General features: G+C 42.6%; 1 protein-coding gene and 1 long non-coding RNA gene across 3 annotated transcripts; one reads left to right on the forward strand and one right to left on the reverse strand.

Annotated features, from left to right (window-relative positions):
* Positions 1-8,376: 8,376 nt before the first annotated feature.
* Positions 8,377-17,407, forward strand: TMEM179 (transmembrane protein 179). The gene is made up of 4 exons (XM_017807425.1): positions 8,377-8,832; positions 12,522-12,659; positions 14,188-14,266; positions 15,233-17,407. Exons 1-4 carry the CDS (start codon positions 8,531-8,533, stop codon positions 15,410-15,412), a joined length of 699 nt encoding a protein of 232 aa, XP_017662914.1. The 5' UTR covers positions 8,377-8,530; the 3' UTR covers positions 15,413-17,407.
* Positions 17,408-26,690: 9,283 nt separating this feature from the next.
* On the reverse strand, positions 26,691-47,746 carry LOC108493705. Of its 2 annotated transcripts, none has more exons than XR_001873563.1 (7): positions 47,604-47,746; positions 45,971-46,096; positions 37,845-37,945; positions 36,932-37,039; positions 33,118-33,241; positions 31,302-31,328; positions 26,691-28,553 (listed from the first exon to the last, which is right to left on the reverse strand). It is a non-coding gene; the product is annotated as an uncharacterized LOC108493705 (long non-coding RNA). The 2 variants fall into 2 exon arrangements; XR_001873564.1 differs by having other exon boundaries at positions 45,971-46,108; positions 47,604-47,618.
* Between the last annotated feature and the right edge of the window lie 24,343 nt (positions 47,747-72,089).

A 72,089-nucleotide genomic window follows, 5' to 3' on the forward strand; every position in this document is an offset into this window, starting at 1 on the left:
GTTATGGTGAGTTCAGAGTGTAGACAGTCAAATGGTTCTGTCTGTTTCTGTGTAGAGGCAGAGTAAGTGAAATGTCCAAACATCACAAGGCACCTCTGGAAACCTTGCTCATATTGTGCATTTTAATAAAAGACATTATTTATCAATTTTTGAAAAATCACAAGGAAAATGAATGTCAAATATGACAACAAACAGCAAAAACCCCACCAAATTCCATTTTTACATGCTTATTAAAGTAATTGCTACAATAATGAGCTTGAATTCCCTGCCTTTTCATCTCTGCCACAAGATAAGGTATCACTATGGTTGCACTCAGGAGCGTGACATTCACATCTATTTTGATGTCTCATTATTGTTGTTGTTGTCTTTTTACTTGGCAAATCACAGATTTGTATTTCATCTCCCATGTCAAGTATTCAAAGCTCTGCTTTGATCAGTGTAAAATGCATGTGCCCCTCACACAAGGTAAGATCTGTTTGAACCTACAAAGTAGTTAATTTTGAGATCTCATGTGGATCTCTGATTTACTCATAATTTCTTTACTCTATTTTTGTTTACCCTTTTTTCTTCTTCTTTTTTTTTTTTTCTACCATCCTACGTAATCTTTGAGCAACTTCTAGAGTTCTCAGGATTTACCCAAGTAGTGGGTGTTTTCCTCCCTGTACAGAGCTTTAAATGAAAAGGCCATCACGTCATTTTGTACATTACAGACAACTAATACCCTAATGAGAAGGGGAATAAATAGTTGAACCTTTAATGTTTCTAAAGGCTCAGGGGGTCCACATTTTGCAAACAGCTCGTAACATTACAAGGGAGGCTAATGACAAGAAAGCAATAATGACACGAGACAGTTGAGAGTCCTCTGACCTTTGGAAAGCCCATGTATTTATTGCTTTCAAAACAAATAGATCTATCCGATTTTCTGTTGACTGCTAATAACTATATCCAGTCACAGCAACTGCTCCATACTCCACATCCAAGTGTGGGATACTCTTTGGTCACCTTGTGTGGATTAGCTGGCGGGTACTTTGGGCTTGGACTGAAATATGGAAACTGATCTCTGCAAAACTACTCGGATTATGCTCTTTTATCTGCTGGGTTGTAAACTGCACCCGGCCGGGAATATGATGATCTGGGGCTCTTTTCGTCTTATTTATTTCTACTTCTTTCTCAATAGCCTTGAGAGACGATGTATCAGGTCAGACCTCCTGCTGGCAGCAATTAGGTTAGTGCCAGTGCCTTCAGCTGAGGAGCTGAGCTGAGGAACATCTGTCTCTATCTCATGTATGAGCAACGCGACTAATGAGGCCACAATACCCAACGCAGCTATTTGAGAGCCACAGTCATCTAATTTCCCTCTAAGTCTTTGTGGCTTGTGTTTTACTGGGGCTGGCTCTCAGCTTTCACAGCTACCTGCCCAATGTGCATTTTGATGGTAAACTTTGGTGAACTTTACTGAAGTTGACAGTATTTAGGATGATGAGTGCGGGCTCTGACATGATTGTGTGATGGAGAAGCCAGAAGACCCTTGTAATTTACCCTATATCTATGGCTCCAGAATCAGTTTAAGCCTATTTTCCCCCATTAGAGCTGCACTGCCCCATCCACAGGCAGTAGCACAGCCACATCTTAATGCTTTGAGTTCTTTGCCCACTGCCTCATCAGAGGTAAACCGTCACTGTGAAGTTTCTTCCGTCTCCAGGAATTAAGGATGTGCCTCTCTGTCCTGATTTATTCACTTTTGAGACAGACTTTAATTTTGCAAAGCTTCTCTCTCCTCGGCCTTTGCGTTTATTTTTGGCAGGAGCAGTTGCCCGCGGCACGAGCACTGAAGACTGGCTCAGTGTTAATAGTTGTCAGGGAAAATGAAGAGGCTATTTCTCACATCAGACTTTCACCCTGCATGACAAACGCTAGTATGAGCAGATTAAAAATCAATGCATGGTACAATATGTCAGACATAAAGCAACTCCATGTTATTAATTGGCATGCTACCCATTAGCTGCTCTTACTATGTGCCTCTGTGAGGGGAACAGAAACTGGTGAAGACAGGTGGGTCAGAATCTCTTTTGATATAAAGTAGTGCAGCAGTGCTGGAACTAATTGAGATATCCTGATTCGCAGCACCTGGTTACTTGGATAAGGGTTTGAGATGGTTTTTTTTCCTACCTTTAATTAGAATGAACAGCAGAGACAGTCTGTAGTATGTCTTCCCCTGCAACCTAAACCCTTTTTATCACAATAGCTCATTTAAAAACATGATGTGGTTTACAGAGGGATTTTTTTTTTCTGCTTTTCAGTTGTCTTTGTGGTGGATCCTTGATTACCAACTTTGAAAATTTCCCAAGGAAATCACTTGATCTTAAGATACAAATTAGTGGCTGCACATAAAAATGGATTTACAAAGAAAACCAAAACCAGCAAAGGCTGAAGTTCATTTTCAAAGTCATAGTAGGGCTGGGAAGTGTTTCAGTAATCTTCAGGAAAAAAAAAAAACAACAAAACCTGAGCATCATTTTCATCAGGTCCAGAGTTGGTTTAGCAGTGTTGCAAGCGCTGGGCACCCCCTACAACAGATTTCTTTCTGCAAAGTGTCCATCACCAGTAAAAGCCTCAGGATAAAACAGTTTGGAGGTCTTCCTCAAAAATGCTGCTAGATTTCTGCATGTCTTAAGAATTAACCTGGTTAAACACACTTTTCTGCAAGTGGTAGAAACAGAGAAGGGGGTGCAGATAACAAAATGGACTTTGCTGCTGTGTGGCTGGTGAGGCACAGCCTCAGAGGACAGATATTTTATCAAGGGAAATAGTGCCTTCCAATAATTGTAGAGGTAGAAAAAAGCAGTTTGAATGGAGCAGAACACTGTGACAAACTTTGCTACATGCATTCAACAAGGGGCTTTTGGATGTGAATGTCTGTAGGAATAGAAAGCACAAGCTCTGAGGCAAAGAGTTTTAAGCAGATTTAAGCAGGGCTGTTCAGATACACAAGACCTCAGTGACTACTTGACTTCTGGATCTGGTGATATTGCAGTCTTTGGCAGTCATGGGTTAAGCTGCAGATGTAAGATACTGATGTAATATGTAATGACCCCATTTAATCTAAAGCGGGGCAGTGTTATATTTATCCTCAGGCTGGGTTTTGATTGTTTGGACTCCATGGGTTCCTAATTTGCTGATCTCTCTTCTGGCACCTTTTTTCCTCCCTTTCATTCCTTTTACTCTTTTAAGCAGTCTCCAACTCTCCCATGCTCTTCTAGCATCTCTTTGGTGCCAGAAGAAAATATGCATTCACTCCTGAAGCCTGTTTTTCTGATGCGCTTTTCAGCTGGGCAGAACCTGGGATCAGAACCTTGCTAGAGTTCATCCTACCCTTGTCATTACCTCTATCCTCCTTAAGAAAGGACAGGAGAGGCAGTTGGGCAAATAATGTGCCATTTTGGGACCATGTCCCTGCCAGCTGTTACAGCTCTTACAGGCTGTGAGGTGCTCTAGAGTCTGACACGTATGAGTCACTCAGAGCTTAGGGTTAATGATGCTCTGAAAAGCTCAAGCATCTTTTTTTTTTTTTTATAATTTATATTTTAGCCACAGCCTGGACTTGGTAAGTTCAGAATGTGAATATATTTGAGTATGTTCATTTTTCTTTGAATATCAAAATAGAGAGGTTATTCTCTCTGTACACATTAATGATATTCAGTTGCTTCTTGATAACTGCTCCATTAATGTCTGTCAGCATGGCATCTTCTCTGCTCATATCCTCCTCACAGTCAAGACAGCTTTCCTAGCAGAAGGGAGATATTTAAAAAAAAAAAAAAGCAAAATGTCAGCAGGATGTTCCCAGATGAGATGTCCTGAGAGATTCATGATGCAGTGGTAGCTGTGAAGAAATGCCGATGTGACAGGTGGCTGACAGTTTGGTACTTTGTCTATAATCCTTCTGAACTAGTGGCAGACACTTTCTTAAATATAGTGATTACCATGAGAAACCTCTCCCAAAAAGTGTTATTTACAGCAGCCATCATAAGATGATAGGTGACATGCCTGGATCCTTTCCATTGGTTTCAGAGGACAAATATAATAGGTCAAGATAATAATAATGTATTAATATAATAGTAAAACAGACCAAAAAGTCTGAATAAAATAGACCAGAGTCTGAATAAAATAGACTCCAAAGCCTGGGGCATACTGTATTTGCTAAACAATTTGGTAAAATGGGCTGAGGCAGCTGTTTGAGCTAAAGCAAATCAGGGAGAAGTTGCCTTAGGGTGACTGAAGGGCTGGCTCAAAAGCTGCCATTTGGACTGGTTTTCTCTGCCTAGAATACAGACATATTGCTCCCTGGGCATCCTTCTGCAGAGGTACTGCTGTGACTGTGACTCATCTCCAGAAATAAGCAGTGCAATACTGGTAGCAAGATGGTAGCCACCTTCTAGACATGCAGCCATTATTTTTTGGATCACAGAAATGATATATCCAAGGTAAATTAAACATAAAACCAAATAAAGTTGCTCCCAAAAATGTTATTTTTGTCTGAATAATTAATTCCTCAGCAAATTTTCTCATAATAAAACATGTCCTAATGAGCTATCAGGAGGAGAGCAAATTCATCACTTACCTCACAAATATCAACTTGAGAGCACTGCTCATGTCAGATGCCATAATTAATGACTTGAGAGGGAGCTTGGAGCAGCACAGCCAGAACCACAGTCCCCATCAGTCATTCCACATCAGTCCAACTCATACGTGTTACTTGATCTACAGAGGATTAGCCAAGCAGCTAGAAGGAGATATGGGGCTGAAGGGAATACAGGCAAATACTGTATATCTAACCTTGATTTATCCAGGTGGGTTTTTCTGTTTATCACTGAGGTGCAATGGCAGTTGGTAGTGCAGCCAGCTTTACTTTTGTGCGTTTGTTGTTTGTTTTTTTTTTTTCCCAGAGAAACAGAATTTACAAACTTTGAACTTCACCCTCCCTGATGCTGAGCAAGCCACCTTCAGTCCCATGTCAGCACATGGTCCCCTTGGGGTTCCTTCCTTGCAGGAGATGGGTTCAATTCTGGTGCAGCAAGCCTGGGTGGGTGACCTGGAGTAGGTGAGACCCACCTGTGCTGTGGGCAGGAGGCCTGGGATGTCATGCTTAAGGTGATTTTGGTCATGGTGGGGCTACAGTAGGAAGACATCTGAACTGTGCTTCTTGTGATGGAACCACCAGAGCTGGGGGAATGTGCAGCCTTCTCTCATCACACATCTACTCTTCTCTCTGTGCTGTGCAGTTGCAGAACTATCCCACTGGCTTCCTCCACAGTGCAAAAGGGACAAAATGACCGTGTGTCTGCTCCAGTGGTAACTCTGTCCTAAAGACAGTCACAGAAGCAAATCATGGGGGATGCTTTGGAGGAACAAGTCTCCCAAGGGATGGGAAAGCTGAGACAGCAGGCCAATACTGCCAGCTGTTGTAGTGAGAACCTGAAGTGGCCAAAGCTGGTCAGACCAAATGATCATCTTGCCAGGTATCCCATCTCCAAGGACAGCCAGGAGCAGATGCTTAGTTCAGAGAAGAACTGAGCATTCTGGCAAATGGAGAACAATAATTTTGACTCTACCTTCCCAGCAATCTGCTGTCAGGGACTTCCTGAGCTGAAGGTTACTTCCCCAGCTCTGTATTTTGCAGTCCCTGCTGGGCTCTTTTTTCCATTAATTTTTCTAATATCTTTTGCCGCCAGCATTTCTTTTTGGCCCCTGCAGTGTGCCACAGAATAATTACGTGCTCTGTGAAATATGTGCATCTTTTCCTCTGTTTCAAAGTTTCTGCCTGACCTGTATATTTGATGTCCTCCATTTCCTATGATGTAAGAACGAATGAATAATCATTCACCTTGCCTTTCTCCTCCAGTGTCACCATGTTGAGAAAAGTAAGCCTATTAGAGTCTTCTTTATAAAACACTATCAAATTTACTCTGCTGAAACAACTGTATGTTTCAGAGACCAAGTTCCAGCCTAGCACAGTTTTGTTTTTTTTTTTTTTAGGATTTACACGAGGGAAGAGTATGAGAAATCCAGGCAACCGCCAAAGAGGTGGCTGACAGGCTTTATTTCTACCCCTTTGCTCACTTTAGTGTGTGGCCACTCCATCTGACCAAGCCCTGTGCTTCAGTAGCTGTCAGCATGCTAAGTGCAGCTGTTTTACATGCCTGTTCACACTTGTAAATGCCTAGATGTATTTTCTGAAACTCTCCAATAAATGCTTGCTTGAGTTAGTTCATCAGCAAAGACAACTTTATCTACTCTACAAGTGATCCCCGTGTTCACTTCTGCAATAACCCTCCTGTGCTTGCTGGTGGTAAGATCTGAGTATGGGGCTTGCCTGAGGCAAAGCGCCCTTGGCATCTGCTGGCCCCTTCTGTGGGCTCTAGTGTAAGCAATAACTGGGCTTTTATGTTGGTGTTGACCTCTCAAGTCAACTTCAGAAAACATTATCTGGCAAATCTTATGTGTCAGGTTTCAGTGAAAAGAGTTTTCCAGCTCAGTCCAGGTCTGATTTCTTTCCAGATAAAGGACAAAGCCCATTGGGAAACGAGCACTTCTTGGAAGCAAGGTTAAGAGCAATAAACTTTCCTCCTTACTGATAGACTGAAATATCAGCAAAATCCTTTCTGTTAGGAGCATATGTCTATCCCCACAGGGTCAGGTCAGTGCTCATCTTGCAAAACTGAAATACAATTTTTGATGATCAGAGCTTGGTAAGGATCAGAAAACTGGCCTGACACATTTCACATATAAAAAAAGTTTTACTTCAACAAATACTTCCCCTGTACAGACAGAGCAAGATTTCAAGGCAGCATGCATTGCAAATGATTTGCAATGAAGATGAATTAATGTCTTCTCTGAGAATGTCCCCAGTGCCTGCCTCAGAACTGCATCTGTAACCTCTTAACATCTGTAACCTCATCTGTAAGATCTTAACAGTGTGGAAAAATAATTGTTTACTTGCCCCATGGAAACACAAGCCTGAAATCTCATGTGTGCTATATTTGGGGTCCTTGTCCCCCATCTACTTCTCTAAACACTGCCCAGGAAGTGGCACAGTGATAAAATGAGCGGAAAGAGCCCTGGGATTAAGAAGTGATTTCAGACCTGCAGCTGATCTCATACTGGATATGGTCAGGAAATTGGATTAGAAATTACTTTACCTGGAACTGGAGATTAATTGTGCTGTCTTGGATTGGAAAGAGGATTCATGTTTAGATGGAAAAATGAAATTGGGATTGACAGGAAACTATAACTTGGGGTCAGTTTAATGTGGATTTTTGTGCTGGGGGGATCTGAGCACAAGGCACATTCCTTTCTCTGGTGCCTTTTGCTTTCTTGAATCCCGGCCTTGCAGTTTTGGGCCCTACAGTTGAGGGAATGCCCTGCTGTCTTTCCAAGCAAGCATTGTGTGTGGCAGGGAGCTGCTCACTGGCAGTGCAGAGCAGGGTGGATGTTCACCTCTGGGAATCAAATGCCACCTGTTCCTGCCATGCAGCACCATTGCTGTGCTCATCTGTTCTCAGCTTGATATCCACCAGGAGCTTGTTTAGGGTTATTTTCTTTCACCCCTGGTCCGTCTGCCAGCCAGGGGATAATGCAGCTGATCTCAACACCGTGCAGCCCCTAAATTACAGCAAGGCTCAACGAAAGTTGTTCGACTTCTGATGAGCCCTTGCTGTCCTTGAAATGTCTTGGTAGGGGTGTGATGTAGCACTAAACCTGCATTATATGGGAAAACTGTGACCATTTGATCTAGGAACAGAACGTGGATCTGCAGGTCCTGGGGTGGCTGTGCACCGTCTGAGGTTGGTGGCCAGATTTTTAGAAACTCAGGTCAAAACTTGCTGGGATCCAGCAGACAGGAAGAAGCCAGTTTAATGGGTGTTTTTTTGTATGGTTTTTTTTTTTTTTTTTTTTTTTTTTTTTTTTTTTTTTCGTGGTGGAGGGGCCGTGTGTCATGACCATCAACAGGGGTGTCATCAGTGTCCTGTGTCATTAGAGGGGTGCCCCACTGAACGGTGGTACCCGGCCCTGCTGGAGACACACGGACTGATTTAACCCCTGGACGCCAGGGTGTAGTAGCGGCCAGATTTTCCCGAAGGAGAGGGATCCCCCACAACGGCTCTTCCCCTCCGCTCCCCGCTTCCCCCACAAGTCCTGAAGCCATCAGCAGGGGCGTCTCGGGCGGCGGGATAGGCAGCACCTTGTCCGGAGGAGTCATTTGCATTGCATTCCATTGCACTGCGTTGCACTGCGCATCCTCCCTCCCTCCCCACCGCCTACTGCTGCAGCCTTTCTCCCTCCATCCCTTCATCCTCTCCCCCTCCCACCCTGCATCGCGCCCCCTGCGTCTCTCCCTCCTGCATCCCTCCCTCCAGCATCCCTCCCTCCTGCATCCCTCCCTCCAGCATCCCTCCCTCCAGCATCCCTCCTCCTGCATCCCTCCCTCCTCCCCTCCCTCCTTCCCTCCCTCTCCCGGCGCAGAGCCGCGGACATGGCGCTCAGCAATTTCCTCTTCGCTCAGTGCATCTGCTACTTCCTGGCCTTCCTCTTCAGTTTCATCGTGGTGGTGCCGCTCTCCGAGAATGGCAACGACTTCCACGGCCGGTGCCTGCTCTTCACCGAGGGCATGTGGCTCAACGCCAACCTGACAGTGGAGCGGCAGCGCTTCACCGTGCAGGAGTGGGGGCCCGAGGCCGCCTGCCGCTTCAGCATCTTCACCGGGCTCCTCTCCCTGCTGCTGGCCACAGTGCAGGCCTGGAGGACCCTCTTCTTCCTCTGCAAAGGGCACGAGGAGTAAGTATCCCCTGGGGACAAGCCCATCCCTCCCACAGGCTGGGGCACGTGGGAGCAGTCTGGGGGTGAAGCATTGGGCTTTGCACCATCCAGGTCATCCTTCTCCCCAGAGGGGTTTGGGGTGAGGTGGTGTACTGCCCATGGCTGTCTGCAGACACACCACATACTCCCCTATCTGTGTCCAGGGCCCTCTTTGGAGGGTACTCCCTGCAGAGGTTTGGAGTGGGGACCAAGATCCACCGCTGTGCACCTGCTGCCTTTGGCACTCTGGGAGCAGCATGTGGACAGCTCAGCTGCAGTGGGCATGGAGGGTGTTGGGGGCCATGGGGTGATGCTGGAGGCTGGAGCTCACAGGTACTTCTTGGCCATGGTCCCACTACATGTCCGTGCAAAGAAAGGCCTTCCCCAGGTGTACACCAGATGTGTGAAAAACCTTGAAACAACACAGCTGGGGGGGGGGGGGACAGAAGGGAGAAATTGGTGACTCCCCTCCATTTTCTATCCTGCTTTTGTTGTGGACATGGCAACTACTGCAGGCAACAACTATTGCTTGGTTACGACATGAGAGCAACGCTGAGCACTCCCTGCAGCAGCTCAGGGCTGCACTGGCAGCTTGTTCCTCTGCTCAGACAAACCAAGGGGCATCTGACTCCAGCAGGTGTAACGAGAAGCTTGGTGGACCAGGCTCAGGAGCTCTGTGTTCTGTTCTTGCCTCTCTGGTGGCATGAGAGGCCAGAGCTCCTGGCACACGTAATGCAGCCTCTGGGTGCTACAGGGCCAGGACTGGAGGATGGCCCTACAATCTGTCTAGACCAGGAAAGTAATTTGCTTATGATTTAGGGACCATTCCAAGGGTAAATCACTCCTTTCCAGATCTGTTTGGACTAGAGCTGTTACTCACATCTGGGCTTGGTAATACTAGGAACTGTGTAACAGTGTTGTCTCCTTGGCTCTTTCCAGCCACTCTCAAGCTGTCTAATACTAAAACATGTTGTAGTAAGTATAGACTGGAAACTTATTTCCATATTAAAACTAAATACAACCACGTACTTCTTAATACCTTTGAATCCAGCTTCCTCGGGTGATCCAATACCTATAGAGGATTAATCGAATCTAGATGCTTTGCACTTCAGAGCTAGTTAATTTTTGAGAGGAAACCAGTAGTAAAAGCCTTGTAATAGTGAAATTTCCATCAGATGTTTGGCCCACTTTCAAATGTGGCTATTTACTTCAAAACTGTTGGTCAGGCCCCTGAAAATTACCCCTTTAGGAGTTGCTTTCAGGCTCCTTTGGGCTGAGCATCATCAGTTGTATAACACTGTTCATAGTTGCTCCAGGCAAGAAAGGCAGAAGGCTGTGGGGTTGTGGAGAGCAAAGATGGAGCAGGTTGGGATGATGAGATAACCATGGAAGATCACAGAAGGGTAAAACAGGATGAGAGAGAAGCTGCTTGGGAACAGCAGTTTCTTAAAAAGAAGGAAGGTCTGTTCTGTACCACGTCTGCCACTGTCTGTATGAAAAGAGGGCAGGACACACGCTGTTCTGATTTTAGACAGACATTTGTTAATGCTTCAAATGGGCATGAAAACATTTCTGTTTGGATGGAGAGATAAATGTAAGCTCCTTGCCATAAACAATAATTGTCTTTTCTGATCAGAGGCAGTTGAGGAAGAACCAGAATGTCATCACTGATGATCCTGTTGACGAGGATCAGTGCTACTGGACCAGCTCCAGGGTGAGCCAGCTGAGGAAGTCAGGGTTAGTTAACATCCTATGCATCCTTTGTGTGCAGTGGATTTCAATGATTGCTGTCAGATAGTTATGACTGCTAAAATACCTTCTTAAAAGTGTCTCATCACCCCTTACCTCAGGGGCCTGGAACTATTCAGCTCAGCTGAATACAACTGAATACAACTCAGACACTTCACTACCAGGATTGCAAAGCAACTTTGAGTTGTGAGCATTTACCATTACATGGTTGATGACCCACTAAATACTCCTGGTAACTGTTCCCTTTCTAGAGCTGTTACTAATTGTGGTATCAACTCTGTTTTATTCTGTGAAGAGCTCAAGTCTTTTCTGCCTCTCAGGCCAGCATACCACGCTAAGGTGCACACAGTGGATATGGCTTTAGCAACACTTGGGATGAAATCCAGGCTAGATTTGAAATCAGGGTGTGGCAGAGAACATGGAAAACCATGGTTCATATCAGCTCCCTCTGTGCAAGTGACCCCAGAATTCAGCGGAGGTGAGCAGATCTGGTTCACCAAGTCCAGCTAAGCCAAAGAGTAGGATTCAGCTTATTGTTCATCTAGAAGTCAGGTGTCCTGCCATCCAGCTCCCACCACAGTCTATAAGGGGATTTCTGGAAGGTGGTTTATTTCACTTGTTTTCTATCAGATTTGAGATGAGACAAACATCACTTTGGAGAGAGCCTAAACAGCCCCTCTAAAGCCACATCAACCCAGGAAAAAACATCATAGTCCTGCTGATAGTTACTTCCTCATCTTATTTTAAAGAATTCCCCCTGAGGCCACATATGTATCACCATGCAAAACCTGTAGAAACTAGGATTGTCCAGCCCAGAACCTTTCAGGATTCAAACACTCACTCAAAAGCCACTTAGCTTTTCAATTAATGAGCAACCAGGGAAAAGAAATGACTGGGGGTTTTGTGGTCTCTGGGGTGAGTAGACTCCTTCTATCCCCAGCATAATGGGTGGCACTGGTGGGAATTTTGTCATATTCAACTTTATCACATAACCTGAATAGGATGATCTGCTTCCTGGAGTTGCCAGTCTTTCTACAACCTAGAGTAGATATCCAGTTTTTAGATAATGTGACATTCCAAGATGTCCTATTCTAAACAGCCACTTAGAGCAGTTTCAACTTGCGAAGGACTTGGTCAAATGAATGAAAAGAGGATTAGAAACTTCCTAGTGGCTAGGATTAAGGGGAGGAGTTAAACAGTGAGGTTGGAAAATGAGTGAATGATTCCATGGCCTTATGGGACCACTGCAGGCATCCCACCCCATCCCACTCCAAACACAGCATGTGCCAACAGCTGGCCTGGGTTGGACAGACTTAATGGGACTGAGGTAAATTCATATTCAGCTGGCAGAAATAACATACTGACACCAAAGCCAGAGAAGTCCCAGGAGAAGCTGGCCTGCTCTGCAAATTGCCCATAAAGCTGGGATTCGTGTCCTGTGGTGGCAGTACCTTGTGTTACATTGCTTAAAATGATTATGGCTATCAGTACCGTGTTTTTATTTTTAGTTTCCCTCTCCTAAGCAATTTTTGTCCCAATTATCACTTTAATCATGAAATAATTTTAGCTCCAGTTACTACATAATTTGAGTTAATGACATTTATTTTAACAATGGTGATTTTCATCATTACAGCTAATGAAAGCCATGCAGTGTGTGAACAATCTCCCCTCAGTACTTATATTTAAAGCTCCATTCTCTTACGGTGAAAAAAAAAAAGACCAAAAGCAAAAGCAAATGAAGATAATATGACTCAAAATCATAATCCATAGTGTTTCAATGTATTAGGTGTTCTTAATTAAAGCAGATGTATTTCAAATGCAAACTGATATCTTTGTGCCCAGTGTATGCTGCTTACAGAGACTGCTGATGTTGTGTTTCAGCTGTTTATGAGTTACATTTTTCTTCCCTTTTATTACAGCTCTTTCTTTTACGCCTTCCTGAATCTGCTGATCAGCGCCTTTGTGGTGTTCATCACATTTATTGCTAGCACTATAGTGAGTGTAGGATTTAACATGTGGTGTGATGCAATTACCGAGAAAGGAAGCATGCCAAATAGGTTAGTATTGAAGAATACATTTTCTTCCCTTTTTTTTTTTCATATATGCACACTTGAACAGTGGTGTTACAACTGTAGTTATTACATGCAAGGTGAGCAAGGCGGAGAAGTCATCTATAATGTGAAAATCCAGATTTTTTTCATCTGGAACAAAAAAAAATCTAATCAAATGTTTTTGTTTATTTGTTTATTTAGAAGCTCACAGAGAAAAATGTGTTTCCATGGTGTTTCATAGTCCCTTTGAGCCATTATATTATGCAAAAGAAATCCATTGTTTTAAAAATGTTTATTTCTGAAGGAAAGCTAGATTTGGAAGTTTTTTAAGAATGGAGGGAGTGTGGTCTTGTGAGCAAGGCAGGGGACTGGGGGTCAGGGCTCCTGGTTCTCTTTCCTGGCTCTGTGTGACAGTGGGCAAGTCACTCATCATGCCTGTGTCACAATGCACCATCAACCAAAAACTTTGACGTAGAGATCCTGGCCTTGTAATGGTGCTGTGGAGGCCCCGAGAGCCACAGAATGGAAAGTACTTTTTAAGTGCAAAGTAGAGGTGGTTGATGCTTTCTTACAGAGCACAAAATGTGCAGCTTCTAAAATGGTCTACTGTATCCCACAGTGTTTACGCTCCTTATAGGAAACATGATAAGTTGAGGAAGATTTTTTCCTATCAAACAAATAACAATGAAGAGAGAGGAAAAGGTGACATTTTATGTCATATGATATTGAATAAATGTACTACTTAAAGCATACATTTATGTTGCACATTGTCATATGTTGTAAAATGCCATAGTAAATGTTCTGTTTAGGGCTGCAACGATTAATCGAATTATTCGAATATTCGGTTAAAAATTCGATTACAAAAAACATCTAATCGAATATTCGGGTAAGAACCCGAGATGACCGACAGCACTGAAAAGGAGAGAGAAGAGGCTGCAGAAATCAACCAAGAGATAGAATGACAACCTCAATATCCTGGGATTTTTTTCACACCAATAAAGATCAAGTTATTTGTAAAATCTGTAGGCAGCCTCTATCTTACCATCAGAGTATCGTCTCCTTGCTGGAGCATCCGAAACAAAAACACAATTCCTTCTTCTGAGGCTTTTCCTGATGAAGTCAAAAGGTAACAGAGGCTCATACACTTTGTTTCATTGAGGGGTGAAGCAACCAACCTGGGGTGATGCCAGAGGCATATCTGTGGGAGGCGAGGTGGTAGTGGGAAAGAGGGGCTTAAGGACACTCTTTTCATGTTAACTATTGCAATTCCACTTGTGGAAGATTGGTGTTATCACTTACATAATTATACATTTATTTTTCTTAAAGAAAGTAATTACATGCCTTTTCCAGCTTAGTTTTAAAGAAGATTGGAAAGCAACCTGGTAATTGCCATAACTTAAATATCTTTTGATAAAACATGCGCTTATGGCTGTTCAAAATACATTTAAGATGTTGCTTCGTTTTCTATTTAGTTTACCTGCAATCTCTGAAATAATTTTCTTCTTTTTTTCCTTCCAAATGCCTTTCTGGTTAGCTGTGAAGAATTGCAGGATATAGATCTTGAACTGAACTTGGAAAACTCTGCTTTCTATGACCAGTTTGCTATTGCACAGGTAGGTCAGAGTAGGCCATGATTCTATTTCAGTTCATTTGCCATTTGCTTATTGATCAGGTATTGCTGGAGCTGAACCACCATTCCTCAGAAATCAATGGGAATTTGAAGTCAGTTTCCACTGACTTCAGTAAGTGCTGAATCAGGATGATAGTGATGGGCACATTTGCATTGTAAATTCAAAATAGTTTTGAATGCAGACATGTCAAAACCTCACCCTACCACTGATCTTGTTAATCATTTCAGAAAATTCATTGTTTATCCAAAGGATAAGGTCTGCAAAAGTTGCAACACTCTGGTATCCTGGAGCTCTTCATTGATGTTCAGAATAATGTCTGACCTGCACCAGATCATGAGGCTACTAGTTTTGCCTTCCATGAGTTTGTCTGACATCACCTGACCTATGTAAATATCAGACCATTGAAAATAATGAAAGATTAATGTAATGTAAGTAGGGCTGTTTTCTGATGAATCCATGAGAATTAGACATCTAAGGCTGTCAGTCCTTTCTATTGACCATTCTAACTCTAAGTCAATGATAAAGTCAGTCAACACTGGGACCTGAGCCCTTGTGCATGGACTAATTCTGGAGGGACAAGAGTCCCATCCCTGCAGGTCTGCACCCTTGCACAGGCTTCTTATATTTTCCCACATGGAAAGAGGCATTAGTCTGCCTGGGGCGTTCCCTGAAGGTAGCAATGCCTCTTGGACACGAACTCGTTTTGTGTCTTCATTGCCAGCACTGGCAACTAGATGCCCAGCTCAGGCATATCTGTATTTAGGACAGAAATATGCCATTAAAGTGACTCCTTTATATGAAGAATCCAGGACCTCACTGAGTTCAACTTGGCGTGACTCCATGGGTTTTGATGTCCATGTCCTGCTGAGGTTTTGATATTCATCTGGAGAGTTGACTTTGTTTTTAGAATACAGTACTGACCTCTTTATGATTTTTTTTCTTCTCTAGTTTGGTCTCTGGGCTGCCTGGCTGACTTGGCTGGCAATTACCATTCTGGCTTTCCTGAAGGTTTATCACAACTACAGACAGGAGGACCTGCTAGATAGCCTGATCCATGAGAAGGAGCTGTTGCTAGGAAGATCCACTTCACGATCCTCTTTGCAAGATGAGAAAAGTGGCATGATCTAAAGTGTAAGCAGATTTCTAGGGCAGGATCTAGATTTTATTATTCAGTAGGGTAAGCTGAAGTTGAATCAGGGTGTTGAGTGTGTGAGATCTTTTCTTTCCTGAAAAGAGATGTACTTGTGAATCACCCGCTTCCTCCATGAGAATTTTTTGGTAGAAATACTTGTATTAGGATACAGAAAATGAACTGCCCTATGTGTCTTTGGAACAGCAAACTTTCTGTCCTATGCAGGCACAATCTGTAACCTGCTCTTGCTAACAGAGCTCCTACGTGTCATTACTGGCTTTTGGGACAGGGGCCATTTTTGAGGACTGAGCTGGCAAGACCAGGCTACAGCATTAAGGCTATTTCTTCAAACAGCTCTTCTCTCTCTCTCCTCCCTTTTGCCAGTAAAGCTGCCCCTGTTCTCTCTTTATTCTGGTAATTGCAGCTCTGGTCTGGGTACAGACTCTTGCTGTCTCTGCTTTTGCTATGTATGGACGCAGTGCTGACAAACATGATGCTCCTGCTCTGATTCTGTTTTGAACACAGAGACCTGTGTTCCAGACTTGATATTTAATATTGGACAGTGTTAATGAATTCCATGAAACTGCTTTAGTATTACAGTGTCTGTCAAAAAACTGTGTATAATTTGGAGGGATGGTGTAGAACTTTTGTGGTTTTGTTTCTTCTTAGATTTTGGCATGACCAGCATTTATTATGACTCCTGAAGTGAAGTGTAGCTAGCAATTGCTGAAGCTTGCATACTAAGAAATTAAGCTGAATAGGTAGTATTAATGCTTGTGCATTTATAAATGTAACTTGGTTCCTAACACTGTATACTATTCTTTTTTGAGTATTAGAATTTATTTGTGATATTTATTTCGTAAAGGGTATGCAAAATTACTGTAAGCATTTGCATTGTAGGTACCTCTATATATCTATACACGTAGCAAGGAGTTCAAACAGCTATTTTATGAGTAGTTCAGTGCTGAATGAATCCATTCTCCCCACTTATGGGCAGGAGTTCCAGGGCAGATGAATTTGCTGTGAAATGGGAGAAGAATTGTTATTTGCACAAAGCTCACTAGTGACTGTGTGGTTGCTTTCAGTTTTGATTGGCCAGTGCTCCAATAAATAAAGTGGATGGTTGATGGTTGAGATGAGAGGTAGATCCAAGAATTAAGAAGAGTCACTCAGAGGAGTGTGAGATTTGTATGGCAGAGAAGTAAAGTTGTCCTAGAACTAAGCATTTATCCAAGTCAGCAGAAAACCAAACAGCTAAGTCTGGATTGAATAAGATTTTTTTGGGAGTACACTGACACTGTCTGTGACATCTGTGTTTGAGCTGAGACTGAATTTATTACAACAGAAGTGCAAATCATACACCATTATAGGACCTGGTAAATTGGAAAGAGAGAAGATAGGCTTCTACCACATCAGAGCACAAGCCTGGGGTTAGCACAAGCGTGCAGATTTACTGTTGTCTTCTGGGGACTCTGATGCTTAGCTAAGCACCATCTTAAGCATTTGATTGAAACAGAATTTGATGTCAAAACAAATCCCTGAATTAGTAAGCATTTTAGGGCATAAAATCTGACATTGTATTTAACCGTCAAAATGTTCTCATAGGTTTAGAAAAAAAAAGCTCCAGAGGCTCTAAGGAGTGAGCCAGCCCTGTGAACATCCCTTATAGCCTCAGCTGGCCACAGCTCTATGTAGAGAGGTCTTGTTTTTCAGCATGATTTCCACCCACAAGGGAATGCAGTTCCTTTGAAAGCGGTGGCTTTTTTGTAGTTGTGAATTGATATCAGAGGAGGAGTTCATGAAGAGGGAATCAGAGATCAAGTTAGTTAACAGCAATTTAAAATTCAGGCATCAGGATTGTTGGAGTGCCTTTTTTAGTCATTCAGTCTAATAGACTGGATATTAGAAAAGAATGTCTTCACTGAAAGGGTTGTCAAATGTTGGAACAGGCTGTCCAGGAAAGTGGTTGAGTCACCATCCCTGGAGGTATTTAAAAGACATGTAAATGTGGCACTTAGTGACGGCTTATTGGTGGCCTTGGCAGTGCTGGATTAGTGGTTGAATTGGATGATTTTAGAGGTCTTTTCCAGCCTAAACAATTCTATGATTCTAATAAGGGATACACTCTTGGAAGTACCTAAGCCCGTTGCCAGGGAATGACCCTCCTCTTCATATCCTAAAGAAGAGCTTGGGTCTCGAAAGTTAGTCTGTTTCCTATGTTACCCCAGTTATTTCTCCAGCTAGAGAGTCTCACTTTGATTCAGCAGTGGTGTCTCTTCCCACAAATTACTTCTGTGCATGCCTTAATCCTCATGTGGAACCATGCTGCTGTTTTGTATAATGTATTTTATGTACATGCCAAACTAGACTTAGGCTGAAGTAACATGTGGTTTGGTACCACTGCTCCTGGTCTAGTCTGAGGTTTTTAAGAACCAGGAGGCAAAAGACAGCGAGTGTCTCCTCATCATCCTTGCTCTGAGGTAGCAGGACTCAAGCCTTGTCTCTGGTTCTGAGGCAGATGATGTTGCTCGTGAGATTGTCTGAAGCTCATAGTCTCTTCTATCTCTCCCATCTGAAAGCCTTTTTCCTCCTTTCCAATTCCATGAGAAGTAGCTAACACTGGTCCTGGGATTAGAGTTGCCATGCAAACTGAAAAAAGCTGAGGCTTTTCTTTGAGTCCCTTGTGAATCTCAGCCTGTTTTCCCCAGCTTTCTTCACTAGACTAGGTGAGGTGAGGCTGGCACCCAGTTTTCAAGAATCAAGCTTTGCTTAAAAGCAAAGCTATTTTCCATGGAAGCCCCTGCCTCAGTCAGAAGGCAGAACATGTAGTGAGAAACTCTCTAGCTGACTCAAGGGGAGAAAGGGTATCCTGCAACTCCCCGTAATTGAACCCACTTGGGCTTTTTTATTTGTACTTACTTTCCTGCAACCTCTTCTCCTAAAGCTTGGACACTCAGGCCAACTTGGTGATGCCAGGCTGAAAATGTGTTAAAGTTGTGATATAATTTATATACACATACCTACATACCTGTGCTCTTTCTCACACACTTCTCTCTGTTGTACTTTTCTGACCTGTGCTTTTAGTGATCCATTGCCAACCTGCACAGTGTGTGGCTGCTACTAGTAGGAGTTTCTCTGAGTCGAATGTTGAATTTCTGTGATATTTCAATACCTTCAATTTGCCATCTCCAGAAGCAGGCCTCTGGGAACACTCTAGCAAGAGCCGTGTTCAAAGAACTAGAACCCTGCGTGGTGCTTATACTTGCATTTCTTTATTGTCACATGGTGGAAAGGGAAAAACTTTGTGGCCTTTGCCCGTGCGGCCCCTCCTGCTGCTGTCCTTTGAAAAGCTGTGACCTGTTCTGGTGGAGAATGTGCAGTGCAGCTGTTTAGTCACTGTGTTCCCTGTGATGCCAAAACCACAGTCAAAAGTTCTTTATTTTGGCCTGTGAAAATTGCTAGTAACCCAGGGAGAGCTTCACGTCCTTGAATACAGCTGGATGCTGCTTTCCGAGGCACTGGGGTGTTGCCACACAATTATTCTGTTGTATCAGATATATTCCCTGGCTACCATCTGTGGTTAATTTCGCCACCAATTCCCTGCCAGCAGTCCACATTGGGCTAGAAAAATCTAAGCTAACAAGTGTCATATGAGCTTTTAGATCAATGCTGTTTATTACTATTTTTATAATAGAGTAGCAACTGAAGCCATTTTTTTGGAAAAGAATTTCCTCGTGAGGGCATGAACGCTCATAATGTCTTATCCTAGTAATTCATGAGGCATCTCCCAGCTGGGAACTTTCAGTAGGAATCACAAAAATAAGAGCATGATGATTTACTGTAAAAACTGAGAGACGTGCTATGGCAGCGATTATATGGTCTCTTAAAAAAGGGGGTGTTATAATAACCAGTGATGATGGTTGACTTAGTGTACAGGCCTTCAATTCAGTATCAGGGAGTGGATGTATGTGTGTTAGTACAATGAACGCAGATAAATGCCAGAAATAATGACACTGCTCTTCTGTGATGTGCATATAGGTTCTTCTCTTAACTGACAGCTTAGGCTGGAGTAGTTGTTAGGATTCCTTAACTTTCTACACTTCATTTTACTTACTTAGTACTGGGACTTGTGCAATAATACCTGGGTTATGATACCTAGAAGTGGATGCGACATGAGCGGAATAGGAAAGCACTGGCCAGTGCACAACATGCAAAGCCCTGAAATGGGTTTCTAATGAGGGTTTGCAGGTGTTTTAACTCCTCTATATCTGGGTAATGTCCTGATGTTAGCCTGGGCTACCTGTTGGTCCAACCTCATTTGTCAGCACCTCACACAGCTTAGTCCTTGGGCTGATGGTTGGAGACCATCTCTCAAAAACGGGGGATGTGCATAGGAATCTCTTCAGGTCGATCTGGGTGCAGAACATGGGGTCACCTTGCTGGGGAAGTGTGAGCCACAGGCCATTGTGTGGGCTTTATTTGGGAAATGGGATTTCTGCACAGCTTCAACATTGGTCTATGGTGGGTCTCAGAAAACACAATATCAAATGAGCAAATTTAAAATGGATGCCAGCCGCAAAATACACACAAACCTGGCATTGGGTGAATGTGACTTTTCTAATTTGCATTCTCCAAAGCCCTCTCAAACATATTGCATGTGAAATCACTTTTACCATTTAAATTATAACTCTAAGGAAATCCAGATAGCAATTTATACTGGCAACACTTACAGTAATTTATGACACTAATCTGGATTCTGAGAAAACTTTTGTCTTTTCTTCTATGCCGATGGCCTGGGTGTGAATATCCTTGAGCTAATGCGAATCCTGCCTGTGTCTAGATCCTAAATTTGTGCCTCAAACCATTTTCTTTGCTCATGGAAATAGCCCATTTTTATCTCATTGGAATGTTTGCTTTGGAGACCACAAATGTCCTTTCCTTCCGCTCATCAGTCTGGGAAGAGAGGAAAGTTTTACCTGCAGTGACAAAATGCTCATATAGCTTCATAAACACAGAAATTATTTTAGAACTAATGCCTTGATGTGCATGGGGTTTTTTTTGTCCTCTGTAATAAAGAGGAAAACTATCCAGAGTTGTATTTAGGATGAGATACACACCTAGGTTTTTTTAACATTTGGGGTTTTTTTGAAACGACAAAATTCCAATCAGTAATTTATGAAGATAACAACTGCACAGAAGACAGCACTTTGATGCTCTCCTGACATAGAAGGGAGCTGCACTCTCGCAGAAAACTTAACATTTGCTTCTGAGAGGTTAGTATAGAATTTACTTAATATATTGCAAGTACTACTTATTTCAGTGCAGCACATAAAGGATACAGTCTTTCCATTCTGTTGTTGGGAAGAGTATTTACATAGCAATGCTTTCTCTTTAGTTTGTTTTGTCCGTGCCAAAGAGTGTAATTGAACTGCTACTGCAAACATACATTAACTTGAATGTATTCACCTGAGTGCTTCAACTTCTCTACCTCTCATTGCTACTATAACTGCTTGAACTGTTATTGCACACAACAGTGAAAAGAACTGAATCCATATGAGACTTTAAATCCTATTTCCATAGATAGCTGTAGGATTTAGGATTTAATGCTTATTAGCTTCCTGTCAGATCCTCATTCCCAAAAAATGGGCATAGGCACCCAAGAGGGGTGGTGTGAATAGCCCTTGGCGTTGGTCAAATAATGATTTTATTTTGGTTTGTGAGTTTTTAATTTTTATTTTTTTTTCACTGAAATAAAAAGCCAACAACTGCGATTTGTTAGACATGAAAGGTTATCCTGGATCCCCCTCAAATCCCCCTGTTGGAGCTCTTCTATTTGGCTTGAAATTCCTAAACAACAATGTTTTAGCCTTGTGGTTCTGGTGTTTATCAAGGAGATAAGGTACTTGGCAGCAAGAGCTGCTCACTGAAATAGCTTGAATTGTTTGTATATGGTGGAAACCCAATGTGAGAAGTTTTTGTTCTCCCTTTCCACTTGACTGTGTTGTAAAGGGAGGGTTAAGACAACCTGCCAGGAGGTGAGAATGATGATTTGTAATTACTGTTGACATCTTGGGTGATTTCTCACACAAGTGAGTAAACAGTCCTGTGACAAAAGTACTCTTAATCTCCTCCTTACTTTCCCCTTGTTTCCCTCAGATCTGAACAAGTTTGACTCCAGTCTGTATACAGTTCTGAAGGGTATTTATGAATGTGAGAAAAATTGCAGTCTCTGTGGCGAACTTTTGTCCGAAAGTAAGACAAACAGTCACGGATTTTCCCTGGTTTTATTCAGGCTCTCTGGGGACTGACATTAAACCCTTCCCTTTATATAAGCCAGTCCTGATTTGGGACTAGGTTACTCTGGGTGGTCTTCAAGGCTGTTGCCAGTAGTCTCTCAAGGAACCTGGTGGAGTTAGATGAGTACTATGTTAAACTATAGGGCTGACGAGCTCCATCTGCCCGGAGGGCTGGGAATCGAACCCGGGTCGCAGCGGTGAAAGTGCTGCACCCTAACCACTAGAATCCATCTAAGAGAAGGTCACTCTAAACCACTGTCCAAGCTTGCTCGGCCCCGGCAGATGAACCTCAGGATTAAAGGGTGGGCTCAGTTCAGCGCACGCTGTGTCTCACCTAAAAAATCCACTGCGCAGGCTCGAAGGGTTAATGACCTTTCCCAAATCTTCGCTCGCGAAGACTGGCCATACTAGAGAGATGTTAAACTATAGATTTTAAGGCAAGGAAATGTTTGAAAACTGTCTGTCATGGTATCACACATAACACAGTCCAGAACTCTCCACCCCATCCGTCCTGCAGCAGAGGGAATTATTTTTCCATGTTAACACTGTGAAATGAAATAATTTGTGTCCGAAATATAGCACATCTTTCTGCAACACACTGGCTCCAGATTGCATCAGTTAACCACTTTCTGAGTTGTTGCAGCAGTTTTAACCATCATTTTAAAAATAGTGTCCAGCATTTGACTTCACAAGGTGCTGGCAGTGTTCTTACTAAATCACAGTCTTTTAGAGTAGCGAGCAGTCCCTTTGCTAAATGATGCCGAGAAACTCTGTACTGAACAGAATCCTTCCAGGGGGAGGACCACTGCACTGGGGTCCCCAGCTGGTGCAGACTGACTGTATCAGAGCAATTCTGGTCAAGTATTCTCTGATTAAAACAGCCCAAGCTACACAACTGAGAAATCAATATATTGTGATCTGAAGTACACTCCTGAGAAGTTTTTGAAGGTTATAAACAAAACATGATGAAATGACAACAAAAAAGCCCAACAGTTCCACTGACATCTCCTCCCCCTGGATCCTTTAATATTCAAGAACATTCCTGCAGATTTCACAGAGGGTTTTATTGCTATCAAGCTGATTAGGCCTTATTTCTCACATCTCTCCCTACCAGGGACAAGGACAGCTGAGGCATGCAGGACAGTAGCATCAATCCAAACAGCAACAGGTAGTGAGGAGAACCACTGGTGCGTTTCCTGTGAGGGATTTTGGCTTTTAGGCTGTGACATGAGGGATCTGAGTGGCAGTGCCTGTGCTGGCAGCATTGACATCCATTTCAGCCTTTGCTTGGCCTGCTCAGCCCCTACCTGCTCGTGGGGCTTCACAAACTGCAGAGCATCCCCTTGAGGCACGTGCTAACCTAAAGTTAGCTTCTGGAAAGAGCCACCTGTGCAAGCCATGCATGTATCTGGTGTAAAGGTGCTGACAGTGTCACCTGATTTGGAGGGGTTTCTTTGGAAAGCTCTTCTTTCCATGTTGGCAGATTTAGACACACTAAGATTGGCCCTTTGCCTTGTGTAGCTGGTGACTTGTGTGGGGAAGGAAACACTGTTCCCAAATAGCTGTAGACTTGCCATTTTTAAAAGTAGCTCATTAGCACCCATAGTTTTAAAAGTTTCAGGGTTTTTGTGTGGTACCACCTGCAAAGATCTGAAGCAGATGTTTCTTGCTTGTGAGTCAATGCAGAGCCTGAAAGCATTTCAGCCTCTGAAATGTATGTCCTGTGATGTGTGTATTCATGAGCTACTGTCTCATCTTATAGCTGAGTGGGAAAAAGCTTTCTAAGAGTCTAGATGAGCTATTTTGTTATGCTGCCAAAGAGATCCCTGAATAATGGGCATTTGGGGGAGAAAACTGAACGCTTTTTCATGATTTGTTTAACCACTGAAAGCAGCAGAGGGGCAGATCCCTGGATGGTGTATATAGATTAGCCTGTAAGCAGCCATGCCAGTCCACACAAACTGAGGGTAGAGCCTTGCCTGTTTTGAATATTCTCTCTCCTGATTTGTATGGTCTTTTGCAGTGTAATGACTGCTGATTTGGAGCTTTAATTGCATGTATTTGACAAAACCAGAAAGGGAGTGAGGTTTATTATTGTTTTGATACAGCCTCAAAAGGAAAATTTTTACTAGCATTTTAATACAGCCCTTTGTAAACACGTAGCTGAGTCCAATCCTTCTGCTAGTGGAGTCACTGACAGTTTCCTTTGGCTTTAGTAGGAGCTGGACTGGGTTCAGTGTAGGTGACACACTCTAGCATTACTGATAATGAGCTAATGTGTTTTATATATTGACGCTTTTTGCTGGACAGTGCATTGGCTTTTTATGATTTGGTGATATATAAAAATAAATTATTTGAAAATTCAATATTTCTGTGCCTGTGCCTGTTCTTTGAAGGTGAATTTAAATTGTTACAGTGTAAGATAAAAAATTGTTCTCAAAGTCAGTGGCAGCGTCTTAGTTCATGTACTCATTCCCCAGTATCTCCATGCCACAGCTTGTATAGTCAAGGATTATGCCCAACAATCCTAAACTGCCTGAGCCCTTTTCGTACTGTGTTCCAGCAGTGAACCCTAATGCCAGAGGAGGCAAGGAGAAGATAGTCCTGTGTCAGCATGCAGCTGAAAGGCAGATTGTTAGCAAATATAAAGGGGGACCACAGGCTGCATGAGCAGGCTGATTTTCTAAATGCCAGCTGTTTAATTTTCTTCATGTAGCATCAGTCTTTCTCTTCAGAGGTGGGCCTAAAGGTTCCCAACAGCTATCCTGGAGCAAGGAATTAATAATAAACAAGTCCACACTATTATCTTAGAGGCTTCTGAGTTATTGCTTGAGGGCAGCTGGTAACACCCTTTTTATAGTCACAAGCTGCCAGCCCTTCTTCTTGCTTCAAAGTGGCAAAAGGCAGAAGTGACAATTACAATTGCTGCTATGGGCTTCTCCTGCTCCATTAACTTGTTTTCAGACTGTCAGGGTTAGATGGATGAAGGGAGGGAGGGGGATAGAAGCAGTCTTTGGGACTACGTTTTACCAGCACTAATGCTGAGTGCATCAAAAGGTTAATGTAAAAACATCTAGTGTCATCTCACTATGTCCTTTTCTATCTCCTCTAATCATATGGGTATGGATACACCTGCTAGTTCAATCAGGTGCTGTTGATGTGGTGGCCCTGCCTGAAGAGGGTGTTGGCAGCTGCCCTCCATCCGTTCACACTGCAGGAATGTACTGAACACTGTCAAAACAACACTTACCCTTCTGCTGTGGTCTGCTGATTTCTGTTGTGCACTAACTACATGCTCACTGCATAAGGGATATTAGGCAGCACTTCTACCCTTAGGCCCTGCCATTAGTCCATTGTCATTCACATTCAGACTTCTTTGTACTCTCCTCTGGCCCTTTGACTCCTGCCACCCCAGACGTTGCTCCTGGGAAGCCCACATCTACCCACTGTCTGCTTCAAAAATTGCTGCAAGAGTCCTGTCCTGCATCACTTCCTCTTTCAGGCCTTTATATCTAAAACATGACCATTTCCAAGCTGGATTAAATAATTGCTCAGAGGTGGTTAGCTGCAGGATTCTTGTCTTCTAAGGCAATTCACCAAGCTGGCACCAGCACGAATTCAGGTGAGCATCTCCACCACTTGCAATAAATTTTTTACTCCCTCTCCTTTTTATCTCTTTTGGGAAATTCTCAGGAGTTGTACTGAAGGGAAATATTACCCAGCATGGCCAGCAAGGGGGTTATTACCCAACATAGCTCATTTTTGTAAATTTAGGGCTCCAAACTTACAAAGGTATCACACAGAAAAACACTGAACACGAAGAAATCAGATCTAGCTCACGGCAGTAGGATAAAGCTGTGATGAATAAAGAACTGAATGAAGGGGCAGAGAGGGAAGAGGGTGTGGGTGGGTGTGGGTGTGGGTGTGTGGGGGGGTGTTTAAGCAGGATGGGTGAGTGGGAAAAGAGCTTCCGTGTGAGAAGGAAATAGAACAGGTAAGTCCACAGTGAAGTTGTGCAGCAGTAAACAAATGCAGGCCTGGGAGCTGGAATTTTTCCTCCTATTCCCAGACTTGTTACTGACCTACTTCATTCACTCCCACAGATGCATTGGCTTTCTTAGCTGCAGTTTCTTCACCTGTGAAATGCCATCACTCTCCTTGGAACGTAATTTAACTTTTATTTATTTCAAATCTTCTGGCTTTGAGGCAAATTTAATTTGGCCTTTTGCAGCCTGCAACATATCTGACCGACCACAGTAAACAATCCTGACCTGGGAGACCTTGTAAAGCCATGGTGAGACCTCAACAGATAACTCAAGTGCTGCCTTTGCCCATGCCCAAAACCGTCCCAAGCAGAGCCGACACAAAAGCCAAGAATAGCCATTCCTCTGCTTAATGTTCCTGACAGCCCAGATGTGATATCTATTCTCACTCACACTGATAAAATTGGGCCCCAGCAAGAGGAACATGGACATTTTCCATTTAAAGCAGATCCAGTGGAAAGGTGGTCCTATGTCCATCTCCTGGGGAGCTGTGCAGGAAGGTGGGCACAGATATGATCTTCCCACCACCTCCACATTTTTCCTCACAGTCCTAAGAGGAGTTCCTGTTTTACCTTAACCATCAGCTTTTTTAAAGTTACTGAAACCAGGTTGCTAACATACTGGAAGGGTTCACTCTACTGCTCTTGTTCTTGTCAGCTCAACCTTTGCATTTTTGCTGCAATGTGCCATGACTTGGAGTGAGGGAACTGTCCCTTCAAACAGGCTCCTGTTTGGAAGGGCCTAATTGCTACATGCTGGGAGGACATGTCAGTCCAGAGCCAAAAAGGAACACCACTGGCTTGCCAAAGAGTTTTCAACATGACCATGAAAAAGATCATAAACATTAAAAGATGCAAACAGAAGTTGCAATGACCTCCTTGCCCTGTGCAGGTACCAATCTAAACCTTTTCATCAGAGATTCACCAGCACACAAGTTTAAAACCTTTCTTTTTTATTACCTAAACAGCAGGGCTGAGACAGTAGAGAGGGGAGGGAAGCAGTGTGAAACTTACCCTCTGAGCTGGGGTACCTGAGTGGTTTGCACACAGAGCCCCTGAGCCAAATACTCCTCCTGCAGCAACCTCTGCTTCCCAGACCGGCACATGTCAAATGCAATGCCTGTGGCTTTGTCAGCTTAGGAGGAGCCTGAGAACAGCCACTGAAGTCACTTCTTTCTATCCTGGGCAGCAATTTTTTTTACTTGCTCTCAATCAAGTTGCTGCCTACTCTCCTCTTGAGAGAAGGCTGCATATTGCATTTCTGTTTATCATCTCCTGGTTAAAGTCCTTGGGCTGCTTGGGAGAAAATTGCTGGGGCAGAGGTATAGCCCTCTTAAAAAATTCTATTAAAAATAAAGCACCATTTTTTTCTTTTTGGTGGTTGTCTTGGCAGGGGAATTCCAGCCAAGGTCTTGCAGGCATCACTTAATCTTCTCTGCAGTGTTTTCTTTCCCCCTCTTTTTCCTGCTTCCTTTTCTTCAGCTTTTACAGGTTCTGATGTCAATTTTATCATACCAAATAACTCCAAGCACATATCAGGTACTACTTGTGAAGAATCTAAGGCCTAAAAAGGTGTTTGTGCTGGTTCTTTGAAGCTCACAAGCTTGCACCAATTTGCTCTCCTCTCAGATACCCAGAGCACCATTTCACATGATCTGCATTAATAGGATTCTCTTCAGAGACCTGCATAGTATGGGAGGCAATGGAGGGGTAAAGGGACTTGGCCTCCCACTCCTTCATAACCAGTCCATATTGCCGTGATATAAGGCCCCAAATACTAGGGCATAAAAAGTATAACCTCTGGCTGAATACAAGCATTATCATAAATCTTTTAAGTCAGCTCGCAGAGTTTATGGACTGAATCAAACCCAGAGGATTAAACTACCGATCTGATGATTAGCCTGAGTTTCAATGCTGCTATTTTTTATGTTAGGCAAATAAACTATTTTCTGTTTAAATGAGTTTTCGTGTTGTTTTTCACTCCTGGGAGTTAAGTGAATCAGTAAGAAACAGCTTTTGCCCATGGAGTAAAAAAAAAATGCATGAAGGGAAACGAGAAAGCCATTTGCTGGGATTTTACTAATAAACATTTCAGGTGTATAAATATAGCAGCTTGTCAAGCCTTTGGCCACCAGAGAAGTGTTGGTGCAATAGTTCTGCTTTATTTTAACTTTTGCAGAATAGCTCTTAGGAGACTTAAGGAGAAAGGTGATTTGATATCTAAAGCCTTGACCTGAGACTCAGGAGATTTTTCCTCAGAGCTTGCTGCTGCCTGCACAGATCAATCTGTTTCTCTCTCTACTTTTGCTCCTCATATCAGCAGTTCATAAACTATGGGGGACAAAACTGAGATACTTGTTTGCTGTTCAGGGTGATGGAGCATGAGTTTGGTGAGAACTCAAGGCACTGGTAATGACTGTTCATTGGTGTGGAAAAACAAACAAAGAAGAAAAAAGAAGTGGCTGCTGGATGATGCACAACAGGGGTGATTTTCTTGCTCTTTGAGGTGGACAGTGTTTCCTTGCATGTGGCTGGAGTAAACTGGGAGTTTTGCACTGACTCATGCTGCTTAACAGTGTCAGGCTGAAGGACATTGCTACTGCTTCACAAACCAAGTCCAACATCTCTGAGCAACGTGTCTTATATGAAGAAAGAAGATAACAAGTCGGGATTGAAATTCCTCCAGGACTTTGACATCTTGCTTCATGCTGGTGTAGTAGAGACTCACAGCAAGGATCAGCACTGCACAAAATGAGAGCCACAGGAGCATAGGCAATCCAGATGATGACCTGTCATCTACTGAATGGTGATGAGGAGAAAAAAAGAAAGCAGCGTTATTTTAGTGTCATCTTAAACACTTCCCAAATTTGGTCCCCTGCTGATGCATTTGTACCAGTTTTCTGGGAACAGCAGGGTACACAGGGCTCTTGTTGTGAGTACTTCCATACACATCAGTTAAGCAATAGTGAGTCACACCTGCTGATGGAGGGTGGTGAGTATAAAATATGTCATCTAATGGAGCATTTAAAGGGTTTAATTACATACAATAGGAACAGGATTACCATAGTTAATGTGTGATCTCAAGTAACCCTCCAGCAATTAGTTTTTATACTTTTACACTATATGTTAAATTGAATACTAGGAGAATATGAAGCTACTTCATCCAATATTTAATGATCACAAATGCTCCATAAAAGAGACAAGATGTAGATTTCCATCCTTTTCCCTGGTAACTCAGCTTGTTTGGGACTCCTGCTAAATATGGTAATAACTGAAACGTGGCCCCAGTAACCAAGGGGTTAGAAAATGTTTAGAAAGTTCTGGCAGTTTTAACCACTCTCTAAGTGCTACGTGTGCTAATTACACTGGAACATCCTCTGCACTTGCTCTAAGGCAGGAACAACCTGTAAACATTTTTCTTGTCTTCAAAATACAGTTCAAGTTTGTTTAAAGCACCCTGGGTCCGGCACAGCACACACGTGGAAATCAGAGGGCTACATTTAGCTTGCTGACATCTGTGCCCCAATCCTTGCACGTGTTTATCCATCCGTGTGCCTCAGGGATCCAGTTTGATTCAGATCTGGCTGCTCTGTTTGACTTCATGGCCATTCCACAGTCTGTACTATTTTATAAAGCACTTAGAGTATTAAACACGCAGTATAAAGCCAAATTCATGCCTGAATAAAACCCATAGTCTACAGCTATTTTCCTGCCATATGCACATAATCAATAAGGAGATAAAAATGTGGAGTGTATTATTATGGGTAAAGGGCCAACATTAGCTGTAACATATTTAAATTAGCTTCTACTCCGAGCCCTGGAATACACACCAGTCAATTAAACTGTCATACAGATGTACAGAGAGGAAGGTAAAAGTCATAAAACCAAGCAGGAAACACATAATAATGTATCAAAAAGTGCATGGGGAAAAGGTAAAATGTTAATAGGCAGTCATTTTACAGCTAACCAGAAACCAAATCAATGTCCCATAATAGATCTGAGTGAATTATTTGGAGCAAATAATTTATTCATTTGAATTTAGCCCTTCTTTCTGTTTGCAAATTATCCACAAGCAGAATTCCATTTTTATAAATTTGTTTATTTGGCATTATTCTATGAATGGTTGATATGAAGGTGTTTAGCCAGGGAATTGCTCACCACTTTCTGCATTTGCAGAGATTTGTGAGCTGGAAGTTCTTTTCCCTTGTGTGATTTCTCACACCACAGGCTACAGTTCTCCACCGGGTGCCCACCTGCCTTTCACAGTGAAGGACTTGGCTGACGAGCACACATGGGAGCAGTGAAACCTTTCTGTGAAAGCTGAACAGCTTTTCACATCAGCCCTTTCCCATGAATTTCTTATAACCTTTTTCAACCTTGCAAAAGTTATTTCTGGGTGACCTCAAATGCAAACTTGAGTTCTCCAATCTGCAAAATTAGGACGTATATTCAGTCCATAGGGTAATGTGCAAAAATATTTCCATGCACAGAATAGAGATAAGCTATGCTCACAACAGCTTCAGCACATCACTACAGTTATGGGCTGAAATTTAAATTTGTTTTTCTAGATTACAAGTAGAAATTTAATGCTTAAATTTGTTAGTTAAATTGCCTGTTGGAAGAGCACACACAGCCACAGGCGTGTGCCCAGTCTCGTGGTAACTCATCTGAGAAAAGCACCGGCCCCAGACACAGGAAGTTTTGTTTCAGTTTCTGCCTTGGACACACAGTTCCACTGTCCCCTGAAGAATATTTGATCTTTGCTTTCCCACCTGTCTCTCTCCTACCTATAGCACCTTCTTTCTAGCCCAATAGCTGCCTTAGCTGATGCTTCCATTGTCATGAGCACACTAACCCTTTTCCCAGACAACAGCAATAGCTAGGGGATATGGGGACATCTGTCTGGGAGGCTTTTTGGCCTCCCAACACTATGGATCTGTGTGTGTATATATACAAGTATATATATGTGTCCCTCTCCTCTCACTGCATTGCATATAGCAGGGGCTGGATTTTGGCCAGGGCCTCTAGAAATTATCACCCTCCTAAGAAATCCAGATACACACATTTGCTTCAGGGTCTGTAAGGCTGCCTGGCCTTGAACAAAAAAAAAAAAAAGAAAAAACACATTATTTTTATTATTTCTACCCTGCTGCCAGCATATAAATGAATTGTCTCTTCCTCACACACAAAACTCAGCAGGGAGAACTATTGTTTCGCTTGGGGTGCTTTCCTTGCATATCTTAGTGAAAAACCTGTACCTATTCTATTGCCATAAAATATATTAATTATATTTAAATTAAAAATAGCTTCAGGGATTTCATTTTTGTTTCCACTATTTGTCTCACTAGACGTCTTGTTTAAAATTGCACCAGACCTCATCAGCACCTTGTGCTGCTTATGCTGAGAAGAAAAAGCAACAACCACTGACAGCACGAAATGCTGTGTACATGGAGGGTGTATTTGCACAGTGCATCCCAGCAGCCACAAAAGCAAACTCAGGTTAATGCTATGGATGGCTCACAGTTATAATGTGAAAATTCAACTTACCCACTACGTAGTCACAGCAGGAAATGGCTAGAAAACAGAATGAAAATGTTCTTACACACCTGGAAAGGTCTCTTGGCAGCTGGTGAACATAAGAGCAAGCACCAAGTGGTGTCTCTGAAATTGCCTGTCACTTTATAGATGCTGAGCCTCCTCTTACAACACTTTTGGCTCTGGATGAGGATCTATCCACTCCATGCAAACATGCAGATGCAGGTGCACTTCAGGAAAGTGAGAAAAATTATTGTATGGAAGAGTTCAGAGGCAGAGTTTACTGCTGTTGCAGGGCAGTCAGTAATCAGCTCCTGCAAAGAAAACCTGCCTATTCCAAATAATTTTTAGAAAGGAAAGGAGATAGATCAGAAGTATGAAAGTTAAGTGGGCAAGGCCCACTCTCAGATTACTTTCATCCAACAATATCCTGGAAATCCCTCTGCTTGGCAGCCGAGGCCCAGACACAATCCAGGATGAAAAGTTCATAGAATGGAAAATTTTCACTGGTGCCAGAAATGTTCATCTTACCAGCCTTAATGTTAATAATGTGTGGACAAACAGTAAATAATTTAAATCACAGAATACTAATTATGGGTTAGAATGTTTCTCATGTCTTCATGGAAACGTCTTCTCCACCCTTGCAGCTCCCTGGAGTTCCAGCATGGCTGTGCTGAAATCAGAGCCAGTGGGGACCAACCTGGTCCCCCTGGGCTGGACTGACTGCAGGATTACCAGCACTGCTGGCAGGGACCCCGGCAGAGAGCTGAGGGAGTTAATAACTCCCATCAAAATCCTCTTGAGCAGTCAGATGAGCTTGGGCAAATTTAGGACTGACTCACTGAGCATTTCCAGGAGTTCAGTTTTGATGGGAAAGCCCAGGCCATGGCAACAACCTTATCAAGAAATAGCTTTCCCCTCCTGCGTCAGGAGGCATCCCAAACAATGTGTTGCCAAACAAATGAGAGTTCTGTTTACAGACACATCAGTAGATGCCGAGCCTTGTTTTCAGAAGCTGCAGCAGTCCAAACAGGTGGCTGGAATATAAATGTTACCATTCTGTCGCCTGTGCTTTTACTGACTGACGTATCAAACCCATACAATTTTAGTTCTCTACCAATAAATACAATTTTCTTACTTGGGTCAAATTGGAGAGAGTCAGAATGTAACAAGAATAGTTCTTATTTGGTATTGCATATAGCACATGCAGAAGTGCAAATTGGATCATTGTGCCAGACCTCTGCTTATGGTCACTCCCAGCTGACCTATCTGTAAGCTGCTATTTTGGCTCATGACTGAAATGACCAGAGGTTTTGTTGGCTGTGTCATTCCTTGGGTGCCTTCATTGGCAGAAATTATTACATCCTGGCTGCTAGGCTTAGACCTCTGCTATTGTATTCTGTGGCATGCATGCTGCTCAAAACCATGACAGGGCTGGCTCCCGCCTTCCCGTTGCATCCTAGGTACCCAGAATGACATAAACATGTTTAAAATTTGCCTGAGATCCTTTTTATGAGTGGATACATTGTTCTGGGGTAGCCCTGGGGCTCAGCCAAACCCATGGTCTACAATGATCCCTGTGGGGGTTGACTCAGGAGGCCACTGTGAGAACAGCTGAGGGTGCAGGAGCCTGTCTCCTCCCAGGGCAGGCAGGCAAATCAACCAGATACAATTCTGCAGAGCACAGAGCAAAAACTGTACATCCTCTGCTCCACGCAGAGCTGAAAATCACAAATAACATTCTCAGAGGAGGTAGCTGATGTGGACAGACAGGGTGGATGTTAAAAGCTAGAAAGGTCATGCAAAAGGCTTAATAACTTGAGCATACCATGTTCAATGACTTCTGGCTCACGAAATCGAACCCTTCTCTCTACTTTCCGCTTTTCCCCCACAGCTTGATCCACAGGTTGCCTTTTCCTCAGTATTGAAGGAGGATAGCTACTGTCATCTGCCTAAAGAGTTGATCAAAACACAAAACACACGGCCATTGAAACAGGGTTAATGTGTCTGGGTGAAGTTCTGAGCTTCTGTGGCTATGTTGTGGCTATAGGTATGTAACACATCTGCTTGGATATTTATAGTCAGACCACTGTGTTATTTATGGCAAGGCAATAGGGGTATTCCTTCATTGTCATAGACATTCAGTACTCTAAAACTGTATTCTCAGGGAAAAGGTTAGTTCAAGTAATGGACAGTAAAGTGTTCAGAAAGCATTTCTCTAAATTGCAGTGAACAGCGGCTGAAGGTGGCTGCTCAACAGCCTTGGGGTAGATGGACAAAAATGTGATATGAAATACATGAACCATATCATTTGGAGAACCTTTGAAATGTTCTGAGCTAAGCAGTTCCATTTGGAATGCAGTGCTGCCATTTCAACAACTGGGACTATGCAGCAGACTTGGGTTTGGACACAATCCTGATGGGTACAAGAAGGTAATTTATTTGCACTTCAATATCGCATTTATGTTGCTGCTCTGGTTCTTGCTTGGAAGCCACAGTTTTTAACAAGAGAATTGTAATGCTGTGGATTCTTTGAAACTGCAATAACAGTAATAAGTCACTCTTCTGCATAGGAATGCTCCCACAGTCAACTCCCCAAAGTGAATCCAGAGTGAATTAACTCCCCAAAGCAAATCTAAAGTGAATCTTCACCATCCTCTGGAATTGGAGAGCAGACAGCAAATTTTCTGTTTTTCAAAGAGTCAAGTGTGTGGTAGAGATTCTCTGCATTTTATTTTTAAGATTGAAGTAATCTTCTCTAGCCCTTTCTCCCTACTCCCTCTGTTCCTCTGCCAGGTAAAGGATATTATTTCTGAGATGATTTGTTTGTCCCTGCTCCTTTTTTTTCCTCTTGTGTGTTACTTCCCCACTCAAGGATTGCTTGCTCCTTACTCCATGTTTTTCTTCTTGCCTTAATCTTCCTACTCCTCAATTCTCTACTTGTGTACTTTTTTAGATTCAAATACCCTTGCCTTACCTTTTCTCTTTGGATGCTTTCCCCAAAGTCACCTTTTCACACATCCACTCCTTGGGCTGCAGGAGCAGGATTAGGTGCCATTAACTACAGTCTGGGGGTGTCAGACCCCAGAGTAAAGAAGATGAGCACATTTTCTTATGCATCACTCTCTGAATAACCTCAGAAAGGCACATAGCATAGCCAGCTGGAACTGCCATGGAATGAGGAACATCTTCAGCTTGCTACCTCCTCCTGAGAGATGTATAAACCCACCCTTATCACTGATAAGGATGCTTTCTCTGATCTTGGGGTCATAACACCTCTGTCTCATGACCATGGACAGTGTGTGTTGGAGCTCTGTATTTTTCATTCAGCAGCTCAGAAGCTGGAAGCCCCATTCAGGGTATGGGAAACCTGGATTCAACTTCTTTCCAAGTCCAAAGAAATACAAACCCACATCTCCTGTATACAAGCCCTCACCATCAGAGCTACAGTATGCATATGGGAGCAGGGAATCTCAGTCTCTGCCACTAAAGCCGTCTTGTTTGGCCTTGAATAATTAAATATTCATTGAGCTAAAGAAGGAAGGAGTGACTTTACAGCCTGGTGTTTAGGTGCTCCCTTGGGGGTGGCAGAAGTCTGCTCCTATCCTTGCTCCAATGAATACTTAATATGTAATACTTAAATATTCATTGAAGTGGTCACTGGGAACAGGGTCTCTCATCTACCAGGTGAGTACCCTAATCACTCTGCTGCAGCCACACGCACACACACACTTACTCACATAATGAATATTTGATTATTCTGTGTAAAATTAAACAGGTTTAGGGAGACACAGCCCAGCTCAGGTTAGAGGTGGTTATAGCTTTAGCTATGAGGGCTCTTCCTGTGGCACAACCGAGGAAACTGAACCTTAAATTTGAAAAGATTTATAACTCCAAGTGCAGCTTTTGTCCATTTGAGCTTTTCCAAATACTTAACAGCGATACCATGTCAGGAGAGAAAAATATTAAACAACTAGCTGGTTGGGTAGCACCTAGCAAAGGGAGACCTTAAAAAGGAAGTAGCTTTACGATATGTACTAGACTTTAATAACTTATGGAAATCAAAGCTACGGAGTGTCAGAAGAAATAATGCATTCTCCCCTCGGACAGAAACCTGGCATTAACATATCCTGACAAGAGCTGGAAACCTACCAAAGTGAGAGTTGGGAAATTACCTTAAAAAGAGCCCATTTGTAAAAAGCTTCAGGAGTTGGACACAAGGACTCTATCGCCCATCAAAGAGTTACTTACCGGCAGCTCCTCTGCACTAGGACCAGAAGGTGGGACTGGACATATCTGGGACATGTACTCTGGATGCCACCATGAAGGGTCCCACATGAAGCTTTGGAGGGAAACCCACTTGCTCGAGGAAATGAGAAGGAACAGGGAAAAGCACCTGGAGATCCCTCCACAGTGAGGATGGAGCAGGCAGTGCCACTGAGCAGATGGGAGCAGCAACAAATGACAGAGGAGTGGAAAGAAGAGTTTCCGCCCTTCATACCAGTGTTGGTGTGGGAAGGATGACGCTACATGAAATGTACTCAGTAGCCAAAAATAGCACATAGTGATAGTACTGATTGTGCAGCTGGAAAACAGGGCTTTCCTGGCAACAGGGAAGGGCCTGAATGGAGCAAATCACAGATAAACACCTACGTTGTTTTTTTCCTTTTTTTTTTTTTCTTTTTGCATAAATGTGAAATTTAGGCTGTTTTTTTATCATAATTTTTACATTTCTGTGATCATGTTGTTTTCCTTTTCAGAATCCAATCCCAATCTCAAAAACCTTGCAAGTAGAATTACTTTTATTCCTTCTTCCATTCAAAATATGTGGGTAAAGACATCAGGAAATTATATAGATGTAGTGGCATCACATATATATATCCCTCCAGTACAGTTATGGCCTCACTTTATATGTTTTTCAAATTAAATCCATTATTATAGCAATAAAGTGGGATTTTAACATTTTACATTTCTACAAATATCATAATAAAATTATTGATGGGAAAAGAGGTGATTTACTGTTCAAGAGGTTTTAACAGCCCCTTGTCAAATGCTGAAGCTTGGTCATCATCAAATATACAATTTTTAGTCAGAAATACCTGCCATGACTGCTGAAATATGGTGGTTTACTGTCCCTGCAAGCACAAGCTTGTGCTTTTTTTGTTGTTTGTTTCCTGGAGCTATTTATTTGCTGTGGCATGTCTAAAATACTATGGTGTCTGGTTTTTTTCCAGGTGGTTGGATAGATTCTCCCAGGGCATGCTCAGACCAGCCCTCGTTCTGCACCTACCCAGTTTAGCAAGAGTTGCAAGATGCTCATGTTGACAGTAGGAATCAGAAGCTCTGTGGGCTTCACTGTTTTAACCTTCTCTCAGGAATCTGGGGAATGGGTTGGGATCCTCCCCCGGAGAAAACTGGGCCAGCATTGTAGAGGAGGCATCTGTGACTGATGTGGGGTCAGTAGACCCTTCCAGCCTTGCTGCCCTCCTGCAGCTCAGCCTCTGCATGGATCTGCTGTCCTCAAGCCGTGCCCTTCCCAGCAGTGGCATCAATATCAACGTGGAGAAGAACAGACTTGGCTGGTCTAGGACTCTTCACTGAATGTACCATATCTAAAAGCCACCCGGAGAAAGTTACCTTACCTTCTCTTTCCTGTGCATTGGGATGATGGAGAGCTTTTCCTCATGCTGAAACCGGCTCACAGCTGCAGGACTTGTGAAATGCTCTCAAAATCCCCTCTCTAGTGTCTCCTGCAAATGTTTCACAGAAGTTATTTTGGAATATCTAAGCTGGCTTTTAGCAGGGAAAAGACATTCTTCAAAATTTTGTTCATAGTAGATCCTAGACAGAAAAGTGACAAATCCTACCAAACCATGGTCCCTGGCCTCTTCTCTGGTTCCTCCTTCCTCTTATTGTGATAATCATTTGCTACTAATTAATGTAAGATGGAATTTACCTGCCTGCTTTGGCCAGCAAATCTGATGAAGGTGGGAAGAAGGAAGTAAAATTCTATTCTTCATCTAGCTTTGACTTTCTCCATGGGAATTGTCTCACTTATTTTTACTAGTGTCACCCAGCAAGGCACATAAGAAGGTCTTGTGCAGCCTCTTATTCCTGCAGAGAGTGGCAGTAAACTTTTACACCTGAATGAAAAATCTTGTTCCTGTCTTTTTCACTGAATCTGGTTTTGTTAAAAGAAAAGTCTCACAGTTTTCTAAGCAATTGCTCAAAAACTTTTTGGTAATTTCTCAAAAAAACCCAGACAGAATAGTTGATGGGAGTAGTTGTTTTCAAGAAATGGACATATGGAGACAACATTTATAATTTTTGATGCCAGAAACCATTTCTTTTCAGTTCTAGATTTCCCTTAAATATAAACAAATTTTCTGTTCACTTGACTGAAAAATAATTGGGCAACTCATAAATGTTTTCATTAAAGATTGTTATCTAAATGCCAGGAATGATCATTTCATAGTCCCATTCTCATTTTTGTTCCACAATGTGTTATTTATATTGATAGTAATAGTTGTAAATGCTTGAATAATTAGTAGTTACCTGGGCACTCAAGTTCCAGTGGATAAAGATGCCAGGAGTTCAAATCTCATAACAGGGACAGCTCCATTCCTACCAACTGCTTTTGATTGCAGTCTAACAACCTGAAATTGGTTATATATTAGGAATAAAACACAGATTAATGCACAAAGTAAAAGATTCCAGGAAAATAACTTCACTAGCCTCTAAAATTACTAGTAATAAATAACAGTTATGATAGTAGGATGATTTCTGCATTGGAAGCTGGAAGAATTTCTTTTAACATTGTCCTTCTTTTAAAAATAATTTTTCATCTAAACTTTGATCTCATTTCATGCAACATATGCAAGAAGCAAAGCTGGACAAATAATTCATAAATGAATTATTTAGCTTGCGAGTGTCACCTCTATTTCTTTCAGCTAATTGTTCACAAATAGATAGTGACTTTTGTGAATGTATTCATTATTCAGATTTATTCAGTGGATAATTGCTGGGAGTAATTCTTTGTCTGTAGAATGCTTGGAAGCATTTTGCTGTGAACATTCCTAGTAAAAATCTATCCAGGTTTTCAATACAAGACAAACTAAAATTATCTATAACTACTGATGCAGTCCTTAAACATGAACAATATACTGCAGTCTTAAAGAGCAACAGGAACATTTTCAGAAAGAACTCCACTACTTCCCGTGGTACACAGGAGGGAAAGCAGAGACATTTCAATTCTCTGTGTAGCACCAATGTTGAATGGTGCATATTGTATATGCAAATAAGTTTTCACAAGAAAGGGGTTGCTTATGTGTTTGCTCAGCAGAAAAACAAGACAAGCCTGAACAAAACATGATTGACTTCGCAGAGAATAAATATGAACAGACCACACAAAGGAATTAACTGCATAGCCAGTATTTTTTCTGCAATACCCCAGTGGAAGATATCTAGGAAATAAACATAACACGATAAAACATTTTACACTCACAGGATAGCTGTGTAACCATATGAACTCTTTTTCCATTTCCTTCTACAGGAATAAATATTTTAGACAAGCAAAGTACTTTGTAAACGATGCCTTTGTGAGGATTCGTCTGGCCTGGTTCAATTATTCTGAAACCCAGCAATTTTCTCATATCATTGAATCTGGTTTTATTGCAAATAGGGTCATAGAAATAGTCACTCATTGCAATAATGGACTTCGTTTATCTTGACTATTAACACTTCCAGTAGGCTTACACACACATATATATTCAATATTTATGGATATGCACAGTGCATATATATTAATAATGAAGTAACTTTATCTCCAACAATCTGAAAACAAAATCACGTAATACCATACAGTGTGGGGTGCAGTGGTAACTGGAAGCAGCATATCAGGATAACAGAACAGAAAAGGAATAAATAAATTAGAGAGGAGTCTTCCGTATCTTCCTCAACTTCCAGAGTGTCAATTGAGCCTTTGTTCAATATTCCACCTTTCGCAGTCCTGTGTACTCTTGATTAATAATTTAGAGATGCTCCTTTTGGAAGCAAGGTAAGTTTTGTATTTGCCAAGAGTGATTTTCCACTAGTCAGGAAGCACATCGGGAAATAAAAAGGCAAATTGCCCCACAGAGTATAATTAGCTGCTGTCTTCTTCCTTTTTCTGCCTCTGGAGAAACAGATTTACTGCTGAAAGTTGTGGGATACTCATGAGGTGTTGCATGGCACCATTTCTGCTCCTAAACCTTCCAGTAAAGAAAGCACTATGTAAATCCCAGCCTCAAGACAAAATTCAGCTCTGTGGACTGCATGTTTCTATTCCACACCCTGAAGGGTCATGATTATTCTGTTGTCTGGTGGTCAGTCCAAAATGGGGAGTTTTGGTGTAGTTGGGCAAAAAGAGACTAACAACAAAGCATAATGGAGACAGAGCACTGATGGAAAGATGCTCTGAAAACACTTGGCTGAAAGCAATCAGTTTTCTTTTCTGTATATCCATTAATTCCTGTGATGCCCATAGATCTGTGTATCCAGGTGCACTTTTCCCCAAGGAAGGGCAGTTTTGGTCTGCACAAAGTGAAGCATCAACAGTTCCTGTGGTGCTCTGTGGAGGACCCACAAGGTTATCCTCCCAGTGAGACCTTCTCTCTACCCTTTAGATATTACTACCCTGTGCTGGAAGTTGTCATGATCACATAGATCTGTAAGTTCCCCTTTGATGCAAGTAGGCAGACCTGGGGCCATTCATCCAGGAACTGTGGGTCTGGATTGCTAATCTTTGCAAAATAGATTAGAGATGGTATTATCACATGCAGCCATCTGATCCATCACAACTGAACTAATTTCTGAAGGCAGAGCCATGGCTTTTTATGCGGATGTAGAACCATATAATAGGTTGAAAAAATCCTTTAAGTCCAATGAGTCCAGTTAACCCAGCACTGTCAAGCCCACCACTAAACCATGTCCCCAGGTGCCACATCTACATGTCTTTTAAATACCTCCAGGGACAGCGACTCAACCACTTCCCTGAGCAGTCTGGTCCAATGCTTCATAACCCTTCTTGTGAAGAAATGTTTCCTAATATCCAACCTAAACCTCCCCTGGTGCTACCTGAGGCCCTCTGCCCTAGTTGTATTGTTTGTTACTTGGGAGAATAGGCCAATCCCCACCTGGCTACATCTTTTCAGGTAGTTGTAGAGTGTGAGCCTCATTTTCTACAGTCTAAACTGGAGCAGCTCCCTCAGCTGCTCCTCATAAGACTTGTGCTCCAGACCTTTCCCCAGCTCCACTCCCCTTCTCTGGACACACTGCAGCACCTCAATGTCTTTCTTGTAGTGAAGGGCCCAAAACTGAACACAGGATTCAAGGTGTGGCCTCACTGGTACTGAGTACAGAGGGACCACATAGCAGGGCCTTCAGAATGATAATTGTCTTCCTGGAGCCGTGGCACCAGTTTCAAAGCCACAGTGTGTGCAGGTTTGTACTGGTTTTGAACTGGGCTCTTTTCTGAGGCAAAGATACAAGCACTGAGCAGAAGAGTTGTAGGGTTTTCCAGTATGGTGAGAACATCCCCACTGCAGGACACAGCAATCTCTGCTCTCTTTGGACTGACTGGAAATGATTTAACTCTGTTGAGGAATCTGGTCTCCATTCATCCCTGCCATGAATCCATTGACTTACAAAAGGCATAGATCTGTCTCCATTTCTTAAAATTGCCTCTCTTACTCATGTGTCTTTCCTGGTAGATGTTACAAATAACCGCAGAGGACTTGTGATGATATATAGTAAACATAGAGAGAATTTTTGGCTGCTGAAATGAACTTTCTAAATAATTACAGAATGATTCCACATCCATTTCATAATTAGACTCCTGAGATTGCAGCCAAGCTATTATTTGTGATTCAACATGCATTTTTATTTTAGAAATGTCCCATAGCCATTAGGTTTATTCCACTTGAGGTTTTCTAATTCGTTCTGATCATCCTGTCACTGGGATCTTAAATGTAAAGCATGTATTGATCAAATAAGAGTTACCAAGTAACCAAATGCTAATATCTGCTGTTGGCTCACTGAGTCCAAATCAGCCAGTCCTGTTGATGTGAAATGTGGGAGATGGACAGGGCTGCAGTGAGTGAGGTCATTCTGAGTTAGGTTTTGTCACATGCTTATTATATTTTAGAAACAAAAAGGAGTGGAACTGGAACCTCTACCTAAAGCATTTGGGCTGCTACTGATGGCAGGGTTGCCATCAGCCATGAGATGAATGAGAAGGAGGCACCCACTGCCAGAAGGCAGACATCTGAGAGGGCATAACAGAGAAAAGGCAAGTAAAGAAATCCCTTTAGAAACAGCAAAAGTGGAATTATTTTCAGGAGTTCCATTTTAGCAGTAATCACTTTGTGTTTACTGTTGTGTTGACTGGGGTTTTCTGCCCATTTTCCTGGGTGAACTTTGACCTGAGGAGAAATCCAGCTAGGATGACTGCAGGATATAGCCTCAAAAGGAGATTAGTGGTTTTGTCTAAATCCCAGATGTCAAAAGACTCCAATTGACTTCTGTGAGCCACTGTCTGTCCTTAAAGGATTTTAGAAACCTGGCAGCCATTAATGCCAAACTGGCCCTGAGAAGGGCAGCAAGTGGGACTGACTGAAGAGCAATGGGAAGAGAAGAAGCCAAGGGAATCGCAAAGCACCTAGACACAGGCACTGCTACATGAGATGATTTGAAGGCATTGATGTGAATGCACTTGAGCTCCATTTGCAGTGTCACCTTGGAAGGGGATTAGATTAGATTAATGACATGAAAGAAGAACAGAAAAATGGAGAAAATAGCAGATTGAAGTGTAAGAAAATCCCAAATGAGGAAAAAAATGCATGAATTGGAAAGAGTTTGCATGGTGATATTGGATGATAAAGATTCTGAAAAGCAAGTGGCAAATCCCTCTGTCATTGGCAGCCGCTTTACATTAACATTAAGTCTTTTAATGATGATATTTGTTTTTGTAATTAGTATGTAAGTCTCTCTCCTCCACCTCTCCAAGCCCTGGAGACTGGTGATTTCAGAGTAAAACAAGTCAGTTTAACAAAGAGTAATTGGTACAATTTCCAAAACTGGCTGAGTGCTTCTGGAGCCTATATTCAATTCCATCTGAATTTAAACTGAGGAAAGGAAAATAAGCAAGGGTAAATTCAGACAGAACATCAAAGAACACTAGTCAACATCAGACTACACAGATAAGTCAGGCTGAAAGCCAGTTATGTTTTGCACAGGCAAGCTGAAAATTTAAGTTGTACTTTCATTCCAAAGCAGAGTATCCTTTGGCATTTCTGCAGCAGAGTTGGAGGGTCCTGCTCACACCAAGACAATTTGTGTCTTACAATGGGGTATCTGAGAGCAGGATGTGCTTTTAGACTAGAGTGGGAAACCAGGGTCCGGCTCTGATCCCTGGCAGGTTTGAATCAGATCCTTCAAATGCGATGCCCCTAAGATACAGCTTGTTATTAGTTGCCTTGTAACAGCTCAGCTCTTTCTCTTTCTCCTCCATTCTCTCCTTCATTCTTATCAGAAATTTGGTCTGGGACCAGGAAACCTCTCAGCCTAAATTAATAAGTTGGTCAGAATCAACTCTACTTCAACAAATGCATTTCTTTCCAATGTGAAGCATTTTCATCAGCATATTTTTCATCATCTCAAATGTATGAGCTTTTCAATCAGTTTCTTCAGTGAAACAATGGAAATTATATTGCTTTTTCTTTTAAAGCCAGACAAATGCAAAGGCAAGGAATAAAGCTTCATGGGACAGCTGGGGAGATGCTGAATTAGTAATGTAAGGAAGGAGCACCAAAGCTGAGCTCTTAGTCTATTTTGTGATTCTGACTACATGATTGTTCCCCGGCAGAAGCAAAACTTTTGGGTACAGAGAGCTAGTTTCATGTCTTACATTCTCTCTTTTGTGCATTATACCCATTCTAGCAAGCATTTCTTGGAGAAGTATTGAGATTGAAGTGTTCTTATACTTCCTACCTTGTGTTGGCATTTTTCCCTGTGTATTGGAAAGCTGAGAAAATATTAGAACCTTTTTGGAGCATACTGGGCCAAGAGGCTCTTTCCAGCTCTGTACTGAAGATGATGGAAAGGTGATGCCACCATTCCTCCTCCCCAGAAGTTCCCTCCTGCCTCTGTGACACCTCTGAGGCTGCTGAGTGTCACCTTTTACTGACTCTCCTGCTTCTAGCAGCCTTTGTCGTTTGATGCATGGATATGCCAAAGCTGGGAAATAGTGTCAACTTCTTTGATTGTGTATTTGACAGTCCAAATCAAAAGGTTATTAGCAAGGGATGCTACAAGACTTCTTTACAGATAAGTTGCCTTCTGTTTGACTGTCATATTTTCTTTACAAGTCTTTTTTTGTGCAGCATTTCTAGAAAAAGGTAATAGGACACCTGGTAGTTCCCCACTCCACAGTCAGGGATGCCACTGACTCTAATGAAGAGCTTTAAATGTGGGACCCAGGCAGGATTTCACCTCTGCCACTCGCATCTGTGGGACTGATGGATCTCCACTAAGCGAGCAAAACTTATCTCTGCACCTTGACTGAGCTGCCTTTCTCCTTATAGCCCTGACAGAATATTGCAGCAAATGGAAATTTGTTAGTCCAGGTGTAATGGCATTTTTCTTTTGTTAAGTAAAGCAATAGGAAGCACAAAGACCAGGACAAAGTATTGTTGATCCCAAAACACAGATATCAAGTTTCTTGTGACCAAAGCAATAATTTCTATTTTTCTCTCTTTAAAGTAACATGACCGTGAGGGGCAAAATCTGACTGCAAGGTTGGCACTCTGCTATCTTGAGCTATGGCTCTACTGTCTTCTGCCAAAAGGACAAGTAATTTCACTGTCACATTCTCACTGCCTGGACTGCTATCACTAGCTTATTAGAAGTGGTGAATTTCTAGCATTTCTGGTACTCCTAATGCACTGACACTTCTGAATAATATACTTGGAATAATCATTTACTGAGTAATATACTTTCTTCACTCATGTGCTTTAAGCAGAGTATGTGTCTACTTCACACTACCTTCTCTTTACACGAACTTTCCTCATATTCAGCCACCTCTGCACAACACCTGGTTCCCATTTCTAAGCCCAGTAGCAAGCCTGCTCCTCACCTGTTCCTCCAGCCTCAGGCTGTGCTGGGTGGCTTTGCCTGTCATCTGTCATGGTGGCAGCAAATGCTGAAGACCTGTCTGCAGCCTGCTACCAGACTGATGAGTGATCCAGGTGTTGGGTGCCTCCCCTGTTTCAGATAGGTGGGTATATCAAGAAAGACACACTTCCTTGAAACCTGCAAATTTTCCTTGGATGCAAAACATGTCCCTTGGCTAAAGCATGTAGAAAAAGCACATCTGAGACTAGAAAGGGAGAGGAGTTCTTTAACCCAGAGGAAGCCACTCTGTCATGTCTTTCAGGAGGATCTTGTGTAACACTGATGGTGGCTCACACCAAGGACACCAAGAAGTGCCCCACTAATCAAAGCTGAGGCTTTGCATGGCCACAATACACTCTCTGTTCTGTGCTTCCCATTGTTATTTCAGAAAGGACACCTTCAGCTCCTTTGTCTTTGCCAAATCCAAATCAAATAACTGCAAGGCAGAAAAATGGCACCACTTCCCTCTTTTTTTTTCTTTTTTTTCCTTTTTTTTTTTTTCCTTTGGGGATGTGAAACATAAATAAACAATACAAAGGAGGAATTTGAGAATTTGGAGCAGGTGGCACCAGTAGTTTTCACCTTTACTTGTCAGTTCAGTGTATCACTCCAGTGCACCAAAAACCTCTCAGACCTCCAAGCTACCTGCTTACCCATTTTACAAAACCAAGGCTGAAGATGTCTTGAGGATTAGTTCTCCCAAATCTTGACTCTGTCCAAGAGTACATGCAGTGGTAGTTCTGACCCTCCTATCTGAAATCTTTGCTTTATTTGCTCCCCAAAAAACAAAGTAGCTGCTCCAGGATGAATATAAAGAACTTTGTAAATTCAGATACTTGTCAAAACCTTTTATTGCAAAATATTCCTGTCTGAATGACCCATTCACTCTAGGTGCCTTATCTGAGCAAAATGGAGTTAAATTCCCAGTTTAGGAATGTCGTTAGGAAAGGAACATAGAGATTTCCTAATCCACACTGTGTTAAGCAGATCAGACCTGATTTCTGGAGGTAAAGTGGGTTGTTTGGGAACTGATATGTTGTCTATCTTGCTCTCAACATTCGTGAAAAGCAGGCTCTAAGGAAGCAGTCTATCATATTGCTTTTATACTGATTCAATTCTAAAAAGTCTGCTAAGACATTTTATTGCAGCTCCTAATAAGTGTTACTATAGTTCATAAATAATGTGCTCATATTCATAAGTCTTGTTTAAGACCAGAGCTGTACAAGAACTATAGATACTGGTAAAGAGACTGTTCCTGACCTGAAGTCTGTATAAACTGAAGGATCAATGCCACTTTACACCAGAAAAAAGATTTGGCCCACAGTTTTCAGAGAGGCTGAATATAAAACATACGGGAAAAGAAGCCAAGAAGCTGCCGCATTTTGAGAGAAACAGGTTAGGCAGTTTAATGACAGAGGCTTTCTGCACACTGGCCTATGCAGGTAAGAACACACAACCTTTTTTAGACGTACCTGTTGGTCACAATGAAAAACGTAGGCAGCATCTCACACTGACATATCTAGCTTGGGAGGCCTGCTCAGAAAAATCCTTCATCAGAGCAGCAGCTGTCTCCTTCCCCAGAGCAAATTCCTTTAAAGCTGTCAAAGATGCTGTAATCAGACTAGGTCATCAAAACCAGTCCTCCTGAGGACTGGAAATAAGATCCAGAGATGAGCATTCAGCTACATGGGCAAGGTCTAAAACGCTAAAGTTTCCATTGAAATTAAATGAAGAGACTGTAATTGCTGTGAAAGAAAAGTGAAGCAATCATTGGGAGAGCCTGAAAGCTTTCAAACCACCTCCTGAAATGCTGCTGGCTGGATAGCAGAGATCCATGTACTGCATAACAGAATCTGATAACAGAGCACAGCTTTTACCAGGAAACCAACTTTGATAACTACTGGAGCATTTGCCTGTGTGGCTCCTGGAGCTAAGGCAAATTTTAATTGAGATTTTACCACACAGTTGAGTAGTTCTATTACCAGGTTAAATAAAAAAGGTTAATAAAGTAATAAAAATGGATTCTTTGCCTTTTTGATTTCAAAACACAAAGCTGTGGTCAATATGTTTAATGATTTGTAAACAGAGTGGAACAAAGCACAAATAGCCATGGTGACCATGGAGAGGGGATTGCTGTGAAGTTGCATCCTCCTTTACACCTGTGCTTGCATTGGCAGTTTTGCAGTTTCCATAAACCATTTGTCAGTAAGGTAAAGCAAATGAACTGAGTTCCTCTCTGGTCCAATGTTTACTGCTGTTACTGGAATTACACGTGAGATAACTTTGGCCCGGACTTGACTAAACCCAGTCTTGGATAAAATGAAAGGGTACCAGTGTATTTGATTTTAGCTGTATTTACAGTATATTGTTTACAGTGTCTCTGATTTTAGGTGATTGATCCTTGCCTCAGGAATAGTATCAAAGTAAACAGATCAAAACTTGTCCTTGTTGCTTCTCCATTGTTCTGGCATTACACCAGATACTGGTTCCCAGTTCTTTCCTACTGCTCAAATTAAAAACAAATAAATAAATAAAATCATGACTGTGCATGGTGCAAATATTCTCATAACTAAGAAAATTTGGAAATAAGCAGCCTCTCTCCTGAGTGGAAATAGCTGGGAGAAATCACTGACTGAGCTGCCCATGGGGGAGCAGGTAGTGCCCTGTCTGCTGTGGTGGGCACAGGAGAGGAGACAGGGAGAGTGCCAGGCTGCCTAAACTGAAAAGAGCAGCCAGTATTTAAGTGTGTGTGTGGGGGAATCTCTGGAGGAAAGGAAAAAGAAAATGGAGGCAATATGCTCCACTGAGATTGTAAAAACAGATAGTTGGAGGACAGGTTGCTGAAGCACAGGAGGGGTGGAGCTGTGCCATGGAAGTACAAGGATCTCTGGAACTGGGAGACCCTGAAAAAGCAAGGCATTGGGAAAGGTGGTGCAGACAAGAAGTGGGCAGCAGTCCCAGGAAGTGATATCGAGGAATCTATTTCCCTTTTCTGATTTCTGTGTTTGTCCAAGTGTCCGAGAAAGTTTCACCCAGCTGGCTCTGTACTGCTTTTCCTGTCTGTCAGAATGGCAAACAGAGGCAGCAGGTTGCAAAGTGACTCACCCAAGGCCAGTCAGAAAAGGAACAGCAGAGCTGACTGCTGGAGTCAACTTAGTGCTCATCCCACCTCCTGAAATTTCCCTGCTACCAGGGACAGGTGACTGCTCTGAGATGCTTCAAGCAAAGGCTTCTGCAGGCTGTGCAGCTCACAACTATCCAGGGAGAGCACCCTAAAAATAACCAGAGCATAAAACTTATGCTGCTGTAAATCCTGTAACGCTGAAGAGCAGCCCTGGGAAAGTTTTACAATGAGGCAGAGCAGAGTATGGAGCAGGTAGCAGAGAGGAACAGCACAATACATAAAGCCATGTACTTGCCTGAACACCCACCAAAGGCATTGTGTGTGAGTGAGCTACAAGGCTTCCTCAACTGTTTATCCTGGTGAAGGATATTTAACCGCCCAGTCAACTGGCTGAAGCTCAGCTGCAAACACACAGTGCCAAAAGTGCAGGAGATGGAGCCAGTGCAATAAACACAAGGTTGCCTTGATTTTTCTTCTGTGTCTAATTATATATATATGTTCAGAATTCCTGGGACCGAATTATAACCTTAAAGTTGCTTTTCTTTCCCTGAGTTAAGAAATGAGGACCAAAACAACAAGTGTCTTTACTTTGCAACTCTTGTGTCACATTATTCCCATATCAAATCTAGCAGCTTCCAGCCTTCCCAACACTATAATTAGAGCATCTCCAGATATCAAAATAGCACTGACCCTCACCACAGTGGTGACGTGCCTGCTTTGCAGCTCTTATCTGTCACGCAAACCAGCTCCTTGCCCGTGCAAAGCAGGTGCATGGAGAGAACGGAGGGTTTTTCATTTTGGCTGCACCCAGCTTGCAGCCTGGGTCCACACATCACCACCAGCTTCTGCACACTCTGCCTTGTGTTATGGGAGGCTGACTGCGCACCAGTTTGCCACTGGAATGGGGGAGCTGGGTGAAGTCTGGAGCTGGAGGAAAGGAGAAACTTTAATTTGACATCTCTTCACCCAGGCTGCTTCTTGAATTAGTGAATGAAATTCAGCTCTTTTGTCAACATTTTGTTCAGGTTTGATATATAGGAACATTCAGGCAGGCTGTGGCTGGCTGTACAGACTGCTGATTTAGGGAGAGCTGAGACCCCAGGATGAATTAATACAGCCTTGTTTCCTTCACTGAGAGCTGGGAAATCCCTATCACATCCTCTCATCCCTGCAAGGTCTGGGATGAGAGGAAGGAACAGAGGGTTTCCCCTCAAGCAAGGATTGCCATCTTGTGGGTGGATGGGCTAAATTTGCCCTCAATCTGTTTTGTACAGTTAGGTGTATTCAAAGTGCTCTCAGTATTTTGCTGAGTTTCATTTCGAGGAATTTATCCTCCTTAGTAAACGGAATAAGCAGCCAAGAGAGGTGTAGGCAGTCACAGAGAGCCCCATCCTCAGCCCATTCTAAGAGCTCTAAACCAGATGAGACAATAGCTCCCTCCGGGGATGGGACGGAGCTAATTGCTTTCTCCAGGGAGCCACGATGGCTACTTTAGATCAGATACCTGAGTTTTACGTAGCTGAGAAGACACGTGGACTGGGTGGGGGGGAACGGGTTAGCGCAGGAGCCAGTGTCTGTGGTTTCATTGCTGGGTGCACATCGTATTCAGCTGCTTTGGGAACTGCTGGCTCTGGAGTTCAAGTGCTCTGAAAACTAGGCACGGGCCAGAACTTCTGCTTATTTCCCACCATGCTTATCACACATGACATACCATGATCCCTTTCCTTTCGCTCCTGATCCTTCCCACGCTCACCAGCCTAAACTGGAAAAGCTGCAAGAAGAAAATTTACCAGAAGTTACAGCAGAAGGTTCAACTCCTCTTGGTGTCAGCAACTGGCAAATCCATGCTCATCTGGATGGAGTAAAAGCATGAACACTTTCACTCCATTTAGGATTTCCCCCACTCCAGGAAATACTTTCTCTCACTAACTGCAAAGTCAGGATTCAGCTGCTCTTGTATCTGAGCACAGCTGAGAACATCACCCCAGGCTCCCACAACTGTCAAGGGAGATAAACAAGTGCTTTTAGGAGCAATTCATCCACCCTAATTTAAATGTCTACATAAGGTGCAGGTGAGTCCTATCCTGTAGGTGCCTGTTTCTCTCTCCATAGCCGAGAGGACTGGATCTGATGTACATGTCTTCACCCAGACAGCAGGATCACACCTACCCTATGCTAAGGCAGAGAAAATTTCATGTCTTCAAGGCCAGAATGACATTTTTGTATCTATTGCTGGGAGGCAGAGGAGAGGGAGATCTCTTTGGGATGACCTTGAACTGAATGTCAGTTCTCTATGGTGAGTTTGTTGGGCTGCAAGGGGAAAGGCAAGAAGGGGTTGCCAAAGGGCAAACTGACCCTCATGTTGAAGCCTCAGTGCAGAAATATGCAGGTGAGCTGTACCTGCCTTGCACCAGCACCTATTTACACTTCTCTCTGTTACTGTGTTTCAGAGAGTTAATTTTAAACATAAACCAAGGCTCTTTCTCCCATTCTGAAGCCCCTCTTTGTTTATCAGAATGTAACTTACATTTTCTTTTACTTTTATGGGAGGTTTGCATTTCCATGTATGTCAGCAGTGCACAGAACCAACATCTGAGTGGGTGAAGTGGAATTTTGATTTATTGGAGGAGAGTGCATTATCAGTACATTCAAGAGACTAAATCTGCCATGGAGAGGACTTCTTTTGTTTCCATCATCAAGTCAGACATTATATCCTGTCAAACATCCCAAGGGGCACTTTTGCTCCAGGCACCAGAGGTAATAGCTCAGAAATTCACTGTATGTTCAAGTCTACATCTTACAAAGCGTTCAGCTCTTGTTCAACTGCAGGATGGAAGCAAAAGAGAATAAATATAGGCATTAATCCTTAGTCTTACCAGCCCTGTGATAGCTCTTGTTTTTTTCGGTGCAGGCTGTGAGGTTTTTCATCTGAACTTTTTCTCCTGGTGTGATCCCGTGGCTGAGGGTGTCAGTGTGGGTCACTTGCTCATAATGTTCAACATGATTAATATTAAATATGCTCAGCTCTGGTGGTGTCTGTGGAGAGCCACCGAGTCACCTCTGCAACACATCTGTTCCTTCACCAGGAGTGTTCATTTGCTGTAAGCCTCCTTTTTTTTTTTTTCCTTATGCAGTCAATGAGAGGAAATTATCTCAGATAACAGCATTTTACAGCCTGCAGTAAACACACAGGAGTGTTATCCCTTCTGCTTTTTCTAATGCCCCTGTGCATTCCTTCTGCTCTTGACAGAGGTCTGGTGACCAACAGCATCATTTAGTGACTGATTATCGACCCTATTTGAGGCTTCACAGGTCACTGAATCACAGAAAGGCTTGGACTGGAAGGGACTTGAAGACCATCTAGTTCCAACCTCAATGCCATGGGCAGTGACACTTTCCACCAACCTTCAAGGTTGCTCCAAGCCCCATCCAACCTGGCCTTGAACACTTCCAGGCTCTGGGTATCCACAGCTTCTCTGGGAAACCTGTTCCATGCCTCACCATCTTCTGAGTAAAGAACTTCTTCCTGAAATCTCATCTAAATAGTGACCCACTGTTGGTACATCTGAATGGTCACAGCAGCTCATACAGAGCAGATTTGGTGAGAGTTGTCTAAAGAAATATACTGTTTAGTGAGTTCCACAAAGCAGACAGAGACTCACTGAACAGCCAGTTATTTATGAATAAATATATCTATTCAGAGGGGGAATCACATAAAACAACAGGCTGGCAGTGGCTGGTAATTTAAAATGCAGCAGGCAGACTGTTGCTTGCATTAGTAACCTATGAGAAACATCGCTTAAATAGCACAATCAGCTCCAACCAGCTCCTTGGGAATTACTGAATCATTTGTGGTTCTGTGGCTCTACTTTATTCTTAGAGAAACTTGCTCTTACATCTGTTTTCTTTATTTACATAAACTTGATAGCTTTAAGTGACTATGGTTTCCTTCAAACCATAGGCTGTTCTTTTACAGAAAGTCACATATAGTCAACTCTTAATATTACTTACTTCGGGCTCCTGGTAGGATAATATCATTTCACAGTTCAGTACTATGCAATTTGTTTATCTTTGTTGCTTCTTTTCATCTCTGATGTGCAACATATTCTTCTCACTCCTAAATCTGGACCTAAACTGCACGCATTTTCCATGCATTGATTGTGCCTTTTCCTAATAATTTGGTGCTTGTATCATTCCCTTAATTTTGCAAATACTATGTTCTGTACCAGAAACACTCAATGATGGGCTGTGTTTATGTGGGGGCCTTTTTTCTGACAAAGAACTATATGAGAAATGGAGGTTAGATTGTACATTTGACATAAGAGGTGTATTTTAGAGAAGCAGATCAGTAGATCCTCATCTGGCCTCAGTTCCAAATGGAAGTAGCTCTGTTAAATACAAGGAAAGGTGCTGATTTAGCCCAGCTTGGCCAAGCATGTATTTGAGTACTTACTTGAGTACAATCATAAAGGAGAATAATCACACTTGGGATCACCATCAGTGATGTTGGTCCTGCTCCGTATTTCTTTCCTTTAACCCTTCACTCACCCTATTTCCATCAACTATACCAGGCTGAGCTGAGCTGTAAAATAGCAACAACAAGGCAGAGGTCCACCCAAGTGAAATGAAAATGAAATAAAAGCTTGATTTGGCTCCAGTCTTCAAACTTTTTAGTGACCTTTTTTTTCCCCCAGCACCATTTGACCAGACAGGATATTCACATCATTAATGGAGATTATATTGTCTCAAAATGACAGTGCTAAAAATCAGCAATGAAGAAATGGAGAGCTGCTAAATGCTGAACTGAGAAGCAAAAAGATGCAATAGGCATTAAACTGAACTCCTTGTTATAGGCAGTCTAAATTTCTAAATGCAGCAGACTTCACACAGTATCTCTCAGTCTTCAGTATCCTTCAGAAAACTTTTCAGAAGACTTTCTTGTCTTCTAATCATCATGTTTAAAGTTATTGATGGCTAATTTATACTAATTTATTCTCATGGCAATATCCTTTATCTTCTACAACTCCTCCACAGAAGAAACTGCAGTGCCATTTTACTTTAATTTTTAATTATGCACATCAGAAATAATGCTGTTAAGTGCTAAAGATCAGGATGAGACCTAATGTGTAGCTGTGACGAGGGAAATCATTCCCAGATATCCTGCTGAGCCCATATGGTAATTTCTGTGTTTGTGTATGCTTGTAAATGTCTGATTCAGCATCAGGGAGTGACAAGGTGGCGAGAGAACAAGAGAAAAGACATTACTAAAGACATTCTCCCTCCCTCCCCCTTGCCTCTCCTCCTGTAAACGGTGAACGTCTTGCACGCAATCCTTCAGGAGTAATTACTGGAATGGAGATTTTTGATCCACTGAGGCATCATTTCGGGAAGTCCCACTGCTGCTTTCTTAGCAGTCCCTGTGATGGTGCCAGCAGACATGATGCTGTGGCAACTCTAGCTCATGATCACTGCTCTGTCCCAGCCCATACCAGAAGCTGAGACAGAAGCTGATTTTACTGCTTCTTCCACATGCGATTTCATCTCACCCTTGTGAGTGACAAGGTTTAGGATATATTCATTGTGCAAAACTGCGTTTGTGCCCCAACCAGCTTTTTGGAGAGGGCTTGGCCAATACAATGTCTTTGTGAACCAGGAATTTTCACATTGGCTCTCTTATTCCACACAAGGCAGCCGTAAATGGCGATTCCTCAATTTCACTTTCCGCAGTAAATGGATGCTTAGATATTTAATTAGGAAGCAAACCATATAATCAACCTTCTGCAGATAGAGCTGCACACTGTAATCAGTCTCGTTCAGCTTCTTTGCATGCTGCTGGAGTACCAGCAGCTCCCGAATTTATCAACACTGTGGCTTGAGTGGCAATTTGCCCAAGGATTAATAAATGCGAAGCAGCAGGTAGTCCAAGCACTGCACAAGCTATGCTGCACATATAACATCATAGTTTCACTCCATTTTCATCAGGAAAAACAGCTCCAAAGAAATCAGGCAGAAACACAAGTGACAGTAATAACAAACTGCGTTTATCTTTTTGTCCTTAATTTTTTTTCTTTTTTGCACTATTTCCTTTTCTGATTCCTGCAAAGTGCTTGTCTGAGAGATGTGAGTACCCCGGCTGGCATTCTTGGTGAGTGGTCCAGAACCCACCTGCCAGGCAGGCAAAGGTTTGGAAAACAGGAGAGGGATGTATGGCACACATCAGACATGCAGCAGAGATGCCCCTATTAAATGCAGCTCACAGTCCCACAGCTGTTTGACTTAGTAGTACAAAGAGGTAAGTCTGGGTCAAAGCTGGTGCTGAATGGAAGCAGGATCCGTGTGAGGGCAGTGAACTGGAGAAAACAGAAATGGATGAGCAGGTCCAAGGAAGTGATTCTTCCCCTGTACTCAGCGTTGGTGAGGCCACACCTCGAGTACTGTGTCCAGTTCTGGGCCCCTCAGTTCAGGAAGGACATTGAGATCCTGGAGCAGGTCCAGAGGAGGGGAACTAGGCTGGTGAAGGTACTCAAGCACAAGTCCTATGAGGAGAGGCTGAGGGAGCTGGGGCTGTTCAGCCTGGAGAAGAGGAGGCTCAGGGGAGACCTCATCACTCTCTACAACTCCCTGAAAGGAGGTTGTAGCCAGGTGGGGGTTGGTCTCTTTTCCCAGGCAGCTATCAGCAAGACAAGAGGGCATGGTCTCAAGTTGTGCCAGAGGAGGTTTAGGTTAGATATTAGAAAGAATTTCTTTACAGAGAGGGTAATCAGACATTGGAATGGGCTGCCCAGGGAAGTAGTGGATTCTCCGTTCCTGGAGATTTTTATAAAGAGACTGGATGTGGCACTTAGTGCCATGGCCTAGTAACTGCAGTTGTAGTGGATCAAGGGTTGGACCTGATGATCTCAGAGGTCCCTTCCAACCCAGCTGATTCTATGATTCTATTTCTGCATGCTCAAGGTGGAAATTTCTTCTTGTGGTGTGCTCCACGCAGGCATGGAAAGAGGGTTGAATTCAGAGGGTGAATTGAATTGAGAGTGTCTTCTGGATAAATCCTTCCTTCTCCTTCATCAGCTAAGGGAGTCAAGGAATACTGGCCTCTAGCAAGTGTCTGTGGTGGGTCTCTGAGCTCCTAACAAAAGTGTCCAAATTTTCAATCTGTGACAACCCCGATATATTCCAGTGAGAATGCAGACGCTCCAACAACAGGATAGTCTGGACTCTCATGCTGAAGGCCACCAAGTCGCTGATATCCACCATGCCTGAGTCCTGCCAAGGTCTAAAGCTGCAAAAGATGTGTTATTTGTATGTTCAGCCCCATCCCTTTTGCTTGCAATGGTGCAGCGGCAGAACCGTCTCTGACCTGACCAAGTCAGCCTCATTTTGAATACAATTTCTGTGTGATCCATCCCAAATCTTCTCCTGGTCCCAGGCCAGGGAATTTGTTGCAGAGGAGCCTGCTCTCCACTGTTTCTTACAGCTAATGAGGAGCTTCACATCTGTCAAAGTAATGCATCAGAAGTGCCTTCAGAGACACTTTCTTGCTATTTTGGTTTTGGCAGCCCTCAGTCCCTTCATGCCACAATCATTTTAACCACTGACACACTAATCCTTTCTGACACTTTCACTTCTTCACTGCAGTCAAGCTCCAATGAAACATGAAGTGCCTCCCAGGCTTCCACCTCCGCCTTCTCAGAAGTGTTTGCCTGATGTCCTGGAGGAGGCAGAGCTGCTGCATCCCTGCATGGGAATTCCCTGCATCTGAGTTTCTTTTGTCTGTGTGCTTTCTCTGATCATGGTGACTGCGAGGTAATTCAGGTTATCACAGAATCACAGAATGGTTTGGCTTGGATGGGGCCTTAAAGATCATCTCGTTCCAACCCTCCTACCATGGGCAGGGACACCTTCCACTAGACCAGATTATTCAAAACCCCATCCAACCTGGCCTTGAACACTTCCACGGATGAGACAGCCACAGTTTCTCTGAGCAACCTGTTCCAGTGTCTCACCACCCTTGCAGTAAAGAATTTCATCCTGACATCTAATCTAAATCTCTCCTCCTTTACTTTAAAACTGTTCCCTCTTGTGCTATCACTATCTACCCGTGTAAAATATCGTTCTTCTCTATGATGCTGCTCTGAGAGATCTACACTAGGTCACACTATTGTTCTTTCTTTGCAAGTTAGGAACACATATTGTGGGCTACTACCAGAACTTCCCTGATGTGCAGTAGGGCTTTTAGATGTCATTGAAGTGCGTATATGTCTTGTAGCTCTAGAATATGGAAATATTAATTTAATTTACGTGTTTTATAGAAATGAACGTTGGAGACTGATTTTAAAAGCAGGCAAACTACACACTAAAAAGGGTGCATTGAATCAGATGTCCAGGGCAATGTCTGAGCATTTACAGTGACATGAGTTTTCCAGCCAAATGACATTCAAGCTATATAATAAGCCAATAAAATTTTTTTTTGGCTTGGACTCAGAAGTGGTGGTTTAGAGATGGATAGATTTTTTTTTTAAGCCTAGAAAGATTAATATTATTTTATTACCTCCATAACACTGACTCACACTGAGCACATACATAGTGTTTGACCAAAACATGATTTCCCAAATGGTTCCTGTACATCATTTGCAACAGAAAATAATTGAAGAGTCCCAAGGCCCAATTCCCCACTGCTATGTAATTACTGATGCCTATGTAATACACTATTGATTTGCCCATGTTTTCCTACACTCATTTTGCAGTTGCTAATGACTTACAAAGCATAAAATGTTGGAGAAACAGCCCCAAAGTCTTAACAAGAGTAAATCTCAGTTCAGAGGTCCTTAATTCTCTAATCTCCACATGTATTTGTGGTATACATCCCCCACCAGTCACGTGGAGGTTATCGTGACCTGACTGTGGTAATGTTCCATATTTAAGGCCTTTTATCTGCAAATGCAACCCCACCCCCTTCCTTGCTGCCTTATGTGCTACTTGCTGCCAGCAGTTTTCCAGCTGGTTTTGTGGACCAGAAGCAACAAACAAGCGGATGCTGCTCCAGAGATCAGGAAGGCAGTGATTCTTTTCGACCGCACAACCCTTTTAAGGATCCCAGTGGTCCTGCCAATCAATGTTTACTTTTAATGAGCCCAATTAGGTGTATGTCTCCAGTGCAGGATTATGAGGATATGAGAAGGGTCAATTTGTAATGGTTCTTGTGGTGGTTGCTGCTACCTGCCACATTAATGAAGATTTATTAAATTAACAACACATGTTTTTTCAGCGATCCAAAATTCACACACACGGTTAATTAGGGTTGGATTCTATACATGCACCAACTTGGTGAGCTGCTTGTATCTAATGTGTGCAGAATTGATTAGCTGTAGTCCTGGAAAATTCATCCAGAACTTTGCTGTACCTATTTATAATTTTTTTTGTTCTTCATACAACTTTTTAAATCTCAGTGGAGTGTTGCTTATATTTTAACCAGAGACTCCCACAAAATGTTTTTTTCTCAGCATATTGTTGAGTCCTCAGAGAGGAGGTAATGCTGCTACAGAAAGCTTTTTGGGCCAAATGGGAAATTTATTTCATTTTTTAATATTTCTTTTCCCACCTCAAACCTCAAATTAATTCATAAAACAATACTTATCTACTTGAACTAAATCACTCAGGCATTAAGAGAAGAAATGTCACCATAAGAGTTCAGGAAGGAATATATATGTAACCAATAAGCCCATTAATTGCATCTTTTGCTTTCATTTTATCACCTTAAACAACATAGCTCAACCAAGGAGACCAAAGTATTTTTGTGATATTCAAGGGAAATGTTCAGGCCAGATGTGTGATCTGGATGAGACAACTAGTAAACATTTAATCACTAAGATTCTACCTTCATTCAGCAAGGAAATTTCAAAACCTGATGCAATACTTTTGGACTTAGCTCTGACTGGAAATGGATAGGAGTTTGTCTGGTTCTGCTGAGGTGCAGAAGGTGTCCAGGTATTTTGGAAATCTTGAGAACAATTCTCCAATTTATTGGAATTTTTACTTCTATCCTGGGCAAGCTACTGTCTCCATTCAGCCAGAGGTGGATTAGGGTTGTGTAAATGGGTTTAACCTGTTTTGGATGGCTGCAGCAGTACAGGCTGTACTAATCGCATGCCTGCTGGAAAGGAGACTCTTCCAACATCTATCCAACTGAGGTATTTCCATGCTTCTCGCATTACTGGCATTACATCCAAGCATAAATCTTAATGTATTTTCCACCTAGAGCACTGGGTAGGTTTTCAGTAAATAAAACACCCCACTCCTGAAATTATGGTTATCATTGTCTGGTTTAGAAAATTCAAACTTGTTTGTGTATCGAATCAATCAGTTGCTGAGGACATATTTTTAATCTCCTTTATCCTTGGTACTTCTTCCTGTGAAAAGGGGCATAGTAAAACCTCTTTACCTGGCTGCAATATGGACAAATACGTGAAAGATCATGAGGCTTCTCAGTTACTGTTGCAATGGATGCCATACAAATAATTGAGACAGACACCAGGCTGCTCTGCCATGCCACTGTATGCAAACCATGACAGCAGCGCTTACCTGGGGGATAAGGCAGCTCTGGTGTCCCATTAGATGGGCATTCTGCTGCCTTTCATTCATAGGAATAAGGAGCCAGACTCCTGTTTCAGGTCTGACCCGCTGAACCCATTCCCTGTCCCCTGTCTCACCCTGACCTGACGTTCAGTCTGGACAACTGCTTCACATTTGAAACCAAATGGCTTTAGAAGAGGGGCAAGTGCAGCATGACACTGTATGGCTCTGGGAAGAATGGGAAGAGACTTTTTAAAATAATGGTAGCAAATGCTGACAATACTGAAATTTTCTCTGTTCCCTGAAAATTTCACATAAGTGGGAATGCTAATGGGCAAAAAGAAATTGTCACCTTTAACTAAAATCACTGGCAATATTCATGCTGCTCCAGCCCTGTGTGTCACCAGAAGTATAGCAAGTCCCATATACCCTCTCCTCCCATTCACACTGGAGCATTTTGCTAACCTTGCTTTCAGAGGATGGTTTGGTGACCCAAAGATTGACCTGGAGTGTGACACTGGGCTGAGTATTGGCTCCCACAGAGACCTCATGATGAGACCTGGACAAGTCATGTCCATCTACAACCACAGGAGTATTCAAGAAGAGACCACTGAGAGGGGACCTCACCCTAAATACCTGAAGGGAGGGTGTCAAGAGGATGGAGCAAGGCTCGTCTTGGTGGTGCCAGGCAACAGGATGAGAGGCCATGGGCAGAAACTGATGCACAGGAAGTTCGACCTGAACATGAGGAAGAACTAATTTACAGTGCAGTGACTGCACACCGGAACAGGTTGCCCAGAGAGGGTGTAGAGTCTCCCTCACTGGAGATATTCAAGAACTGTCTGGTTGCAATCCTGTGCAATGTGCTCTGGGATGACCCTGCTTGAGCAGGGAGGTTGGACCAGATGACCCACTGTGGTCCATTCCAGGCTTACCCATCCTGTGACTGATTGTGTGTGATCCTATGATTCTGTATTCAGGTGCCTAACTCTGCCTGAGAAAGTAAGTCCCACTGATGTCATTCAACAGTGGTCTTTTATTTGTTATGCGTGGGAATCAGTTATCAGGGATAAGGCTTTTAACAATTTTGGTGAATATGAAGCTTTGTTGCTTGGTGCTTAGTCTTCTAATGACAATAATAATATTGTCACACCCCACTGGACTGTTGTAAGACATGTACATTAAAGACTGTGAGATGCTCACAAGGCGTTGTTATGAGAGAGCTGAAAGCACTGAGAGGGAGATGAAGTGATACCATTGTGAGCAAGGGAACAAAGATATAGCATTGACCGATTGCTTTTTTTTGTCTTGCAATAATGCACACAATCAATGCTGATCAAATAACGAAGATTGTGGAAGCTGCCATGGAATTCAATATTTTTGCAGCACAATTTTGATATAAAGGATTGGTCTAAAGTTGGATCCTTTGATTAGCACATAAAAGTCAAGGCTCTGTGTTTAAGAACTTATGCTGCTTCCAGCCTCCTGCATGGCTGTCCTCAAGCCATTCAGACCTCTCTGTGCCTGCATGATCTCGTAAGTGATCAGAGAGGGTGAAAATACCGAAGGACTTACTCAACTATTGCAAATTAAATTCTATGGAGGGGTCACAATCTTGTCTACAGCAGGTTTGTTTATGCTTATCCAACTCTTGTGGTATCAGAGTTGGATGACATAGAATAGTGTGGATTGTGACTAGGTTGAACCAGTAAGAGGTTTTGGCCTATGTGCCTTAGTTCAGCCAGAAATGATGAGAAGATGCATTACTAGCAGGTGATGCTTTACACCTGGTTTGCTCAGCAGTGTGCAGCCACAGGATGGAAGTTGACTAACAACTCAGTCACATCTTTGGTGTTTCTTGACCCAGGGAAGCCTGTAACATGTTACAAAGAGTTCATTGGGTATTGCTTTGCCTTATTGTGCTTGTCTCATTCACATACTAAGGCGTATGAAGGACTGGGCTTTGCACTGGTGAGGGAAGGGATTATGGACCTGCTGCACCTTTTCTGCATTCCTGTCCAGGCTGTGGATTATGAGGCCAGGACCTGGATTTGTGTCTGCTCTGTCCCTGTGGGTTCCCAATGGAGCTGCTTCTGTGGAGGGACGGTGTCTCAGTGCCACAGCCCTGCACTGCTGTGTGTGGCTGTACACATCCTCCAAGGCCCTGTATCATTTGGAGAGAAGAATTTAAGATATAGGACCCACTGTCCCACTGGGTGTACTAGGAGTGCTTCCAGCATGCAGGAGGAGCAGCAGCTCTCCTCTGTAGATGCATGGGGTGGTGGGGATGTGAGGCGAGACATTGTCCTATGGTCACCCTCCGAACGTGAGGTCTGACAAGCTTTCTTCCCACTTAGAGAGAGAATCCCAGAAATACAGGAAACAAAGCTTAAACTCTCACTGCTTATTAGCTACAATTAAGGCGCTGACAAATGCCTGTGCTAGAGGGAGTCTTTGTGCAAACCATAGGTTTTCTTTTTGGAGAGGAGTGCAAGCAAGCCCTGACCTCGTCAGTATTTGGAAAGCAGTAGGAAAATGCTTTGAAGCAGCCTCATCTCCCCTTGCTGGTGTTTGGCGGCAATTGCAGCCTGGCTTTGTGTCTGTTCTCATTGTGCACTGCTTCCAGCTGCAGGTTGGCAGGATTTTCCAGTTAATGCCACAGAAAGAATTATATTTTCTGGGTATATGCTTATGAACCTGGAATTAACTTGCTTCTTTTGATGAGGTTTACCTAAATAAATAGATTTTTTTTCTTAAAGGCCTTAATTCACACTTAGCACCTGCATTCAGACTCAGTGCAAAGTAGTTCCAGCAGCTCCATAGCTGCTGGGGGCAAAAGGGAAATATATCATTAAAAAAAGAAGATTGAAAAAACCCCCAACCAATGCTTGAACTTAAGCAGGCTTGCAAAAATGTTGATTTAATTACATACAAAAACTTTAGGCCATTGTGGTCAAGGGTTGCATAGATTGTGATACTCACCTGGGAGGCAGGAGGGAGCGTGAGGAGAAAGTAAAGCCTAAACCACACGCGCTGATCTTGAGTGAGGCAATTTTGTGTTGCTGTGACCAAGAGCCCCCAGGTACAAGGCTGTGTGCCAGGATATAAAGATGTAAAGACCAACACTTGCCCACTTGAAACTGCTCTAAGGCCAGCAGTCTCCAGGACTGGGAGGCAGCAAGGGGTGCCAGACATGAGGGCACAGAGGAGGGAAATGGCAACTCTCTGCAGCATAATGGAGTTTAGTGCCAGAGAGCAGGATGAACTACCTAAACTAGCAGCAGTGCTGGCACAGGAACAGCTGGGCTAAGAATACACTCAGCTTGGAAATAGCAAGATTTCTTGCCATCAGAAGAAGTGGAACAGATTGGTAATAAAAATGGAGCTGTACAAATTCAAACTGGGCTTGTACCAGTTGATGAAGGATCTTATATGATGTAGGCACCAGATATAGTGATTCAGGAGGTAATTTTCAGGATTGTGCTCCTAAGAGGATGGTCAAACTTCAGACTAGAGAGGTTGCAGTCTCCATCCTTGGAGTTTTTGAAAACCTGACTTTAGATGGCCCTGAGCGACCTGCTCTCATCAAGGGACTGTGCTCTGCAAGGGACTTGGACTGGATGGTCCTCAAAGGTGTCTGTGGGGTAAATATGTAATGCAGTGATAGCAAAGCAGCTATCCAGCTCCTTTTCTTTTGTGTTTGTTTTTAGATTTGCTCTTTATGGGAAAATACACTTTTATTACCCCCCTATATTGATCCCAAGGCTGTACATCACTTTGCAAGAGCAAGTGAGATGGGAGTGGGACCAAAGGTGGACTTTTGTTCTGAAGTTTAAGATCAGCTAAGATTAAGGGTCTTTTTTAAATGAAGCTCCATGGTGTTGTGCTGTATAGGACAGGGAGGTGCAAATCCTCCTCAAAAAACATAGAGAAAGAGCTAACTTAATGCTTTACCTCCATCAAAGGGCTCTTTGTTGGAATACATGTGGGTCAGCTATTCTAATGGGCTAAATTTTGCTTTACTCTTCTTTTTCCCAGTGATCTTCTTTTACTCAGTTTAGAGGTTTTATTTACAGAGGAAGGAGCCTTTTTGTTGCTTATTCTCACGCACTTCAGCTAAATGTTGTTTTGGGAATGGGAACAATTTATCCTTTCCAAAATTCTCTCTCCCATGGCCTGTCTACCCAGGATCATGCAAATGTGAGAAGTCAGAGCTATGCTGAGCACAATGCCTGGGTCCTCTTTCATGCTCACAGATCCCAGAGCCTGTTCAGAGCCACATTCATAGCTGTCAACCTGCAAGGGCTGGAACCTCTACATGTAGTCAATTTTTCTTCTATTTATCTTTGAATAAGCTTTGGAAATGATTTTCCTTACCTTTACATTATTTCTTGGCACAAGATCCATGCTTCTGGCTCCACTAGTTAAAGAGCCATGGCTGGATTTACTGCCCTCTCTGACTTTAACCTGCTGTTCAAGGCTACAGTGATTGAACACTGGCTTGCAAACCCAGCTCTTATATTTTTTATACCATATAACTTTTGCTGGTATTTCCCTAATGGCCTGGGAACACACATCATTTTTTTCCAGTGAAATAACCACCGAGTTATATATTTCTTTTGAGAGACAGCATGATCTGACATTGCATTTAACCCACAGCAAGGTATTTAATTTGTTGAACGGGTACTAACAGAGTACAAACTTATGCAGCACAGTTCATAATAGACAGTCATTTACCAGGTAAAATACTGCTCATATTAGAAATGCAGCAGGATTGAAACAATGACATTTTCATTCCTTTCTTTCTCCTTTTTTCCTGCAGAATATTTTTACGCAATTCATACAAATTAACGTCATATAGCAGCTAAACGCTGAACCTTATAATTAACAAATCATTATGAGGCAAGACCAATAAATAAAGATTTTTTTTCTGCGCTGTCTGGGGAATGAAGCAAATGACAGAGTTAAAATATATCTGTGCAGAGAGGAAAGGCATGATCACATATAGATAAAAGCAGGTGTCTTAGCTTTGTTTCATCTTGCTGGATTCAGGATAATAGCCAGGATTTCAGCTTACACTGATCACAGAATGGCTTGGGATGGTGATCCTTAAGGATCACCCAGTTCCAACCCCACCACCACCATGGATTTGGACACCTTCTACAACATCAGGTTGTTCAAAGCCCCATCCAACCTGACCTTGGAACACTTCCAGGTATGGGGAACCCACAGCTTCTCTGAGAAACCTGTGCCAGTGCCTCACCGCTCTCTGAGTGAAGAATTTCTTCCTAATACCTAATCTAAACCTGCCCTCTGTCAGCTTAAAAGCCATCATCCCTTGTCCTGGTGAGGGTCAAAAGAGTACACACCAGCAGTATGTACAGAAATCGAAAAACCTGTGCCAGTGTGTTTTCCAGGTGTGTGGCTCCCAGTATTGCTGTCACACTTTCCTCTGCAACACCTTGCAACCCTTTCTGAGACTGAAGTACTAAAAGCTGTGGAGCTTCCCAGAGTCCTCATGGGAAGGGTAGCCTGAGTTAACCATAGGGGATGGTACTCAGCATCATGCAGGATTAGCACTCCCAAGTGTGATCTAAAAGCCACTGAAATCAATCACCAGAATATTCCTGTTCGTGTCAGCGGAGCAGGTTGCTCTTGGATTGAAATCTCCCACTAATGTAATTATTCTCTACTAAGGAAGGAAAATGGAAAAGTGAAGATGGCAGTTTTTACATCAAGGTCACACACACCAGCCAGCTCTCAGCATCTTAAATGACCCTGTACAGAGCTTTTATTCTTTTCCAGACATAAACATGCATGAAGTGCATCGCAGCACAGCCTCCCTCCTGCCACTCAAGGTGAGTTTTGACCGAGAGCTGAGAGAAGATGCTTTGTACCTCAAGCAGAGGGGCCATCAGGGCACATGGGGGATGAACACCACATCTGACCTACGAAGAATTAGGAGCAGGGGACAGAAATTGGGAAGGCTTTGCTGGGCTGACCTCATGACAGATTTCAAATATCATGATGGTTCCACTGACCCTGCTCTGACCACATATAATCCTTATTGCCGGGACTCTCACAACCTCCTGGTTCTTGTGTCAATACAGCAGAAATCACTTTTGCAATCAAAAAATATTTTTTTGTTTGTTAAATGATTGTTTTCTTTTTTTTTTTTTTTTGGAAATGAATCATCTATGTTCTGATTGGAAGCATCAGAAAATCTATATCACTGTCTAACTTCATGTTTGTGCTCTGAATGAAATTACCGTAGATCACTTTAAGTCAGGTTAGTTCAAATAAAACTGAGTAGAATCGTTCTTGGAAAGCAAATAAAACATTAAAAAAACCTATTTCTGGTTCAAAATTTTCTATCTGTAGAAGCTTTGGACAGAAAGTTAAGTTTCCTCTAAAACTTTTCAGGAGAATACTTTGTCTGTGCTAACTCTATCTATTTATTGATTACATGAATCATTCAGGTCCTAAAAAGTCAATCCTCTCTGCTCTCCTCCACCCTAATGATGAACAGAAGTCAAGGTGAATCTTTCCATTAACTTCTGTGATCCCTGGATCATGCTGAAACACGATCATGTGAGTCAGGCAATGATAATGAGTCCGGGCACAGTGAGGTTATCTCTGGTCCAGGTATCCCAATACCGGGGCAAAAGCAGGGCAATGAGACACAGAGCTGACACTTACCCTGCAGTGAATTTGTTTGGAGAAGCTGTAAATATAGTGAAGACAGGCACTGCAGAGAGGAGCTTGCAAATGCTTATTTTATGGTCTTAAGGGAGATTTGCACCTTGAAGAAAATGGCTTCTGTAACCAAACAGCAGCCTCTTAATTGTATCACATTATCACTCAATAAAGGAGCGATTTAAAAGTGTGACTACAGCAAACAGGAATTTCTGTTTTGCACCAGACCATTTAGAAAGCTCTGTCTTCATGTAGGGCAGGAGGACTTTTCCGTGTCACTTTCTATTTCCGTCTCTTATTAAGAGAAAAATTGATTTGATGTGCCGGGGGGTTTCCATTTGCATTTCAATTACAGATTTCAGTGGCTTCTTAGGCTTTCCAGGCTTTTAAAGGACTAGTAATTCCTATAAAATATTCTGAAGAAAAAATTTAGGGGCTGAGGTGGAATGAAGTTCATTAAAAATAAAGCTTATCACAGGAGCTGCCATCCCACAGTTAAACTCATCGGTAATTGCATATATTTCCATTGTTTGTTAAATAAGTAAAGAAAAACTCATTACCAAGAGCTAGAAAACACTATATGTGAACACATGACTTTTATGATTTTCCATGTCCTAAAGTCTTCATTCACCCCAGCTTAGCAGTGAGGTAATGGAATCTGTGGAGGTTGTGTGGAAAAGGGTAAAGAAGTTGATAAGGACAATAAGAGTCCAACTGGGGATGTGGGATTTTGGTCCCCCAGAACTGTAGAGGCTACCAGGGAGCCAGAAAAGCTTCCTCCTTCAAGGTCAAATTCCCAGAGTCCCACCTTTGCTGCGATTCCCAGGAACAGGGCCCCAAAATTGAGGTGGAAAACCTGCCACTTGTGCTCTCTGGTTCAATTGCATTAACAAAATTTTCAGAAAAACTGTTGGGAAGATTTTGAAAACAATTAAAAGATTCTTCTCTCCCCCTCCAGTCCCCGTCTCACACTGAGCACATCTTCATTCTGGATAGAAACTACGTAAATCTCTGCGTAAATCTCAAACCAGGAGTTTTCTCTACACTTTTCTGTGCCAAGGGGAGAGGACCTTTGCTCCCAGAGAAAAAGGTAAAGTTGCAGCTGTTTAACACAGTACCACATTTTATTGCTCTATCTCTGCAGAACTGAGCGGACTTTTCACCAGTCATTTTCTTCTCTCCATGAGGGATATTTTTTACCCAGACCTTTTTTTGTGTGTGTCTGTGCACTGTGGGGACTCCTGGCAATGCTGCCACCACTTTTCTTCACGCTGTCCCAGCCAGGTCCTTGTGGACCAGCTTTCCTGCTCCCGCTCCATCTCCTGTGGCAGAGGAAATGTAGGAAATACAACCTCCTGCATAGCAGGAAAGGATTTCCACCCAATCCGTAATTCATTCTGCTGTTTCCATGTACTGCACATGCCCTTTCCTACCGTTGGAAAGGAAATTAAATAATTACACTGCCTGCAAGAAGCATGCTTTATGGCTTACATTTATGATAAAATTATGGAGCTGTTGCAATGAAATATTCCATCAATACATTAAAACAAAGCAAAATCAGTGTGGCAGTAAAAAACTCTTATTGTCCCTGTTTCATCCCTGGTTTTCTTTTGTTTGGTTTATTTAGTGCCTTTATTAAAATATTTCTGTTATAATACCAGCTTTAATTCTCTATTGTTTTTATAATGGTATGATTTTTACTGTAACATCACCTCCAATTTAATATCTCTTTCCATTACACGTGAATTGCTACTAAAACGGAATTGCTGTTGTAATGGATGTATTACCCTTGTAGAAAGCTTTAAGAGCCATTACTACTACATAATTACAAAAGAAAAGCCAGGAAATGTCATGAGGAAGACAGAAATCTATCAAAACAGGAACTGTTTGTGATAGAGACAACAAGATCAAATAGCCAAAGAGCCTGATGACCTGCAGCCAAGGAAATATAACCTAGGGAGGAAGCATAAGGGAGAAATGCCACTGGAGCCTGGGCTGGGCATCCTCTCTGCTTGATTCTTCACACAAAAATCTGAAGAACAGGATGGGGCAACGGTTCTCTGCTCCCTGACCATCATGAAATGCCCATCCAGACTCTGATTTCCTGGTGACAGCACCTTCAGAGGCAAAAACTGCCTCTGTCTGGTGACCAAGGCTCTCGTGGAAGAGACTGAGCTCACTTACTTATATCATTACTTATATCACTACTACCAATGCTGTATTGCCTATGCCCCTTTGGAAGCTTCTTCTTCCTCCCTGGAGCTTGATCTGCTAATTCAGTCTGATCTTCTATTACCTTTAACAGAAACATCCAAAGTTACTCTGGGGTATCCTCGCCAGGGAAAGCAGTTGGTGCACATCTGAGCAAGGGAGCCCTACATGTTCCAGTGTGAAAATCTGGAGAACACTTATCTGACAGTACAGATGTCCCAAAAAAAGGGAACACTCATTCAAAAAGCTGTGCCTAACTTCATTGAAGTATCTCTAGCTATGGATTTAGAGGTCTAATCTGAGACAGTCATATTTAACAGTAGCTTCTGCTATCAAGTGTGCCATGTTTTAGTGAAATAATAATAATAAACTAAATTGATGGCCTTAAAAGTTCTACAGATCACCCAGATAAGACATGGATACATGTTATTTTTCGTGTGACATTTTGAGGGAGGAATAAAACCCGTTATGTTCACACAGCTCTCCTTTGAATCATTGAAACATATGGTACCAGATTTATGGCAGTTTATCAGAAGATTTGTATATACATAGATACAAACTAAATATGCATGTAAAACTGTAGCTGGCTCTTTTACACTCTAGCTGAAATTTATCTCAGGGTGGATCTGCAATTTCCAGAGAGTGAATTATAGTTTGAATTCTGAGTGACAGAACTCACTGCGATGGCTATCCCCCATATCTAAGGATAATGCATTTTAATCTCAGCATCTCTCCAGGATGGTGCAAATTAAAAAAAAAAAAAAAGACAACACACACGCACACAAAACCCCTGAAGCCAGTTTGATGAATTTCTATGATCTTATCTCTGCGGAGCATTTTCTTTTTGGCAGGGTAGTGTGTTTTTTTTGCTTCAGCGGATAATACGGGAATTCAATCATTGTTTTCCAAAGTACATATTATTTGCAACAGTGTGGTCTGGGCGATTGCCTTCCTCAAAGAGCAGGACAATATTTCAGCTAACAGGGTGGAAATCAATAGCAAAAGATTAAAGCTCAAAGGATGAACAAGTGCATGTGAACCAAAGGAGAAAGTGACAGTGAGAGCTGCCTTTAAGTGATAGCAGGTGCTCCGATGGCCGAAGAGGGGAAGAACGAAGAGAGACGCTTCAATTAGCTCATTGCTGTGCTCCCGACAGATGCTGCTTTGTTCTTGGCTTTGAAGGATTCTTTCCTTTCTTCTGATAGGTTTGCAACTCCCCACCAATTTCTTGTTGCTGCTTGATCCCATATTCCAGTCAAGCCCTGGTCAGTCTGTTATCCTGTCTGATGACTTCTTTGCTAACTACATGCTGACTGAAAATTGGTTTAGCTCCTCCGGTATCACAGAATAATTTCATGCCTCCCCCATCACTGCCAGGGCTCTCATGTGTACTAGTGATGCCAAGGTGCTTTGTTGCACCCCTTACCTTAATATCTTAGCCCTCCACAAATGCTAGGGTACAATTATTGGGGTCAAATAAGCAAACTACTGGCTAGAAATTATTAGGAAGAAAAGAGAATCGAATGATATGCAGACACATGCTGAGTGCTGTGTGCAGCTTGGCTCTGCTCATCTCTAAAAGGGAAGAGAAGGTCTGGAAATAGGCAGCACAGATACCCAGATGTGTGGTGGCTCCCACAGAAGGAATGCTTACACAGGCTGGAATGCTCACACAGGCTAGAATGCTCCAGTTCAGAGAAGGTTTGGTCTAGGTAGGGTATAATTAGAAATTACAAAACAAGGGATGGCATCCACGGGGCAACAAGGGAGGAAGTGCTCTTTGCTTCTCCCAGCTTCTTCATAACATTTCTGAATCCCGAAGACCACAGAGAATTTTAACCCTTACATGGAATTAAATTGCATTTGGTGCATGTTTAGGGCCCATCTGTTACCTCAGGAACAGGCCCCTCTGCCAGTATTTAGTCCCTCTCTGCTGTGCTGGCTGGGAGCAGAACAGGATTCCCAATATGACCCATTTCAATGGGGTTCAGCTGAGGTTCTGCCTGTAAGCAAGTCTCTGACTGCCATAGCAGAGATTTTGTCTGGGCTGAAACTGTGGATTATTTTTCAGGATGAAAACCCCTCCCATCCTCATGTATATCCTACATTTGATTCAGTTGTGAAGGCTGAGAATTAACATATTTATTCTAAAATGATGGTGGTTATTCTGCAGACTGGGGATTCAGAAAAAAAAGAAAAGAAAAGAAAAAAGAGAGTGTTAGCAATTCCATAATACAGATACAAGGCTTGAATTTACCACACTGCCAGTATTAGGAGCTAAGTTTAGCAAGTTGGGGCCTTAAGTCTAGCTGTTTGGAGATAATTCTAGCAAGACACTTCTGATTGCTTTTCTTCTGAACAAAACTAAATAAATTAGAGAACTTCCCCATGAAGTTAAATAGATTAAAGAACTGCTGTAATGGGAACATCACCTTCTCCATATCAAGTTGTTTGGAGCCCTGCATGACACCTTTCTCTTCCTCTATACCCCTGCATCTGCAGTGAGGTTCTGGAGGAGAATGGCTCTGCTTGTCTCAGAGGGCTATACCACAGGTAGACAAAATGTTTCTGCAGGGACCCACTGCTGAAGACCTGTGGATAAATCCCTGAGTCTGTGTAACATCTGGTGGAAAATCAATGGGGGGAGGCAGGGGATAGAGTGACAAGTTTTGACAACCCTTTCCAGCCTTAACCTCTACAAACTCAGCCTATGTGCAACTCCTTTAGGAATGCAAATGTAGAAATGCTCCACATCACGTCCAGTAGCAGAGTGATGTCATTGTCATCATGCTCTGAGCCTCATCTAAACTCAGGGGCAAGGTAAATATCTTGGACAATTTGGTATTCATAGGCAGAGAGGTAAAAGTGTGTAATTTTCTGCTAAGGGAAGCCACTTGGATTAACTTTTTTTCCCCCCAAGATAAATCCACTCTTACCATGTCAGAGGCGTCAATGTGCACAATTCCCTCTTTTTCCATCCACAGAAGAGAAGCACTTGTGAGAAAGCCACAAATGCCAGGTGGCCAGAACCTATTTTATTGTTCAGTACCCTCTTTAACTTCTGCTTTTTATGATCAAAACAAGATTCATAGGCTCCTATTTCCAGTTAGCTTTACTGAGGAAATGAAAGGTTGATGTTGCCAATAAATGACACTAATACCCATTGCACATCAAAGATACAGAAATGGAGGCCATGAAAAAAGTTTGAAGGGCTGAAAGGAAATAAGACTGTAGCTTAAAAAAAGGGCAAAGTGAAGCTACAGAGAGCACTCAGAAATAAAAATCAGTCTGTATTTTTCTCTGTGATTTATGAACTGGTGTAATGATGCCACAGGAATTCTGATGTGCATCTGGCCTTCAAGCATTTTAGTTCTATTCCTGTAGTTTTGTCTCTGTAAACTTGTTCCAGCACTTGTATAGAAATTTTTTGCTGACATCATGTGCAAGGAGAAAAGGGTAGGAAGAGAGTCACACTCCCTGCTGTTCTCTCAGGTTACTCTCTCCCACCACCCCTAAAAAGCACTTTTACGACACAAGTTCAAAGTTGAAAGTTTGTGACTGGTGTGTGACATAAAAGTTCAGGGGATAAAAATAACGACAAGTCAATGAAATAATTATGCTTGGTGGGATTTTTGTTTGGGGTTTTTTTTTGGTTTGCTGTTGTTTCTTTCAAAATTCTGCTAGCTGGGATCTTTCTCCAAAATTTGTCACAATCGGGATGTGGTTGCATTTCTCATTGCATACAACATTTCTGCTTATCTTGTCTGACCCAATATTAATTTACTTATATTTTATGCAGATACAGTAGCATTCACTGATAAGCTCTACTGAAGTCCTCCAAGCACTAAAAGCTGGCTGAAGGAAAAACAACTAGGGTAACTACTAGGATGACAAAAACACCTCCATGGGGACTCAGGAACTAAATTCTGATTTATAGTAGAGAGCAGATGCTGATGCAGGTTGCTAATTTAGGTGCAAAGTTTCTCTTCTGCTCAGAGGTCTCTCTGATATGAGATCAGTCCTCACTTGCTTCTGGTGGCTGTGCTGGACACAACTCTCTTTGAGTGTCAGAGGCCCTTGGGATGTCACTGCACCCGGTACTTCACGATGGGGGAAGTTCATTTGGAACTTGACTTCTGGTGGCCACAACTCCAAAATGCAGCAATTTCCACACAAACTCCCTGTTAGAAAAGAGGAAATACAACCTGCAGAAAAAAAATGTTGCACTGCTGAGACACTGGGTATTCGAGCATTAACCAGCTGGGAGACACAGTGTAACTTTCTGATACTACAATCTGCAGCACCTACATCATATGACACAAATAGCGTCCGCAGCGTGGCTCAGGTAACTGCTCCCTCACCCTGTTTTCCTTCCAGCCCTGCAGTACTTCCCCCCCTCATAACTCAGCAGAAGCAGCAGGTGAATTCACAGCCTTGCACTGACAACAGCCCAGAAGCAAGAGACACACATCCAGCAACCTGAAGAACAAAACATGCCACCGGTATTTATTAACATAGCCTTGTAAATCAAAACAGTCTGCCTGTCCAGTGTCTGGTCCGGAAATTATTGCCTCATTCATCTTAGCCATATTAAGCAGGCCACATTTATCAAGGTTGCATAAAAAGAGATACATAAAGACTATTCCTGGACAATAGTTACATGCATGTATCATGCCTACAGCAACTTCCCATTTTGCAGGGGTGCACAAGTTGTTTGACATTGCCACATTTTATAGAGGGAGAGGGAAAAGGTGCTTAGATTCTCTGTGTAGGTCTACAGGCAGGGATACAAAAAAAAAGTGCCATGAACGCATATCAGTAGAGCTTGTTCGCAGAGAAAGTCTGTCAAACTATTTAAATTAATTTTTTTTATTAAAAATGATTGGAAAATGGGTGCTTTAGAAGTGAGTGGTTTTAAAACATCATTGTTTAAAAAAAATCCATCTTTTTTATCTGGTTTTTTGAAAAAAAGTTATGCAGGAGGCAGTACA

The sequence above is a fragment of the Lepidothrix coronata genome, unplaced genomic scaffold (assembly GCF_001604755.1).
Source record: "Lepidothrix coronata isolate B3197 unplaced genomic scaffold, Lepidothrix_coronata-1.0 Scaffold19, whole genome shotgun sequence".
Lineage (NCBI taxonomy): Eukaryota > Metazoa > Chordata > Aves > Passeriformes > Pipridae > Lepidothrix > Lepidothrix coronata.

Bases quoted from the DNA above. Each gene is read 5' to 3' on its own strand.
- TMEM179 (XM_017807425.1), top strand. From the start codon at position 8,531: ATGGCGCTCAGCAATTTCCTCTTCGCTCAGTGCATCTGCTACTTCCTG. The intron at 8,833-12,521 runs GTAAGTATCCCC...CTTTTATTACAG, and splicing joins CTCTGCAAAGGGCACGAGGA to CTCTTTCTTTTACGCCTTCC. The intron at 12,660-14,187 runs GTTAGTATTGAA...CTTTCTGGTTAG, and splicing joins AAAGGAAGCATGCCAAATAG to CTGTGAAGAATTGCAGGATA.